At 53.4% G+C, this 69,655-nt stretch overlaps 3 protein-coding genes across 3 annotated transcripts in view; 1 reads left to right on the top strand and 2 right to left on the bottom strand.

Moving 5' to 3' along the window:
- Nucleotides 1–4,415, bottom strand: part of METTL2A (methyltransferase 2A, tRNA N3-cytidine) — a 13,323-nt gene extending 8,908 nt beyond the window's left edge. The window contains exons 1-2 of the mRNA XM_074849437.1: nt 4,295–4,415; nt 2,379–2,470 (exon numbers count right to left, since the gene is read on the bottom strand). Of these exons, the coding sequence (XP_074705538.1) occupies nt 2,379–2,470; nt 4,295–4,383 (181 nt within the window). The 5' untranslated portion in view covers nt 4,384–4,415. The remainder of the gene's footprint in view (nt 1–2,378; nt 2,471–4,294) is intronic.
- Nucleotides 4,416–19,507: 15,092 nt separating this feature from the next.
- Nucleotides 19,508–41,798, bottom strand: ITGB3 (integrin subunit beta 3). Its single transcript, XM_074849439.1, has 15 exons — nt 41,551–41,798; nt 36,248–36,333; nt 31,691–31,883; nt 29,422–29,674; nt 28,747–28,909; nt 27,993–28,154; nt 27,739–27,834; nt 27,438–27,527; nt 26,919–27,053; nt 26,054–26,483; nt 23,557–23,779; nt 23,233–23,333; nt 22,988–23,107; nt 21,736–21,902; nt 19,508–20,962 (listed from the first exon to the last, which is right to left on the bottom strand). Exons 1-15 carry the CDS (start codon nt 41,606–41,608, stop codon nt 20,894–20,896), a joined length of 2,346 nt encoding a protein of 781 aa, XP_074705540.1. The 5' UTR covers nt 41,609–41,798; the 3' UTR covers nt 19,508–20,893.
- Nucleotides 41,799–45,760: 3,962 nt separating this feature from the next.
- Nucleotides 45,761–46,242, top strand: LOC141934380 (reprimo-like protein). Its single transcript, XM_074849777.1, has one exon. The coding sequence runs from the start codon at nt 45,864–45,866 to the stop codon at nt 46,197–46,199; it is 336 nt and encodes a 111-aa protein (XP_074705878.1). The 5' UTR covers nt 45,761–45,863; the 3' UTR covers nt 46,200–46,242.
- The last annotated feature ends 23,413 nt before the right edge of the window (nt 46,243–69,655 follow it).

Genomic DNA, 69,655 nt, shown 5'->3' with positions numbered 1-69,655 from the left:
AAAGTAAGCAGGGTCAAGTCAGTTCACTATTTGCATAGAACTCAGTGACTGCTAAAGTCAGAGGAAGAAGTGTTATTGATTCATGCCCTGGCACACTCCTTCCTGAATTGTCACTTTTTCTGTGTACTAGTAGGGATACGAAAGGCTGCTAGGGCTGGAAATGCTCTTTCACCTAACAAAAATATAAAGTCCTGATTCCTGCTGGTCCCTAACAATCCCACAACAGCCTGACTGTAGTGGGATGCTTACCTGAGGTGCTGGGGCAAAATTCCAGCCCAGCCATTTTGGATGACCCACATTTTTGCCACAGTATAATGCTGAACAAGACATTGTGCTCTTCCTGTGTTAAATTATTGCGAAATTCTGTTGGATGCTATCGAACAGCTGTTTTACTTCAACCCGCATGTGTGGAAGCTTTACTTAAAGCTCATTTACCTCATAGCCAAGTGTTTTCAAAGCACTGGAAAAAAGGATCGGTAACAATATAAATGCAAGAAATCAAGGGCCAGCTGACAAAGATCATGCAAGAAACAGATTTAAAGCAAAAAAAATGACCATATTAATTTTTCAGTCTGACTTCCTGCACAACTTATGCCAGAAAAGTTCACATACTACTTGCTTCAAGATTCTTTTTGTGGTATTAGCTCATGGGGATATCGGCGTGCGAGCCATATTCCTCCAGAGACTTTCTTGATAAGGACTCCTGACTTTTCTGCTCGTCTTTGTAAGGACACCCCCAAAGCCAAGCCCATACTCACCCTTTCACATTGCAGAAGAAGGGCAAACAAAAGTAACTGTTCACAAAGACAGGAAGAGAACCAGGGACCCCCTGAATTGCATGGGGGCTAATTATGGAGCCTCAGAAGGAAACCAAGAAACTCTTCCACTTCTTTCTTTGTTCCCAGCCAGGAGACACATCTTCGACATACCCCATAGAACTTCTCTCCTTCTTCAGAACAAATTCTGACAGCCCCAAGAAGTCCACAGAATAATACAGCCATAATGACCAATAGCCTGTCTTTGTTCTCCTGCTTGGACATTACTGATTCTCAAAATACTAGACGCCTCAGGCACACTTGGCTGGGCTGGCTTCCCTTCGTTTCAGCCATCCCATTGTCTCCACACGCTTTCCACTGAATAGCAACCATCAAAATTTGACTGGCCTCCATTGTTCAGTCTGGGAAATACATCATGAAGACCTGACAAACTGCTCTAACAGCAAATTGCTCCACAATTTCATAGTTGTATATAGGTTCTCAAAGCATGACAGACAGCATCTTTTAATGTTAACCAGATTTTAAAAAGAACTCAACACAATGGGCATCACAATAGAAGCTGCTGGATACTTCTGGGAATCCAAGAAATTAGGAGGGTTGCTCTTTGGTATAATTAAATTTGCTATTGTGAATACAACTGGAAGCTATATGGGAAGTGTCTCAATAGCTCCCGTAGCGTTGAGCATCGCCTTACAGATGACACACTCAATTTAATTTGAACAAAAGGAGCAGATCCATCCTAGAGCTCGGCAGGGTATAACAAGATCATCATCAAACAAGTCTCTTATCATACCAAAGAACAGGAAGCCATTTCACCATCATTTAAGGGACTGGATGATATCTAACAGGTGTGGAGGAAAGACGCATTACTAACCAACTCAGAACAGCTTCAACCATATTATACTTGACCATAGAGCTGTGCACCTTTAGCTTGATTCAGATTCAGGTAAGCTTTACATTTTGGATGTATAAATACCTTTAAGCCAAGTTTGAGGAAATAAAAACTTTAGAATCCCTTTTCTGCCTCTCTGATGACAAACACTTCAGTCAGGACAAAATAATCTTTACTTGCTTCTGATTTAAGCATTATCATGCTGTTTGTTAACTTGGTAGAGACACATACGGACACGACTTTATTAGACCCTCTTAAGAGAAAAACGGAGCTTGAATTCGGGATGGCTCCACAGCACGCAAACAAACAAAAGATTGCCTGTTAGAAGTTAAGCTTTAGAGAGCAAAACCAAGCAGAGGCAATAATACTACAATGAAAGAAGTTTGTTGACAAGGAACACTAAGAAGTATTTAAACATACACAACATGAAAAAAGCAGCTCAACCCCAGATGACTCCTCCCAACCAAGACCATTTCTGTTCCAGTAGGATGAGTCTCTGGAGAAGGTTAAAAAGTCACAGAAAGGTAAATTAAGAGCAGAAAAATTCCTCCTCCTCCATTTTTCATTATCAGCTAGGTAATGTATTTTGAATGATTCGGGAGAGGGGGGAAGGGAGGAATAAATGATGATGCATATGAGGCTCTGGCCAGACTGTTCCGTTTTTGTATGCACAAGCCAAGACTTAGCATTAGAAGACTATCCAAAAGTACCTTGTTTATCTTGTGGCAATAGCTGTGAGCTGTTCTCTTGAACTTTACTCCTGGCACTGGCTTCCTGCTCTTCTGACCATTCCACATTATCCCTGTTGTGAAAAATAAGATGAACTACTCAGCTGCGAATGGTAGGGCAAAGACAGAGAGAAAAGAGAAAGGTCTAGACAGCCCTCCAAACTGACAGCTGTGGAGCTTTTCCACGATCTCTAATTCTAGCTCAGCAGCACTACAACAGCTATCAGCACATACGGTTCCCAGTTCTGAATGAACGGCACTTGTAGCGTTACAAAAGATGTAACTGGAAGGGATCCCGAGAGACACCAAATCTGTCCCCTAATCCTTTTCCCTATTTGATGCTCAGCCAAATTTAGATGAAATAAATCCTTACTATAAAACCACGAGGGTACTCAGCACAAACAGGCCTCCTTGGAGAGGAGCTGTCATTCTCACCCAGTGAAAAGCACTTGTTCCCACAGAGGCGAGACAGGCAGGCGCTCGCGTGCTTTCACTCAAGCAGGTCATCAGCATCGGCCATCTGATTTAGCTGTCTTAGAAAACTACATTTTCTTGCTCAAGTTAAAAATAAAAAAAGCAGTAGGGTTATTTGGAAAGTAAAGTGTTATATTAATATTAAATCCAATTATGAGAAAAATATGCAGGAAGCTTTAAAGCATTAAGAAGTATTAATAACCTTAATGACTACACAACTGTGTATGCCCATTTAAGTGATTCACTTGACCTTTTTTCATTAAAACAAGTGAATGAAAAACAGAATACAAGGACCCAGAAACACTATTCTGGCCTCAGGAGAAATTAGTCTTTTGATATTAACTCACAAAACAAGACTTAAATGTCAAGTCTGTGAAAACTAGATTACTATGAGTTTCTGCAGGAAAATACCATTGAGGATATGCTTTTGTAACAAACCTTTGGTATAGCATAGTCCCAAATGAATGACAAGCCGATACATGCACATATTACTTTATTACAAATTAAACATACCCAATTCTTAACAGGGTATAGCAGCCAGAGATGAAAAGTGGACATATTCACTTCAAAAATGCAAAACACCTTCAGTTCCCAGCAATTTCGAGAATTTGGGTGCTTAACGTATTTTAAAACAGCAGCTTTCTCCAGCCAAAGGCTCCTGTTCCCAGCTCACACCTAGCACGATCCCACACTGTTACAGCACCCCAGGGCAGCAGGTGGGTGAAACGATCACTGTTCAATTTATACACTAGTCACTCATACAGAGATGGAGAAGGGTTATAGACTTCTGAAAGCAGGTAACTTAACTTTATTAACTATAGCAATGAAACAATTGCTACAAAACAAAACACCACGTTCTCCTGAAACATCAAGGGAGCCTGAGCAATCCAACTGCTTCGAGCAGGGCCAAGGGAGGCTCAGGACCCCCCGGGGATCAGCACCCCCGAGCACCGGCCGAACAGGGCAGAGCCCTCCCGCACCTCCAAGCCCTCACGGCGCCGCCTACCACGCTGGCAGCGCCCCAGCCGGGGGGTGCCAGGCCCCCGCCTCCCGGCCGCCAGCCCCACACCCACAGCTCCCCCGGCCTGCTCCGCGCCCCGCTGGGAGCTCCAGAGGCGCGCCCGGGCGCCGGGCCAGCGCGCTGGGAGAGGAGCGCGAACAATATCTGCGGCCGGACCCCCGTGAAGCGCCGCTGAGAGCCCCGTTACACACCGCCTCGCCACGCGCTACCGGCAGGCCGGCGAGGACGAGCCCACCCCCGGGCACCCCCCCCAACCCCCGCGGCCGGGCGCGGAGAGGCACCACAGGGCAAGCTGCGCCCCGGAGCGCGCCGGCCGCCCCCCGGGCCTCTCCGCGGTGGGCAGCAAAGGGCCGGGGATCCGGAGCGGGCACCGACGGGGCGAGGAGGCAGCGGCCGCCCTCACCAGGCGTTGTGCTGGAAGAGGCGGGCGGGGTCGGTGAGGAAGCGCCTCCCGAAGGGCCGCCGCTCCGGCGCCTCCCTGGGCGCCGCCATGACGGGGCGAGCGGAACCGGAAGTCCCACCCTGCGGTCCGACCCGAAAGGGGACTGGGCGGGCGGTGGCGGTGGTCACGTGAGGGTCGCTGTTGTCACGTGAGAGCGGTGGCGGGAAACGCGCGGCGCGGGCGGGGAAGGGGCGGGCGCTACCTCAGGGGAATGGCGGTGACGGGCGGGGGCGCCTGGGTTGAGACGGCCACCACGGCGATAAAAACGCTTTTCGTGTCTTTTATTTCTCTTGAGGGTAGGGAGGCTCTGTAGAGAGATCTGGACAGGCTGGAGCAATGGGCTAAGGCCAACTGTATGAGCTTTACTAAGGCCAAATGCCAGGTGCTGCACTTGGGTCACAACAACCCCCAGCAGCGCTACAGGCTTGGGGAGGGGTGGCTGGAGAGCTGCCAGTCAGAGAGGGACCTGGGGGGTGATTGATAATGAGCCAGCAGTGTGCCCAGGTGGCCAAGAAGGCCAATGGCATCCTGACTTGTATCAGCAATAGTGTGGCCAGCAGGGACAGGGAAGGGATCTGACCCCTGTGCTCGGCACTGGTGAGGCCGCCCCTCGATGAGTGGGTTCAGTTTTGGGCCCCTCCCTCCAAAAAGGCCATTGAATGACTCGAGCGTGTCCAGAGAAGGGCAACGGAGCTGGTGCAGGGTCTGGAGCACAGGTCTGATGGGGAGCGGCTGAGGGAACTGGGGGGGTTTAGTCTGGAGAAGAGGAGGCTGAGGGGAGACCTCCTGGCCCTCTGCAACTCCCTGAAAGGAGGGTGCAGAGAGGGGGGATGAGTCTCTTCAACCAAGTAATGAGTGATAGGACAAGAGGTAATGGCCTCAATTATGCCAGGGCAAGTTTAGACTGGATATTAGGAAGCATTTCTTTACAGAACGGGTAGTCAGGTGTTGGAATGGGCTGTCCAGGGAGATGGTGGAGTCCCCATCCCTGGAGGTATTTAAGAGTCAGGTTGACATAGCGCTTAGGGATATGGTGTAGTTGTGAACTCTCAATGTTAGGCTAATGGTTGGACTGGATGATCTTCAAGGTCTTTTCCAACCTAGACGATTCTGTGATTTCATACACCAGGGTGGGAACAGGCCCAGCCCAAGCTGCCATTGCCCAGCATTCACCAGCCTCCGGTGGTGTCCAGGCACAGCCGTCGCCTGGCGCCCATCACTGCCAACAGCAGAGCTGGTGGCTGAATGGGAACGAAAGGGCTCAAACAAACGAATTTCTGACAATTATTAAGACTAAACTGTGATGTGATGTATGAAAGCTTTGCCTGTGCTTTGCTTCATTTGTTTCAAAGCTTTGCTTGTGTTTTGCTTCATTTGTTTCTCCAGGACTCCTGACTCCTCAACTGTCTCCTGCGGTCCCTTTGTCTGTTTAGGTACGATTGAAATGCTCGTTAGGCTCCCTACAGAAATCACTGATAGCAGACCTTTAGTGGACACTTGGGCAACCCCTGGAATGGGAAAACTAAGATAAGGGGGGGCTTGAACAAAGAGACACAGAGACCCCATTATAGGGAGGATGATTCTGCTGATTTAGGAAGGAGGCACCTGGACTTTTTCTTTGTTTCACGGTTGAGCCTGCGGAGGCCAACAGCTGTCAGCAGCTCCCGGTGGGAGTTTCCTGACTAGGTGTAGGTGTGGAAGGTGTGGTGGAAGCACTTGCTGCCTGTCTACAGGTTGATCTGGCCCCCACTGATCCTCCACCGGGGCTGGCAGAGGGCTGGGCTGTGCCTGTACCGCTTGGCTGCCTGCGCCTTCCAGGAGGAGGGAGGGAAGTTGGAAGAGGAGGCAGAGGACCGTGGTGGAGGAATCACACAGCTTTGCCCTGGTGGGAGCACATGCCATGTGCATACATGTAAGACAAAAAGCACCTCAGTGGCGCATTATGATGCGGCACTGGCAGGTTATAACCAATTCATGCTGATGATTAACAGTAATAAACTGTTAAGTTTATAAAAGTAAGCTATTATTATACCTCTGGTTTCATTTTTCCTTGCGCTTATGTGGAAATTGCACTTTAATACCTATGTCTAGTTAAAGCAATCACCAGACAGTTAATGTGTAGGTTACATGAGTGACCAGTCACGCTTAGTTCTGCTCTAAGCGCAGTCCCGTATGACAAAGGGCAACATCTTCCCTCTGCATTTCATGCTCATGCTTGTGTCTTGCCTGGGCTCTCTGTTGTCAGATGACGTGGTGTGTTTGGGTGCTCGGTGTTGATGTCAGGGGAGCGTCTCCACTTTTTGCGGTGAGCAGGAGGCTTGAGTGCAGCTGCTGGATGAAACAAAGCACAAGTTTTCAGGCTTGTCCCCACACCTCTGATACTGTTACATAGCTGAGGCATCACTTGTCTCTCACCTCCTGCACCCAGTTTCTCTCACGGAAAAAGTGGCTTTCAAATGAAGTGGTTGGCTCATTCCTCTGCCTTGTCACCTTCTGCAAGCCTTTTTCTGGCTTTGCCAGTGTTGTTGCATCTTGTTTAGAAATCAGCAGCAAGATGGGTACCTGGGTGTAAAGGCTGCCTAAACGGGGCAAAGGGAAATAGGAACCAGAGTCACTGACTGTGTGACCAACAGCCAGCTGCCTCCTGCCTCTCAATTTGCCTCCTCTCGCTGGGGAAGGACTCAATAAGTCCTGAATTCCTCACTCCTCTGAACCATGAGATACAGTAGCTGCCATCCGGCACGGCCAATGTTAGCAGGCATAGATCCACAAAGACACCAGTGCTTTGGCTACTTGGGGTGCTTAATCTGCAGCAGTCCATGGCACAGGTGCCTGTAGGTGTTGGGGTAACCTGGAGCTCACCCCCCCACTAGATGCTTTGTAGTGGGGTGGTTGTGGCAGCCACCTTGCATGGACACCTCTGGAGGGCGATTCCTTCGCCTATACGAGCCCCCAGAGCAGAACCCACTACAACTGTTCGTTTTTCCTTCTTGACCTGGGAGGGTTTTGAGCTGGATGGACTCCCAAGGTTTGCTCCAGCTTTGTTTTCTGTGGTCCTCTTGGGAATTACCTTGGGAAAGGTTTGCTAATGCAGGGCTGACCCTGAGCCTTGCTGAACTCAATATGAGAAGCACCGATCCTCCACCTTTGGAGAAGGCCACGTGCCAGGAGGAGCTGTGGCAAATCGGTGGCCAACATTAACGGGATGAGCTTCAACAAGGCCAAGTGCCAGGTCCTGCACTTGGGCCACAACAACCCCCTGCATGGCTACAGGCTTGGGGAGGGGTGGCTGGAGCTGTCTGGAAGAAAAGGATCTGGGGGTTCTAATTGACAAGCAGCTGAATATGAGCCAGCAGTGTGCCCAGGTGGCCAAGAAAGCCAACGGTATCCTGGCTTGTATTATAAATAGCGTGACCAGCAGAAGCAGGGAGGTGACAGTCCCCCTGTGCTCTGCACTGGTGAGGCCACACCTGGAGTGTTGTGTCCAGTTTTGGACACCTCAATACGAGAGAGATCTCGAGGTGCTGGAGTGAATGCAGAGGAGGGAAACGAGGCTGGGGAAGGGCCTGGAGAATAAATCCTGTGAGGAGAGATGGAAGGAGCTGGGACTGTTCAGTGTGAGGAGGAGAAGGCTGAGGGGAGACCTCATCACTCTACAGCTCCCTGAAAGGACGTTGTGGAGAGGTTGGTGCTGGTCTCTTCTCCCAGGTGATTAGTGACAGAACGAGAGGGAACGGCTTTAAACTGCAACAGGGGAGGTTCAGACTGGACATGAGGGAAAAATGTTTCCCAGAAAGAGTGGTCAGAGAATGGAATAGGCTGCCCAGGGAGGGGGTGGAGTCCCCATCCCTGGATGTGTTTAAGGGTCGTTTGGATGAGCTGTGGGGGGATGTGGGGTAGGGGAGAACTTTGTAGAGTCGGGCTGAGGGTTGGACTCGATGATCCCGAGGGTCTTTTCCAACCTGGATGATTCTGTGATTCTGATTCTGTGAAATGCCCCAGTCGGGTTGTCCCCCTCACAGCTCCAGTGACTCCCCTTTTGGACAGAGCGGGAGTGTCACGGTGCAAGCCTTACCTTTGAGGTGCTCCACGTAAGCTGCTGTCTCCCTTTTGTTCATGGCTGACACATGGACAGCACTTACAAAGGAAGGCATAGGGTAAACTGTCTCTTTCCAAATTTTGTGGGGCTTCTTTCTGTGACACTTGAGGAAGTCACCATCCATCCAGACTTTTTGGCCAGTACATTCCCTAAGCTTCTGCTGGTAGGAACTAGAAGACAAAAGAGGGCGTCATTGTCCTGTGAAACACAGCCCAAGGCCCCGTGCAGCACTGCCTGCTGTGCACCCACATATCTGGAAAGACCGGGTACGTGAGGATATTGAAACTGCGAAGGTGTGTGATTGATAGACACGTGGTGGCATTTACAGCAGTGTGTTTGTAGAGCAGGAGTCTGAGCTATGCAGGTGCTTTTGGGTGTCCAACTAGACATAAAACATTTTGGGAAATCTAGTCTTGGGGCCCTGTGTTCTGTATATTCTATTATAGAAGACACAAATATCCCAGGGAAGTGGGGACCTTCCTTCTCTGTCTCACAGAACTAAGGCAACTCACCTGATAATCTAAAAGAGTTCTCCAGGGCAGAGCTGCCAACTCTACCAGCTTCAAGAAGACTTTGAAGAGGAGGTTTCCTCTGACATTGACAGAATTGAAGCCACCTGAGTCATTTTTCCCAGGGGCTGGAGAGGAGAGTGGTCAGAGCCATGAATGAGCCTTGTCTTACCTTCACAGAGCTCAGAGGGAGCAGAGATCCCAGCAGCCCCCAGGAAGATCTGGACAAGTTTTGGTGGGGGGATCCATCCCCATTTTCTGCTGAGTGCTAGTTAGGTATCTACCAGGGAGAACAATTCCCTGCAGCTTATCATTAGTCAAAGAAGGTAAGATCTTCTACTCCTTCTGTGTCCCATCTTGTAAGAGAAGAGTTTGGCCTCTGCTCTTGCAACCAGGAACACCTGGACCGAATGCTGGATTCCTGCCCCTGTCCCTGAGACTGGCAAGCACAGCGATGGTTGGCCCCAGGGGCAGAGCTAACCCTGAGCTGGCCTGTCATGGCCCATTGACCTGTTGCCGTCTTGTCTGAGTAGAGCAGCCTTTGTCTCTTTGGGTCCCAGATGCTGATTTCTTGCTTGGTACCAATTAGCCTGAGAATTGGGTAAATTCAGATATCTCTGGATAAGCTTTTGCTGGAGTAGAATGTCTCTTACTTACATATTGTCTGGGTGAAACACTTCTTGTCACTAATGATGTCCAGAAAGTCAGAGAGTTCCACCATCATGTTTCCTGCAGGCAAACGGCACCTCCATTAGCAAGGCAGTTTTTTGCTGTAATGAAAAGCTGGGGCAAGCAGCTCAGAGCTGGCACTGCAGAAGGATTTGCTACTAAAATCTAAGGATAGGAAAAGAGCTGTTAAAGCTTTCACATGCAACTGGGCTGTGGATCCTGGTGCTTCATCATGCATAAAGATGTCCAAAGGGTGTGACATATGAAGGATAGTCCCTGGTAAGTGCTAAAATGCAGCAGCCCAAGTACAGCCTCTGGCTCAGGAAACATTTTGGTACAGTATTGCCGCAGGCTGGGAAGGCACATGGAGGAGGATTGCTCTGCACACCCAGAAATTGGCTCAGAACAACCCACTGGGGAGTAACGCGTGGTCTGGTGCACTCACTGTCAGCATCTGCGCGCACCAGCTCATCGTACACCTCTTGACTGGTTAAGCTAAAGCCCAGCTGCTTAGCAGTCACCTCCAGGCTGTGAAGTTTAATTTTGCCATCCGGATCTTTGGGGAATAAGTTGAAAGTGTTGGAGAACGCTGCAGGCAGGGAGAGGACAGCAGATTAAACAGGCCGGAGGGAGGCACTACCTATATTATATTCATTTGGAAACAATGAACTATAACCACTTGGGGTTTGGGACTGGGATTGGGGTTGGTTGTTCCTTACTGCCAGTGGCAAAGCATCTACCTCTAAACAGCTACTGAGGGTGCAGGGGAGTTGGGGGAGCTGGCCAGAGGAAGGGTGAGCCTGTATTTAACGCCAGGTGCTGGGTGAGGTGGTTGGTTTAGTTCTAGCTCTGTGCTCATGAGCTTCAGTTCTCTCTCTGTCAAAAAGGGTATTGATGCTTCCTTCAGTTGCTGCGTCTCCAAATCCTTGAGACAAGGGACTTGTCCCTTCCTTTGTGTACTCCTGGTTGTTGTCTCAGAAGGATCATGCAACACCACAGGACCAAGCTAAAGGTCAAACCACTCCTGGCCATGCTGACAGCGTGCCTTCCAGGAGGGAAGCCCATAACAAGGTAACATGACCTTTCAGTTGTTTCCTTGTCATGTTCTTTGCTGCTTTTCACTCAGTTCTCTGCTGAGGGCTGCATGAGAGGTCCTTGCCACACACACAGAGGCATAAAGAGATGGACTGAGAGGCACTGACAAGAGACCAACCAGTGCGCAGCTCCTGCTGATGGAGTTGGAGCAAGCAAGGCAGGCACCAGTCCTTTTCCCAGCCTTACGGGCCAGACAGTGCTGGAAGGACTGCGAGAGAAGAGCTCACCACCCAGCTCCACGCTCACAGTGGTGGGACTGAAACACTCTGTGGCAGCTCACGTTAACTGCTCCAGGCTGCACAGAAATGATATTGGCATCTCTGTTGTCTTCCCCAGTTCAGGCCAGCTTTGACAGAGGGTGACTGTGGCCACCCTGGTGTGTGTGTGGAAGCAGAACCATCAGGCAGGAGGTAACAGCCCTGGACACCTCCCTTGGCCACACTGCAGCACTGGATGACCAAGCTCTGTGACCCACAGCCCTTGTTGGGGGGGTCAGAAGCCCAGTTCACCGCCTGTGCCTCAGCGTTTCTCCTCAAGATCGATAACGCCAGCACACACAGCACTGTAGGGATGAGCATGAAGGCAAAACCCCTGCGTGTGACCACGTAACAGACTAGAGACGGCAGCATTTCCACACACGCAGTTTCCACCTTCATGCTCACCTGGTTGTCTCCTTTGGGAGGGGTTTATCACCTTCTTCTTTGGCAGAGGCTTTGGTGTCACTCTGCTTTTGGGAGCACAGCCAGGGGAAGGAGCAAGTTTTTCTGGATGTGGAAAGACAAATAAGCAGAGAGTCTCATGGGCTTCCTTCCAGGCAGGACTCACAGCTGTAGCCATCACCAGGAGGAGAGCTGGAAGGACCAGGTTGGACAGGGCTTTGAGCAACCTGGGCTAGTGGAAGGTGTCCCTGCCCGTGGCAGGGGGGTGGGACTGGATGATCTTTAAGGTCCCTTCCAACCCAAACCCTTCTATGATTCTATGACCCTGTGATGACACCTGTCCTTGTTTTGTGCTACTGCAGCATTAACTCACTGTTTCATCCTGTTCATGGGCAGCAGGTTATCCAGCAATGGAAATCCTGTGCCCTCTCAGCATTCCCTGTCCTCTGCTACAGCATCTTCCCTAGGGCTGATTTGAATCTCCTCTTCTTGCCACTTAAGCCTCTGGTTGCCTATCTCACCTGCAGTGGATGTGCAGGGTAGTTTATTCCCCTTCCTTCGCTCTTTCCTTCAGAATAGCCAGCACCTGGGACAGCAGGTAGCTCTGAGACAAACTGCCACCCAAGGAGGTGGCACTTCATGGACAAGTTGGTTTTCCTTTCCCTACCCCTTAAACATGGTGCTTCATGGTAGCCAAAGGCTGACTAGTCACAGGGAGGAATTAACATCACACCAAGCTCTCTCTTGGAGATATTGTCCTTCACCTGCTAATCCAGAACCTGGTTCAGCTGGTGGATGTGAGGCCACATAGTTGTGATTGCAGCAGGCCCAGCCCGTCACCCCTGCAGCACTGTGACCCAGCACGAAGGTCTGGTGGTGAAAGACCCAGGCTCAGTTCCTGCTGTCACCCCAGAAAATCTGAGAGACACCGGGCAAGGTGCTTTGGGCCATGCCCAGACTTTCAGGTCCCAAAGGAGATGCCTGAGGCTTGGCTAGACGAAACCTTGACTGACCTGATCTAGTGCTGGCAATAATTGGCTCCATGTGGGAGGTTGCTCTGGAGGCCTCCAGAGGCAACTTTTCACCACTATTTCTATGATTCGCCATTCACTTTTGCCTCTTTCAGCTCCTCTGGGTCTGAGTGGATCCGTGGGGTGGTCAGGATGGAGCCCTCACTGCTGACATCAACTTTGTCCTCTGTGAAAATAAAAAACCTCTGAGCATCATTTTCCTTCTAAACATGGGTGTTTTAAGTGTCATCCTAAACAAATCAGCAAGCTGCTACCAGCTTCTATGCACAGTCAGGACATGGAGGGAGGTTGGTTATATAAAAATAAGAGCAGTGTTAGTAACATCTTTTGCCTTTCTCCAGCTCTGTCCTCCAGAGGATTGAAAATCTTTTCAGCACATTAGTGAAATTAATCTCTCCTGCAAGCAGAGAGGGGAAAAGCCCTGCCATCACTGCGATGAGGGGGAGGCAGAGCGAGGTCAGGTGGCTTGCAGACAAACTGGGTCTTGAAACAAGAAGGGAAACAGAAACCAGAGGGTGTCAAGTAAATCTTGGTCAGGCTCAAGCAGCCCATCCTACACCTGTGATTTCCCACCCTCGAACTCAGGAGTTACAACACAGATCAAGGAGCATGCTGAGAGCAGTGTTGTGCTTTGATTTTTCTAGCAGTTTCAGGTTTGATGTGTTAATCTCTGATGGCCCTGAGCAGTATTAAGGGTTCTGGTGTGAAATGTGTTCAGTTGGAAAGTTGGACTGGGGACGGCGTGTTTGAATCCTTGATGAGAAGTCAGAGTTTAGCACGGTTTCTCTTGGCATGCTCTACTTGGGAGCTTGGCTGCATAACCCAAGTGCTGTGACTGCCATGTGTAATCGCACGTAAGGACAGCTAGTGAATATGGGAATTTTTGTTGCTTGTCTGGCTTCGGTGAGCCTGCACACGGCTGTAGTGAGCCCTGCAGTGGTGTTTTGGAAACCTACTGCAGTGCTGGTGTGTCTCTGGCTCTCTGCATAGCTTCATTACCAGCAGATTTGCAGTTCATTAAGATAGGTGGCCCCAGAGTTTTCTTCTGAAAGACTCTTGTCTAATCCAGTTTGCTGTCATCTAGCAGTAACTTAGGTTATGGAGATCTTGCTTGCCTCCGCCCAGGGGTGGTTGCTGGACTGTCCTCACCACCTTCATGGATTCACTCGGATTCACCTTCCCATCAGCTGCTCAGCGTCAGTGGAAATAACAGACACCAGCACACAGAGGGGATGAGGTGCTGGTGCTGGACCCAGTGGCAGCTACGGTACAAGTTAGGGGCTTCCCCAAGATGATGGTTAGAACTTTCTTCCTTCCAGATGAAGGCAGGATGGAGTCCTTGGGAAGGGTCAGGCATCGGAAAAAGGGAAAGTTGAAAGCAAAAGTGCTGGGGCTTGCTTCTCTACGCTGTTGGGAATCCAGACTGACTTCATTGGGCACAAACTCCCCTCATAGCATGATGCCTCTGTGACAGATTGGGGTACAAAAATAAGGTACTAGACCCTGCTGAGACAGGGGAGGAGGATTTTACTACTAGAAGTCCCTCACCACCAGAGACTTTCCTTCATGTTTAACCCCTGTGAGTGGGAACCCACTGCACTATTTTAAGGGAATCAGTTGCCTTGTGTAGCTTCCGTGTTACCATCACATCCTCTGACAAGCACCAGTACGGGCGTGCAGAAGGCTTTTAACTGATCTGTTGGTTTCCAGAGATTTCTAGGCTTCCTCCAAGGAAAAAGACCTCAGATACCTACTCTTACCTTCCATGTGTCCTAAGGCTTCCAGCTTCTCCTTGCTGGTCAGGTGGACCTCGCTGGCCATGGAGCCCGGGATGGTGTCGAGGTCCTGGGTGTCACCTTTGTACCCAAGGTAGGGCCCGGGCAGTATTTGAACGGAGCAGGCTGTCTTGCCAGCAACAGGGACTGGCTCTCCAGGGAGATTTCAGACCTTGGCAGTGACAGTGAAAGGGCAGCCAGAGAGACACGAACCACAGCAGCAAGACTTGGCATCTCCTGTGGCTCTGGGGTCAAATGGGTCTCCACCCCGGGCAGGTCAGAGCCCTGATTATCCACAGCGGCTGTGTCCTCTGTAACAAGAAAGTGTTGGAAACCTCCTCTGCATGCTGGCAGTCAGTGCAGAGAGACTTGGCAAAAAAAGGTTATTATTAATAATAATAGAGACTCCTTTGCCTTTCACCTACCCTTTCCATCTCAGGATCTGAAGGACTGTAGCCACAATAATGCAATGAAACTCCCTCCCCCCAGGCAGGGTGGGATGATGAGGCCAAGAAGGATTAAATTCCCCTTCCACGGCCATTCATCACCCATCACCTCCCTCCGTGCTGCACCATGTGTATCACACTCTAGGCACAGCCCCCTTCTCCTTTGATACGCTGAGGGATGGCATTTATATCTTGCTGAAACACACAGAGTTCACGCTATGCCCCCTGTGCCAAGTAATGCAAAGAAAAAATTCAACACAAGATTAAAGGGAAGGGAGAAATGGAGAGAATGTAACCTCTGCTGGGTGCACGGCATACCCTGCGCCAGCCATGGGCCAGGCGTGAGCTGCAGAGACCCAGCAGCCTCCTTGTGCTCCTGTCACTGGGCTGTTGGCTGGAGGGGCCACGTAGGAGCAGAGAGTAAGGGGGGGAATATCAGTCCCCACTCGTGGTGTGTCCTAGGGCTTTCTGCAGCGCCTCGCTGCCTGAGGGGACCTCCATGGTGCCCATGTTGGAATCTGTGTCGTGGATGTCAACCATGTCCCCTGGGGCATGGGGGAAGATGGAGCTTAGTGAACGGGGAAATATGTTCGAGAAAGGGGAGCCCAAAATACAAGAGTTTGCAGGGAGACTCTTGGTTGCAGCTTTAAATGTCTCGCCAAAAGGGCAGTTTACAACACTGAGAGCTCTCATACCCACAAAGGATTTGGTGATTTTAGAGAATCTCACCCTAAAACTGCTTCCCAAACCAGGCCCTTTTTGGCCGGGTGTAGGCTGGAGGTCCAAGCTTTCCCCAGAGCATGACACTCTTGCATCCCAGGCTATCCCCGACTCCTTTACAACCCTGGAGATCCTATCATGGATAAATCCCAGAGCAACCCAGTCTGATCTCACAGCTGACCCAGCTTTGAGCAAGAAGTTGGACTAGAGACCTACTGAGGTCCCTTCCAACCTTAATTATTCTGTGATTTTTGTGCCCTGGGAAATGTCAGCATTTTGGTTTCTTTTAATTCCAGCTTTTTCTCCTCTTCCCCAAATCTTAAGCTTTTTGCCCAGCAGATGCTCCAGATCCTGAACAATCCCAAAGTGCCATCCACAGCCATGTCCTCCAGTGCTTCCTGGTGATTCTAGTCTGGTAAGTGGATTTCTATTGGAGGTAGGTGAGATTTCACCTCTGTAACATTGACCTGATTCCCTAGAATCAATGGGCAGATGTGTTTCATTTCAGAAAATTTCCTAGAGACCTGGAAAACAGAGTTTGGGGTTGTGAATGGGGCAGAATGCACCTTAAATCATCGCCAAGCTGCATCAGGAAGCACTTTGCTCATTCTTGGATTTATTAACAGACATCAGTTTACAAAAGGAGTTGATGTATTAACGGGCTCCAAGAAGAGGGAGCGCTTCAGTGCTTTCAGGAATAAAAGTAGCATTAACAAGAACCCCGGCTTGAGGCGTTGCTGCAGGAGCTGTGTCTGTGGGATGGGTTGCAGGTTGCCCCCACTCTCTGGAAACCTCCATGGGGGAAATTTCTCTGGGGATCCCTGTCCACAGTGGGAGATGAGCAGAAAGCAGCACAGAAAGGTGGAAAGCGTCTGACCCAGCACGTACAGACATCCCCATCTAGTGGTCCCCAACACCAACAGCCTCCACGCAGCCCAAAATGTGCAGGTTCAGCTGGGTTGGAATTATTACGGCTCGCAAATGGCTTCTCCCAGGGAGCTGAGAGCAACCACCACCTCCACCACCTGCCCCAGGAGCTACCTGCGGCTGCTCACACTCCTTTATGTTGGCCAGCACAGTGACACAGCCCTGATTTTTGGGGGAAAAAGCCACTCCAGACTTCGACCAGCTGGTCCTCCTGGTCATGGGCCGGATCCTGCAAGCAGCCATGCCCACTGGCATCAAGGGGCAGTGAACTTAACTGAACCGGGGTCTTGTCTCATCCCACAGCTCAATGGGAAATGGAGATCTGCCCGAATTGCACACATGGCGTCGCACTGGTTTCTCCAGCGTGCTGGAGTCATCGAGGCAGGACAGAGGATTTCAGAGGAGCACGATGGAGCAAACACAGTTGAACTGGAAGGGGAGGAGAAGGGTTACCTTCCAGTCATCCTGCTCTTCTCCCTCCTCGTTGTATGGAGTCATGCACAGGCTGGACACGCTCTTCCTACCAAGGGAGCAGACAGACACGCGTGAGATGACCCTGCCCAGCACCTGTCCCTCTGCCTTGGCGCTCAGATCACCCCGGGGGTCACCAGGGGTGGGACTGGCTCAACCCCAGACAGTCCCTGCGTTACCTATTCTGGGGTGTGACAGCCGCCTCGGGGGTGTCTGGGGGGTGCTGCTCTCTGTGGCACTGCTGGCCCTTGAGGCTCACCACTGTGGCTGACTGGCCACTGCTCATGTACTTACTTTTCTTCTTCTTCTTGCCCTGTGGCTGCCATTTCTTCTGCAACACCTCAAAAGAAGATGGGGTCTGGGGCCGGGAGCACCCACCCACACCATCAGTCACTGTCTGAGCACAGGCTGAGCCTAGGGAGGGGAATGGGACAGACCCGGCAGCCCCCATCTGGGGGGCTCTGGGAAGGTCCAGTCCTCCATCTCTGCCCCCCAGCTCCTGTGCAGGCATCTACCCCAGACTGGGCCACACCAGGGTGCTCCGCAGCGTCCAAATGCATCTCCAGGCCAAATTCTTGCCTGGGAGAATATAGAGACATGCAACCCCTGGCATGACCCAGCTGCATCCCTGGGGATGAGGGTTGTGTGTGTGGGTGATGGGCCCCTAGTTTTGGGGTGCGGGCACACTTCCAAAAGAACTCATGTGAATGTGTGCAGGGACCAGCGCTGCCCACTCTCACCTGCGCTGCTTTATCCTTCCTGCATGCTGCCTGCCTGGATGGATACATCTCAGCCATCAGTACCCCGCACTGTGGGGCAGCTCCCCTGCAATGTTGGCACCATCCTCACCACCGTCCCTGTCCCATCCTGTGGCTTTTCTGTCTTGAGGACAATCAGGGAACGTGAGGAGACAGAAGCATGGGCACACGTGGGCTCCCTCCATCCAAGGAGGCACCCCTCGCTCACTTGGAGGTACTGCTGGACAAGGACACGCTCCTGGGGGCCGGTGGGGCTCAGGAACAGGCGGACGTGTCCTGACTTTCTGCTGAGCCACAGCGCGGCGGCTGCTGCTGAGCCTTGGTGGCGGCGGGGCCACAGGATTTCGGTGGCTCGCTGGAGTCCCCGTCCTGGCCCTGCTGCACACAGGGGAACCCCAGGGTTCCACTGACACCCGGGGTCTCACACCCAGCGGGGCTGGGGCTGAGGGCACGGCTGGGAAGGATCAGCCTGGGGCTCAGTGTCTGTGGTGGGGCAGGAGGTGACTTCAGTGCCAGGGGCTGTCTGGCAAGAGGGTGCTGCAGCGCTGGGTGCCCCCCAGCACCCCTCAGCCCCCTGACCCACTCCAGGGACCCCGCAGCTGATTCACCCTTGGGTGCACCCAGGCAGCACAGGGCAGTCCCCAAGCTCACTGCCTGGTGTCACCTCTCTGTCCCTGTTCTGCCCAATGTCCCAGAGTGCCTGGTGGCACCAGTGGCATTCCCAGGCTCAGCTCCCTGCCACCAGTGAGCTGGGACAGGGTCCGATGGGGTCCAGTGGGGTGTCTAAGGCACAGGGTGTCCCAGGGATGGGGACAACATCCAGGGCCTGAGGACAATGTGCCCCATCCCTCTGGCTGCTGCTAGCTGGGCTCCGCGCTGTGCCCGTAGCCCTGAGCAGGATCAACCCCTGTGCAGGCTGGATGTGTCCTGCGGGAAGGACCCTCGCTGGCTCAGCGGGGAGAGTGGGGCAGGTTCCCAGGCTGGATGACCCGGGGTGGGGGGCTGCCCTGCACCCTGGGGTGGCACCATGAGCTCTGCAGCGTCACGGAGTGGGTGCCCAAACCGAGCAGAGGGATCAGCTGAAACCCCTGCGCCCCAAACTCCTTCTCTGGCTCACTCTGCCCTGGGGCAGCCCCAGCCAGCTCGGGGGGGCTCATCCTGCTCCTTTGTGTTGCAGCCAGGCTCTGCCTTGGGCACCCCTTTGCCTTCCCCTCAGCCCACCCTGCAGCCAAAATGCTCCTCCTGGGGCCAAACCCAGCTGAGTCCAACCCAACGCAAGCCCAGGGCCTGCTTGGCTGCTGGAAACACCCCCTCGAGCCCCTGCCCGCTGTGGCTGGACGCACTGGGTGCTGCCCCGGGTGCCTGAACAGGCTGCACGGGCTGGGGGCACCTCACGGCTCAGGGGGTACGGGGGAGTGTTGGAGAGCTGGGCAAACAGTTTTTCAGGCACCTTCTGTGGTCCCAAAATGCTGCTTTGACGGGTGGCCGCTGGGTGTCCCCGCAGCCCTGCGCGACGCGGAGCAGAGTGGGTGCACGGGCGGGGTACTGGGTGCTGGGGACGCAGGCGGGACCCTGCTCCCAGGTTTAGCACCTCCACCCTCAGCCCGAGCCCCAGCTGAACCTGGGACGGTCCTGCAGCGGTTCCAGCCCAGCTCCCCTCCTCTGGGGGCTGCTCCAGCAGACCGGAGGGTTCACAGGGACCTGGGGGGCAGGTTGGGGGGCTGCTGGGGTTCACCCCCCTTGCAGTAAAACAAAGTGGCTGCCAGGAGTACCACAGGCTGTAGCAGGCTGTGGCCCTCCTTGTGCCCCCAAAACGTGTTACCCACCCCCAGGAGGGCACCAGTAACCCCCAGTACCCAGAGACCCTCATGGGGGGCCCACGGCCCAGTTCCGCCATCCCTCAACCCATCTTGGCTTAGCACAGCTCCCTGAGTCGTGCTGGGGAGCCAGGGGCTGCCCACGGGGCAGGAAGCCTGGGCACAGACCACTGGTGTGGTCACAGACACTGTGAGTAGTTTGAGGTTTTCAAATTTTATTTATTTTTATTTTCGTGGTGTGAATCGCTGCCGCTCTGGTGCTGCCCATCCACTCCCCCCCCCAGCTCTGGGGCTCAGCCCCAGCTCCCACCCCAGCATCAGCAACTGCTGCCTGCAGCCAGATCCTGCTCCCACGCTGCTGGGGACAGGCCAGCCCGGGACCAGGGACACTTGGCCACCACCAGCTGAGCCAACATGCTGCTGGGGCCCTCGGGGCCAGCCCCACGCTGGGCACAAGGTCTCTCTTGCTTTTTGGTGCAATCAAGGGGAACAGAGCTGCCATGCTCTGGCTGGGGCAGGGACCAGGCAGCAGCACAGTTACAGCCAAACTCTGCTTGTGGGACATTTGTTTTTCCCTGCAGGACAACCCACAGGTGATACACAGCCCCAGGCAGCAGGACATGGCCCGAACCCTGCCTGCTCTTCTGGAACCCTGAGCTACACAGAAAACCAAGCATGGTGCACTCACACAGCCCAAAAAGCACAGAAAAAGGAGAGGTGGCCAGGCTCAAGGAATAACAAGCATCATGACCCTCCCCAGGCTGCTGCCTGCACATCCATGTGCTTTGTGGCATGGGGACAGTAGAGGGGGACACGGGGAGCTCAGCACCATCCCAGGGATGAGCCAGGCTGCAGCTGGGACCAGCACAGCTGATGCTACATAGAATTGGCTGGTGGTACAAACTGAGTGCACGTGGAGGGAAGGAGGAAGGGCACTGTGATGCTGGGGCACTGCTTTTCACTGTCCGGGGCCACAGCAGTGCAGAAACATGTGGCTGCAAGAAGCAGGGGGCTGCCATGTTGCTCGAGCGATGTCCTCAACCCACAGAGCCACACTGGCTCACACACAGAGCTGGCTCCTGCCTGCTGGCAGGGAGCGAAGCTTCCCGTCCCCCAAGGAGATGGCTCCTGTGCCTGCCCCCAGGGCTCTGCATCTGTCCAGTGCGCGGGGGGGACTCTCCAGGTGGGCAGAGCTTCACCAGCACGGGCTGTGGAGGAGAGCCCAGCTCAGCCTTCGGTTCGAGGAGCCAGTCCTGAAATCCACTTGACCCGATGAGCACCTAAAAGTTCACAGACTCGCCAGGCAGAGAAAGTCCCATTTCTCTGCATTCAGTGTATGGAGGGGCCGCCGGCTCCCATGAGGCGACCCGCCGAGGTAAGAATGAGAGGTTTGCCATGGAAAGCACGTCCCTGCAATTATGGTGGGGTGACGGACAACAAGGCTTCGGAGGCAGTCGAGGGATTGTTAAATTACACACAGACGCACTCACACACGCAGACACAACAAGCTCTTCTGTAAACTGGACTCCAGAAGATCCCACAGATCCTTGGTTGATCCCACGGCCAGCGCTGGATGCGGCATCCTTACATGTTCCCACGGTACGTGATGTTGGTGAAGGTGGACGTAGCCTCTTTATATAAAGGGTTGTGGCCCTGGGGGAAGAAGGAGGAGGAGGAGGAGGAAAAAGAGCATCATCAGTTTGTGCTTGGCATCAGCATTTGTTTTACTTTACAGCTGCAGAAACTGAGGCACCACTTCAGCATTGAGTGGTGGATCCATGTCTCTGCTCAAGGCTTCGGCTGCGCAGTTTAATGGCTCCCCAAAAAGTTTCATGGGGAAGAGCAGGAAAAGCTGCTGTGGGGGAGAGGGAAGGCAGCAGGAGCTCAGGAGCAGAGAGGCCTCCTGAAAGAGCCACACCATCGCATCCCACCCCATCCCTTCCCTCTGGGGAGGTAGAGGAGAGGTGGGGACAGGCACCAGTGCCATCCCAGCCCCCTCCCTTGTGCTCCGGGTGCCTCAGCCCTTCCAGCATCCCGTGGCAGGAGGGACCTTCTGCCTCGCTCACGGGATGGAAACACTGGTGTGGGCAGTGAGTAAGAGGGTCACGCTGGTGACAAGTGGTTGGAATATGCTGGAGGTGGGAAAATCATGTGGAACATCTGCTATCCCCTGTGTGCAGCCCCTGGGGCTGCAGCGGGCTCGGGAAGGGGTGTCCAGGCTGGCAATGTCACCCCGAGTCCTGCCTGTGACACTGTGCCATGCTTCAGAGAGGGATGGGGCAAGCTGGTCCCTAAGGACCACGTCCCAGGACCACAGACAGCAGCCAGGGTCTCATGCTGGGAGCACTGGGATCTGGATCCACTCAACCCAGGGGCTGTGGGGTTCAGGGGCTCCTGCCCACCACACTCAACCTGCTGGCTCTCACCGTGTCCCACTTGGCCCTGGCCTTCTCCTCCTCGAAGCGGGCAAACTCCCGTCGGTCATGGATGGTGATGAGGAGCTTCCAGATGAGCAGGGCGGCGAGGCCGATGAGCAGGATGGCGCCCGTCACCGAGAGCAGGACCACCAGGATGTCTGCCCCCTTCGGGCAGTCTGGCAGAAGGAGGAGGGCAGGGTTGGGGGGGGCTCAGCACTCCCAGGGTAATTAAAAGCAGCTCTGGGGCTGCCTGGCCATGGGTAAGTGGAGCTCCTCTGGTCTCAGGAGGGCTTCATCCTCCCTTGTTAGGGAGCAGGAGCCTCCACCCTTGGAGCACAGCAGGCTCCATAAAGGAGGAGCCCATCCATGGGGTGCACATGCTGCAATCCTTGAGCTCCTGTCTGTAGGGTGGGTGTCTGTACCCAAGCCTGGAGCAGGCCAGGGGCAGCAAAAGTCCCACCCATGGTGGGGGATGACACCAGAGACCAAGTCCTCAGGCTGGTAGAAGTTCACCCCTAAACCACCAGCCTGGCTGACACCCCGCACCACCCCTGCTCCCCAGGTGTGCGTCAACACCACGCTGGCAAACCGGGGCAGCGAGATCTGATGCGAACCCCAGCACCCACCCTGCTCCCCCTGCATGCTGCCCGGGGCTGCCAGGCCCTTGCCTCCCTCTCCCCTCTGGGTGCAGGGTATGGGAAGGGTGGGCTGCAGCCCTGCCCGTGGCAGGCAGTTGTAGCGAGAGCTGGCAGCTGCCTTTGTGGCCCTGCTTGTGAAGGATCTGCAGCCATGCAGCCCCCAGCTCATCTGGAAATCAGACCTCAAGGTTGCTGGAGACCCTGGGGCTGCTCTGCGTGGCGGGGGGCTGCCATATCCCAGCCCTGGGGTGCAGCTGTAGCATTGCTCCTGCCTGGCTAACGGGAGCCAGCTCTTATCTGCTTCTCGAGAAAAATCACACCCATGGAGTCAGAAACAGGATCAGGGCAGTGGGTTGAGCCCCCATCCTTGGCCTCAATGTGGCGGTGAAATAACTGAGCAACATGGTGGGGAAATGTGAGACAGGCAGGAAATCACGGCCCCAGTGGCACGGAGCAGGGAACAAAGCAGCTCTTTAACCCCTCTCAGCCCCCCACCACGGTGCCCTGTGAGCCTGGCGGCGGTGGTAGTTACAAAAGGGACACGAAATCCCCCCATTTAGCATAGAAACCCAACGCTGCACACTTTGGACCAGCCCAGCCCAGCTGCGGCAGCCGGGTCTTACCTGGCTCCTCGATAACGTAGAGGATGGACTTGCCGCTGGAGTCCTCGTAGTACTGGAACCGCACCACGCAGTCGTCCTTGTCCTTGTAGGTGCAGTTCACGGCATCCTTGCCCCTGTCACCTGCCAGAGCGAGAGGCTCAGAGCCCCCCGTGCCGGGGGGATGCACATGCGGGGGGAAAGTGGGCAGCGTACGCAGCCCCCTGGGCTTCCACACTTTAGGGCAGGGGTTGGGTATCCTCCCTTACTCAGTTGCTGCACTGTCTCGATCTCATCGCGGCACATGCGGCTGCAGGACTGCTGCTCCACCAGCACTCCCCGCTCAAACTTCTTGCACTCCACGCACTCCCTGAGGAAGAGGAGGGAGGTCCCGTGAGCTCCTCTGTGCTCTCCCCAGGAGACCATCACACCTTTCAGTCTCAGGCTGTGGAAACGGCTGCAATCCCAACCCAACCAGGCTGCAGCTGGTGAGAGCTCCTGCTGCCGGCTCCCTGATGGGCTCTGACCCATCCCAGCTCTCTGCCAGCTCCCCGCTGGGGTACGACCTGTCCCAGCTTTCTGCCCTCTCTCACTTTTTGATGGTGCAGGCGTCCGGACACGTGGGACACTTCTCGCAGGTGTCGCCGTAGGAGCCTGGCTGGGTGCAGTCGCACTTGCCGCAGATGCAGGAGCCGTGGCCGCTGCACACCAGCCCGTTGCTGGACATGCACGTGTCGGTGCGAGTGGTGCAGTTGCAGTAGTCACCGGTCCAGTCCGAGTCGCACAGACAGTCCCCGCAGCTGCACTGCCCGTGGCCTGGGGACAACCCAGAGGGTATTAGGACCCTCAAATATCCCTGTGGGTCCCGTTAGCAATTGTCCATATGGGGTGCTCGTGTACCCAGTGTGGCAGCTCCACCTCCGTGGGCACGGCAAGGCAGACCAGCTGCCCAGGACAAACCCTTTCCACTGTCCTTGGGGTGGGACACACAGCAACTCACATCAAACCTCAACATTCGCTGTGTCCCCAACACTCCTTTTAGTCCACCCAAATGAGAAAGAAATGCCAAATTTCAGGCTGAGCTGCCCCAGCTCTGGCAGGTTGGCAGCAGCAGCTGGAGATGCTCAATCAGATCTGTCTCTGAACTAGTCAAGCTTTGGCTCTGGCTTTTAATTGATGATTGAGTCAGGACATCTGGTCAAACCCCCCAAATCCCACTCGTTTCTCAGCCCTAGACCAGGCAGGGGAAGCTGACTGCTGGGAAAAGCCTGACAAGCTCTGCATGCTCACCAAGACTGGTTTAATCAGACAGACAGACATGCTCAAATCCTGCCAAAGCCTGGAGCTATTTGGATTGTGGTTTGATTTTGGCTCACAGACAAGACACGGTGAGTGGTGGAAAGGCCACGGAGCAGGCACACGCCGACCCGTCCCAAGCCCCGAGCGCACTGGGGCACGTCAGGAATGCTGCTCCGGGCCTGGGATCGGCCGGGCACCGTCCCCACCATGACCTCGGGGGCTCCAGCATGAGAAATAAATGTGTAACCCTGTTAATGAGGAACTAGGGCTGAGTCACAGGAAAACAGTGCCACGCTGGGTGACAAGGCATGGAAACAGAGGGGGGGAGCTGGAGAGAAGTGGCTCAATGGGATGGGATTGATGCCAGCAGGGTTAGACAGATCGGGTTAATTAGCAGCTTGCCCAGGCTGGGGGCAGTGCTTCATCATTGCCCTTGGCCTGCTGGATCTGGCAGCAAACAGGCAGCGGGAGCAGGGGCAGGCGCCCAGCTCCCCGAGGGCACTGACTGAGGGTGGGGGAAAACCCCAGCGTTTCCGCCTCCGTTATCAGCAGGCTGTTAAGATAAAGGATCATTCTCAGCAGCACAGAGGCAGCCCTGAACCATGAAGTTGGGCTGGGGGGCAGGCGGGGTCTGAAAAACTCAATTTGGTGACAGTGGGGAGCAGGAACAGTGTCATCTGGCCAGCAGGTTTCATCTCGCCCAAGGTTGGGCTCCAGCAGTGGGATCAGCTTTGGCCGCTGACATTTCCCTGGGCATTTTTGGGCTCACATCAGGAAAGCGGTGGCTTTTTTGGCACTGTGTTAGCAGCTGCCTCGCCTGGGCTCAGGGAGGGAGGCTGGGGATAGGAGAGGGGGTCGGTACCCCTCTCTCATTCCACCCTTGAATCACTTTTGGGGTGATCTGCTCCTGGAGAGGATGTGCCACAGCTTCATTCCCCAGTCTCGGGCACTGCCACCCCTCTCGCATCCCCTGAAAAAACAAGGAGATGGGGCAGAGCGCTGGGGTTCACTCAGACCCCCAGTGCTTACTGGAGATGTGGGTGAGAGAAACCCTGGATGGGGGTTCCTGATGGGGAAGAGGCCCTGGCACATCAGGACATGTGAAACTGCTGTTGGGACGGGTGTTTTGCAGAGAGGGGCTCCTTCGCCGGTCCCTGGCGTGAGAGCAGAACCCAAGGACCTGGTCCTCTCTCCGTACTGAGAGCAGCAGCAGCCAGGGATAGAGTGGGGGAGTCTGGTAGCACATGGAAGAGATGAATATTCAGGAGGGGAGATACTGTAAGGCCAGTGAGGGGGAAGAATTTTCTTCCCCGATGATTTTGCCAACAGGGAGTCTTCAAGAACTGAGTGGAGGATAAAAATTGCCTCTCCCCACCCCTCTCCCTCCACCCTGGGGTTTCCTCCTGCAGAGCAATACCTCTGATGTGTTGGGGGCTGCGATTTGAGCAAGTTGCCTGCCCTGTGCACTCCAGAGCTGCTTCCCTGGGTGCCCACCAGCCCCCCTGATGGGACTCCTGAGTCTAAGCAGGGACCAAGGTCTGCTTTTTAACCCTCTAGCCCATCACCCTGCCACAGCTCTCAGGCATAGGAGGTGATACCAGCTGCCAAAAGGGGAGTAATTCCCCTGGCATCACTTCAGACCCAGGGCTGGTCCAGAGAGAGCCGTGGCTGAGCAGGTCAGAGGTGGGGAAAATGCATGGGACAACCCCAAAATAGCTGGTGTTTCCCTTGTCTATGAGTTTGGGCAGTGTAAACACCCTGAGCTGCCTCCCCTCCAAGCCCAGCACTCACCTGAGCACATCTGGCCCTTGAAGCGGACGCAGGAGAAGTCGTCGCACTCGCAGTACTTGCCCGTCACCTTCCCGAAGTCGCTGCTGTGGCACACGCACTGCCCGCAGATGCACTCGCCGCGCTGGCTGCAGATGGGCTGGCCAGGCCGGGGGCTGCAGTTGTCCTGCTGCGAGGGGTTGTACTCCTCCTCCGAGCACTCGCAGTGCGAGCCCAGGCGCCCGGGGTTGCAGCGGCACACGCCGCACTCCAGCGTGCCGTTGCCTTGGCTGCAGGATGGGCTGTTGGCCTCGGCTTGGCTCTCGCAGGAGCAGTCGCAGTCGAAGTTCACCACCACCGTCAGGCTGTCCTTGAAGCCCACAGGTTTGATGGTGAAGGATTTCTGCTGCTCCCGCGGGCACCCCCGTACCTTGGCCTCAATGCTGAAGCTCACCTGGGGAGCAGAGGGGTGCGTCTGGGTGTCAGTGCCACCAGTGTGGTATTAGGGTATCCACTCCAGTCCATGCCCAAACTTAAGGAGCCCAGAAATGGGACCCACCAGGTCTGCTTGGACTTTTCAAAGCTGTCCCAGCTCAGTTTGGCTCAGGGTACCTGCTTCCCACAGTAACCAGGCTAAATCCCACACACTGTGGTCAGCAGACTGGGTTGAACTGGAGGACCACAGAATTTGCATTCAGCAGACTGAAAAAAGCATTTTCCTCCTTGCCCCCACCCAGCTGGAGCCCTCTCCCCATGGCAAAGTTTACGGGGTCTGTGTCACCCAGGAGGTGGTGGGGCAAGCAGACGGTGCTGGTGGAGAGCATCAGATGAGCTGGCAGTGCTGCTACGCAGAGGGGGAGAAAGCCAAGCCTATGAGCAGGATCCTTACCGTGTCCCCGATCTTGAGCCCCATGCAAGACTTGAGCCCCGGGATGACCTCATCGTTGAGGCAGGTGGCATTGAAGGCCAGGGACAGCTCTTCGGGGAGGTCACGCACCTCCAGCTCCACCTTGGAGCGGATTTTCTGGGGGAGGAGAGAGGAATGATGAAGAAGACAGCACAGGCTAGGCAGGGCTCAGTCCCAGGGAGGGGTACGCCCGAGCAGCCGCCACGCCACAGCGATGCTCCCACAGGCACAGAAAAGGAGCCAAGTGCTCCGAGTCTTTCTCAGGACTTGGCTACGTCATTCCCCGCCTTTGAGGATGGGAAGGGGCAGGTGGTGAACACAGTGATCTCCCTTCCCTGAGGTCCCCACACGTGTGGGTGGAGACAGATGCTCACAGCTGGTCCAGGGAGGATGCTCAGGGCTGGAGGAGCTGCCAAATCTGTGTGGGCTGCTTGCAGTGTGAAGCAGTGGCTATTTTGGGGGGGAGAGAGCTGTTGTGGGGCCATCACACTGCACACTCACCCCATAGGAGTCCACTATGAGCTGCAGGACATTGCTGGAGTCTCTGGACAAGGTGCCCACGGTTGTGCCTGGGATCAGCTCACTGTAGTTCTGGAAAAATATCATAACGATGGTCTGCTCGTGATGGGTGAGCGTGCCATGGCTGGGCCAAACCCTGTCCCGGTACACGAGAGCTTCCCAAAGAACTTTGGTAGGACAGGACGCCACCAAGCTATGTCTGACCACCCATGGCCAGCTGCAAAGGGTGCTCCTTGGGACCCACCAGCCCCCCATGAAGGTGGCTTTGCACAGCAGCTGTTACCTGGTAGAGGCCAACAACCGTATCTGTCACAGCAAAGACCAAGTTGATGTTCCTCTGTGAGAGCTTCTCAGTCATCAGGCCCAGAGAGGGATAGTCCTGGGGAAGAAGAGAGGCTATACCCTAGGAACATGTATCCCCAACTACCCTGGTTCCCATCATGCTCTCCAACCAGGAGACCCTGGACCACCTTTCCCATCCCATGGGGACCCTCAACAGAAGCTCTGGGCTCCCCAACCCCATGGGTCAGGGTTTACCAGTGTGGTGGAAGCAGAGTAGAAATTATCCTTGTCAATGTGGCACTGGGCATCGTTGGGCTGCACGATGCCAGCCAGCCTGCCATCCAGCGCAATGTGGGTCTTGGCATCTGTGGTGAAGACGAGTAGGTGTGAAGCATCATTCCTCCAGCCGATCTTCTCCTGCAGCAAAAGGCAGCTCCCAGTCACATGGCAGCATGTGCCAAGGGCAGCCCTACGTGCCAGCACCCTGCTACTGCCTTTGCTGCCACCCTGGGTCATGGCTTGGCCATGGGGACCCACCTGCCACTGCAGAGGGAACCGAGGGCAATTGCTCACCCAGGGAAGTGCTGAGGGGGTGGTGTGGGGGCTGTGGAGCCTGGCAGGCGAGAGACAGGTTTTAATTTGCTAGAATGTTAATCAAGGTGGCTAATGACTGAGGGGTGCAACTGCTCCCATTTCCAGAGAAATCAAGGTGCAGGCACAGGAGATGATGTCCCTTCTGGGCTGGTTACTGCAGGGATGACATGGGATCATCATCAGTTCCCAAGCACCTGCTCTGCTCCTCTCTCCTCCCAGAGCCATGTAGGGGTCCTGCTCTTCCCTGGCCTTGGCTATTGGTCTAGAAATGTCCTAGTTGAATGTTCACCCTCTCCAGATCTGAGCCCCCAGGGCTTATGGTCCTGTCCTGGTGGGGTTGGGTGGTCTCTGCCAACCCACCAGGCCCAGCCTGATGACCCTTTCCCAGCCCCAGCCAGGCCTTCTTGCCCCTTACATCACACACGGTGGCCTGGATGATGGCGTCGAAGCCGCCCTCGGGCGCATCACGGTTCCGTGAGACGCTCTGCTTCCGCACCTCCTCGTTGAAGCGGGTCACCTCGTCCGTGAGAGACAGGACGTGTTTGTAGCCAAACATGGGCAGGCAGGTTTCCCCAATCCTATGGGAGGAGAACAGTCAGGGCATGAGGCTCACTGAGCTCTTCCAGCTCCCACCCCTACTCTGCAGCCATCCCACATCCCATGGTCCTGTCCAGGATGGGTTGGAGGGACCCAACCACCCCAAGAGACTGAGGACACAGCCGGAGGCTGGTGAAGGACCTTTTAGAAATCCACCACATGTTCTAGAGATGCTGGGCTCAGGTCAGCTGCCAGCCTCTGTCCTGCTGGGATTTTTAGGAGTCACTTTCTTTAAGCCTCAACATCTCTCCTGAAACAATGGTGTAAAATTGCTTGTTCCCTTAAGAGCTTTTCAGTCACAATGATACTTTTAGTTTAGACTTGCTCCTCCTCCCTGTGTCAGCAGAACATGCAGTGCAGCAATGTTTAAACCCTGTCCAAAATCAGGCACCCAACTCCCTGCTGAAATCCGTTGATACAGATTTCCTGCCATGTTCCAGTGATGTCCCATTAACTTCTGGCCCTTATAGGACTCCCTCAGCCTGGGACTTACTCATAGCAAGGGTTCGTGATGGCTTCTGGAGGAGAGATATACATGTAGGGGGAAATGGGCTTGTCCACAAAGGCCCCAAAGCCGATGCGTAGGTTGCTGGTGAGCTTGCGCATCTCGCTGGCCAGCTTTGTGCCCAGGTTCTGGATGTTCCTGAGATCGTCCTTCATGGAGTTGGACAGGTCCATCAGGTAGTAGATATCCACAGGGTAGTCTTCCACTTGACGCACTTGGACGCGAAAGATCTGGGAGTCATCTGTAACAGACAGGGCAGCGGAGTGAGAGATCCTCTCCTGGGAGGAGCAGAGGAGGGTCACCACAGGGCTAGGGAGAAGGTCAGCCTACGGGGTCAGCAGGAACCCAAGGAGATGGTTTAAAGCTGCTGGGAGGAGAACATCATAGTTAAACAGACAGAAAGGGGCAAAGCCCTAAAGGCAGGTTGCTTGCATGGGAGATATGATGTGCACCCCTTGGAGATGGCAAATGTAGCTTGTGGATCCTGTTCTCCAACCTTCTCATTACCAGGACATGAGCAGATCCTCCTGATCAGAGCTGATCCCCCAAGCTGTCCTGCATGAACAGCGTGACCCACACACACTGGATGGAGTGAGTGGAACACCCAGCGTGTGGGCAGCGGGTCTTACAGGGATTACCAGGGGACTGCGTGGTTGCTTCGGAGTTCTCTGAGCTCCCAAGGACTTCAAGCATCTCCCGGGGCCTCCCCCATCCCTGTTCCTTCCCTCTCCTCTTGGCTCCTCCCAGCCCCTTCTGGGAAATTTTTGGTGAAATGTTTTCTATTGAAACAAAAACCTCCTTAGAATATTCTGGGGAACAGGCCAGTTTTGATGACTTTTGCACTTCAAAAAAAAAATGCTGAAAACACTCAGGGTTGACGTTTTCTTTCTGCCTTTTAAGAGAGACAAAGGTTCTTTCTTGCTGTTCTTTGAAACGGCTTCTTTGAAATGTAAGCTGGGGCACAGCTGCAGCCTTCTCAGAACACCTCAAATGTTGAGGAAAAAAGCTTTAATTAAGCTGAAATTGTTATTGTTTTCATATTTCCTTCTAAGTCTTCATGTCACATTCTGACTTCCAGGATGAAGAAAGTTTCAAACTCTACAAGAGCACAAATTGCTCCATCCCCCCTCCAGCTGCTTCGCTGGAGCACCACCATGTAGTCAGGGGTCCCAGCTTTGTGCTCAGAGAGCATCTGTTTCTCCTCGTTGAGATAAAACCACGAGGACTCTGAGCCTGTGGGACATGGGCTGTGACCTGTCCTACTTATATCCCTCAGCATACGGTCTTGGTTCATGAGTCAAGGCAGATGACTTGTGCCAAGCCTTCTTGGTTGGGCAGAGATGGTATCAAGCTGCGATTTTCTTCTACTGCCTCCAAGGAACGGGGACTTACAGCACTGCGCACTGTCTCTGTTCCTCTGCAGAGCAGCACACATACCTGGCTCTGCCAAGTATCTTTAGACCTAAATAGAGCAAGGGCCGCTTCGCAGTTACATGTCTCCATTGCGTGGGGACACGTCAGACTGCTGTCATTCAGACGGGTCAGGCTCCTCTTGGCCAGGCGCGGGGATGTGTATCTGGCCCCAGGGCTTTAATGAGCACAAGGAACCAAAACTGTTCCTGCTGAGTCTGGAAGAGTCATCAGTGAGTGGATGGCCAGGGGTGGGCTACGTGGGGGGCAGAGCACAGTGATGGCACCGCTCCACGTTCCCCAAACCGGTTTTGTGACCTTGGGCAAGTGACGCCCATTAGTTTGCTGCCTGCCTGGCATCACTCGAAACTCCTCGATGCTGGCAAACGATGATAACAGTTAATTGGCTCCAGCCTGCCTGGCTGAAACAAGCCTGGGAAATTACAAGGACCTGTTGGCAGTCCAACCCTGCCAGCTGCTCCATGGCTCGTTAGACACGAGCTGACTTCCACCAAAGCACCCGGAGTGCAACAGCAGTGCCTAAGGTCTACGTGCCTTTATAAAATAAGCCCGTGTGTTGTTGAAGTCACATCCCCCATCCTGCCCCTCGGGATACCACAGGATTGAGCCAAGAGACTGACCAGCAGAAATCAGCTTGCAGACAGCCTGCTGCCCATCGGGGATGTTCCTGGAGGGTCTGGTGCAGCCCCCAGCCTGGCCTTGCCACCCTCAACGGACACGAGACAGCCTTGGCCGGTGGGACAGGGCGACGGCTCACTCATCACTTCAGCCCATTGGGTTATTCCCACCGCATCTCCCCTTCCCACAGCAGCCTGGGGGCTCTTACCCGGTCGCAGGTTCAGCTGGATTTTCTGGGGGCTCATCTGGGTGGTGGCAGAGCTCCCTGAGCCCTTGTCGCTGAGGGGCTGGTTCTCCAGGATGGTTACGCTGCTGGTGGGGAACTCGATGTAGTCCTGCCCACAGCCATTTTTCAGGAGGTTGGCACGTAGGTCACAGCGAGGGGATGATTGTGCCAAGACCTGCGGGAGAGGGACATGGTCAGGAGCCAGCTCCCCACTGGGAAGCCCCAGGGTTATACTGAGAGGAAGAGAGAGGGACCCCTTTTCCCTGGAGAGCCCCTGCTTTATCACACCTAAGCCAAGACTGGGCTAAGAGGCTTTTTGGGGCACATGGTGTCTGCTCGTGGGAGGTGACAAACAGAGGGGATCCAGGATCAGCAAGTCCTGCCGGGGCTCCAAGCAGGTTTTGGTCTGCCGTGCTCCATGGGGGAGCTCCCTGCCAAGAGGGGCAGTGGATACCATACCCCTGCCAACCCCCTCCTGACTCCTAGCAGCCGGAGCCTCAGGTTTGATTTTTGGCAAAGCTAAAAGGAAAGACTGTCTACGTGGGATGGCTAGAAGAGGTGAGGCAGGATGTGAACATGTCAGGCTGGGGGTGAGAGGCAGAGTCTGGAACTTTTTTTATTATTTTCTAAACTCTGGCAAAAGACAAGCCACATTTTCCCCCCATTTTCTTGACATGTGCCCTTAGAAATCTTGCCACAAGCAAGGAACAGGCCTGCTGTGGGTGAGCCCATCGCATGAAGCGGTGCTTGATTCCTGTCCGGGAAGGGTTCAGGCTTATCTCTAGCTTTCCAGCTTCCTGCCGGATGGAGCCAGCTGGGGGAGAGAACCAAAAAAGGAGTGAAAGAGCAAAAAGGCAACAGGGCTGTGGGGGAAGCTGTCAAGTGCCCGTCAGGGGCAGGAAGCACAAAGTGTGGAGTCACGATGGGGTTCCAGCCCCGTCCTTCCTTTCCTAGAAAGCTCCCAGCTCCTTGCCCTTATCACGGCAGATTCAGAAGGGCTCCCATCGCTCCCGTTTCTCATGAAGACAAATATGGGAAGAATTTCACAGACCAACGCTGCCAGGATCTGCTGCCACAAGTTCCCGGCCAGGCAGAAGCCACCCTCCCCTCCAGGGGATTTCTCCATCTCCCTCCCACAGCCCAAATCTTTCCACATTCAAAGTCCTGCAGCAGATGACCTGCACAGCCTTTCCCTGCAGCAAACTGGGGTGGCACAAATCCTGGTGAGGCTGGTTCAGCTCCCTCCCTGCTCCTGGGAAGCTGGATCCCAACGCTGCAGCCTTCCAGCACTGGAGCGGTTCCCCATCCAGGATATTGGCTCCCCCAGATTCAGGCTGGCTGAACCCAGGAATGAATTTTTGTGTGTTTTAAGCAAACAAGTGGAAAAACGCAAACAGTGTCAGGAGGCCCTGGCTGGCCTACCGCCCTCTGGAAACAGTGGCCAAGTGATAGCCAGAAAATACATCAGCAGGCGTGTTCCTCCCCCGCGGCCTCCCACTCCCACCCTTACTGCCTGGACAGCATGCTGTCAGCGAAGAGGACAAGTCACTGCTCTAAATTAGCTCCCTTGCACCCACCCACCCCACAGGCTTGTCCCACGGGGCTCCCTGCTGCGGGAAGAGGTGCCTGGTGTACTCTAGATCCCATCAATCATCACGTACATTCCTGTCCCAGGCGGGGAAATCACTGGAAAAAATATGCAGGTGAAAAGCAGGCTGGGCAGGCAGGTTTTTAACTGTGGTGCTGGGCTCTTGGGTGATACCTGGAGATCCTGGGGAGCTCCCAGGACCTCAGAGGCACATTATGAGATTAGCTGTATCATTCCTACTGCAAGATTCCCATGGAGAAGCCCAGGGCTGCATCCTTCCCCTTCCCCTGGAGCCCCAAACATCATGATTGACTCAGGATGCACAAGAACCTCCCAAGCAATAAAACTACTGCAAAAGGCAGAGGAAGAAGTTTCTGTGCCATTGACGGGACATTTGGCTATGAGGCTTTTGCAGCTCCCAGCCCCTGGTCTTCCCCCCCCGAGTCTCTGTAGACTTGCAGACTCAGTGACTTGGACACAGCCCCAGGTAGGAGCGACCCAGAGCAGCCCAGGCTTGCTGGTGACCAACTCACAGCGCAGGGACTTCATCCACTGACACAGACCCTGCAAACCCCGCTTCCCCACCAGCACAGCCCTGACAGCATCGGCTCCCCATCACGGAGATGCTGCAGGGGGGACGTGTTCCCAGCCCTTCATCACAAGCCATCCCACAGCCGAGATGCTCCCCAGCTCCACCTCCCCTTTGCGCACCTCCATCCCGCTGTAGGGAAGGAGGTTTAAGCTCAAGCTCCCTCCAGGATGGGGAAACCTGATGATTTTATCCCCAATCGCTGCCTCCAAACACTTTAAGCGAGGGCAGGGTCAGGCAGGGTGCTGGCAGAGCCAGCTCCATCCCCCAGCTCCCTCCCTGCTGGGCGGGGGGGGGCTGTGGGGAGTCACACATCCCCAGGGCATCTCTGTTTTCATCTCGCAGGCCACCACATACAGCATCAGCTTCTCTGCAGGAGAGCTCCTGGGAGGACCCAAAGCACAGACGCCTCTGCAGATTAAGTTAAAACCTTCCAGCAGCTTCTCTAAAAAAAAAAAAAAATCAAACCCTGGTCCAGCCTTGCCTCCATGAGAACCAGAGCGGGTGACATTTTGGGTGGGTGAGACCCTGAAAGATCTGTCACCATAATCTCCAAAATGATTTTAGAGCCACATCTCAGCATTAAGGCTTGGCTTACTTTTACCAAAAGGAAAAGCAAGTGGATGGGCACATCTATTTGTTGGTAAGAGTGGTCAAGGTCTCTGAAAAATAAATAAAACTCAATTCTCTGCATCAGCACTCAGCAGGGTCAGTGATCACAAAAAACTGCAATGAAATCCCTCTCCTGTCCAAAGCCAGGATGGAGCAGGGGTATCTGATAACCCCCGGCTCCTCGGGAAGGCAGTCTGGGTGGGAAAGGGCTGCAGTGGGAGCAGAAGCACCAATAAGGGCACTGTCCTTTTAAAAAAGAAGGGGGGCACAGTATCAGAGACCTCCCCCACCCCGGGGAAATTAAACAAACCCACAGAAAAAAACCCCTCATTTGCTAAATTAAGACAATGTGGTCCAGATGTTGGAGGCAGAGTTGCTGAGCAGAGTTTGCACAGCCTGGCTCTCCGGGGGCTGGTTGCTGGCAGCGGGACGGCTCCCTCACTGCTTGTCACGTCTGTCCGTGAGCACAGCTCTGAGCAGCACTGGAAATATTTCCTTTTTTGGAAACCTTTGCTGATCTGGAGGAAAAAAACCACCCCATCACAGCCCCCGATGCAGCGTCAAGACACCCAGCCCAGGATCAGCAGCCGGGAAGAAGCCAGCCCAGCCCAGCCAGTCATTGCCCCTCCAGAGAGGGGAGCGAGGCTCCTTATCACGCTGCAAATTTCAGCCACTCCTTGCGGGAGATAAGCCGAGGCACCAGCATCTTTATTCACACCACACACCGAGATCCCGTATCTGATGGGCGCAGCAAGCAGAGGCATCCCCTCCAGATACACACTGACCCCAAAGCACTGGGCCACACAGGCACGATCCAACAGCGATAGCCAGCTCAGATCACTTCTTCCCAGATTGTTTCCCAGTGCTGGTGGGCACCATGGGCACAGCAAGAGGAAGCAGGGTTTCATGGATGGGGAAACAGAAAGCAAGAAAAAACTTGCTGGAGGGGGAACTGCGCCTGGAGAACTGCAAAGTCCTGAAGGTTTCATCACCTCTCCCCATTCCAGCCTCACCTCCCCTTGTCTCTGCCCCGCGGCTGCTCTCCCATCGTGTTGGGAAACTCCCTCCTCTGACCTTCCCGATGGACCAACCCTCAGGACAGCATTTTTAGAGGGGATCGTGGCAGATCTTCCAGGCTCTCACCCACCAAGAGTGATTTTAGAGCCACAGCTCAGCTCTCACATCCTCTTTAGCTCAGCAACCGAAGTCAGGCACCTTGTGTTCCTTCCCCCTCTTTCCAATGAAAAAGAGGCTTTTGAACCCAAATCCTAACTTCTAATCAGTACTTTTTCTTCCTCCCACCAGGCTCCCTTCCCTTTCCAGCCCTTCCAGCAATTAAACTCCTTTAGCCAGAGCTTCACAATGGGTTTTCAAGAATCAAACAAAAAGTAAACTAAGTTTTCAAACATACATTTTTTGAGAGACAAAGTGAATTCCCAGTGGAAACATCAGCATTTCCCAGCCAGCTCCACACAGCGCCCTCTGACACACCCAGATAAGGGGCAGGTTCTCAATGCAAGGCAGGAACGGGCAGCCTGAGCCCCGTGATGTGCATCTCGAGCTGCGGTCAGAGCCAGATGCCGCCAAGGAATGTGTTTAGACACGGTGGGAACAGATGGAGACCGAGCGTGTGGCTGTAACACAGGGACCAGCACCCATCCCTCAGCCCCGAGGCTCGTCCCTTCCTACACACCCTCTGCCCAGCTCAGGGACGTGCTCCAGCCCAGCTCAGCCTCCTCCCAGCTCTTACCTCCGCAGAGCACCAGGCGCAGAGGGGGCTCACGGCCAGGCACTGCTTGCAGGAGTTCACCCCACGGGTGGTGCAGATGTTACCCCCTGAAACAGCAAACAGAGTGGTTACAACCTGCAGAGCCCAAAATCTACACATGTGCTGAAGTGCTCAGCCAGCAGCTTCAGGAGCAGCCACAACCCCTATCCCACCAGGGCTCTGCTCTAACCCCTTTCCCAGCCCCAAACCCCGGGTGCTTCCTCCCTGCCCCTTTTATAACCACCTCCCCAGCCCAGTATCAGCTGGGCTTCATCCTGCCTGGGACTGAGCTCATTTCCCACCTGCCGGCTCCTTGGGGTCTCCCCATCTCTGCGATGTCACACATATGTTGGAGTGGAGCCCTCACCACTGGCTGGGGGGACAATATCTCCCCTCGTGCCTCCCTGCAGGGATTTTGGGGCAGCAGGGAGGGGGAAGGGGTGAGCTCCCAGGGGCGCAGCACAGCACCCGCAGCCCTGCCGGCAGCTGGGGAACGGCTGCCTCTTCCCATCACCCCTGACCCAGGGTGGTCGGTGCCTTCTTGTGCAGACATTAAACCCAGCAGCTGGTCTTGGCTCAGGTTCAAACCCACGGAAAGGAGGGGAGGGAAAGGGCATGAGTCCAGAAACGTGCTGGCAGCAGTTTGCGCTGATGCCCCGGGGAAAGGTTGGGCTCTGTTGTGGCTGTGGGGACTTTGGGAGATACACACTGGCACCCGTCACAAATGTCAGAGGCCAGTGGGTCCCTGTGGGGGATTAAAAGGCCCCAAAATGCCCGCAGGGGCCCCAGGGCAGTGCCAGTGCCTGCCAGGGCAGGAGGAGCTCCTCCGGCAGAGGCAGGACTGTGCGACTCTGTGGTTCCCGTGGCCAACGGTCGACGCGATGCGTGGCTGGTGACACAGCTGTGGTGGCTTCACCCTCGGCTCTTCCTCCCTCCCGGGACACAAGTGTCTCCACAGAGTTGTAGGATTCCCCAGGCAGAGCAGACTGCAGCCCTGTGCCTGCTTGGTTGGGGGAACACTGCAGCCTGGGGAGCCTGGGGGATGCCGGCGTGGAGCAGCGGGCGCTGGGGTCTCCCCTTTGCCCCGTGTCCCCCCGTCCCCGCGCAGGGCTCTCCCCAGCAGCCGCAGGCAGAAAAAAGCTGCGTTTTCTGCAGCCGCAGGAATTGCAACACAAAGCAGAAAGAGGAAATGGTGAAATGATGTCGTCAGGTCTTTGGGCAGAACCACGGTGACGGTGCCGTGTGCCCATGCATGCAACCTGAGTATGCACACGTGTGTGCACATATGTGTGTGTGTGTGTGCAGCGTGTCACAGCCCTGCGTGTCTGTACGAGGCTGGTGTCACAGGCTGAGCTGGACACGTTGTAGCTGTCCCAAAGGCCAGCGGCTGCTTGGGGACGTGCCCCAGGGCACTGAGGCCAGTGTGCCCCGTCGGACCTCTGCTGCCCGCACTCCCTGCCCGTCCGGCGCAGGGGGACTAAACCACAGGCTGCACCCCAACTGCCTGGCTCAGCACCAGCTCTGGGGGGGATCCACTTCCAGAGCTCTCTCCATACATCAAAATACCCAGCTGCAGCATGCGAGGATGGGAAAGATTTTAAATTTAGAGTTGCCTAAAAGAACAACAGGTCAATCTCCAGTGCTTTCTGCACTGAGGACACTTAGCAATGTGTTAGCGGCGATGTTGCACCCTTGGGTGGACAGGTCTGGGCAGCCGGGGCTTGGCAGGGGGAAGGCAAAGGGCTCTCAGAAGGCAGCAGTGGCACTAACAGCGCCGGCTCCCGTTTCTCACGCCTGCTCCTGCTGCGCCTGTGTAAAATCGCTCCTGCCTTGCCAAGCGCCAGCGCCTGCAGCCCAGTGCCGGGGCACGTGCCGTGGATTTGCGCTGTGCCGCGCAGCTGGGAGCCGGTTCCAGCAGGGCTGGCAGCAGCTCAGCCCTAGGGGACGGTGGCAGAGGCATCACCCCGGCAGCTCGAGGTGCTCGGGATTAAACTCTTAGAGCTGCCAACCCCGGGGTGGGAGCAGCTTCCAAGACAGCAGGTCCCTGGGCAGCCCTGATGCTTTCATACTTGGCCCAGCACCGTGGCCCCCCCGGACAGGATGGGGGCGAGGTGCCAGGTAGCGTCCCCTGTGCCAGGAGTTTCGTTGCTTTCTTCTGCTTTCACGTCCCTCCCTGTAGCACCCGTGTCCAGCTGCTGACTCCTGGCTGCGCTGGGGGCAGGGTTATAGCGCCCAGTACCACCAGTAACGCTCCTGGCCCAGATTCCTCTTTAATGTCAGCGTGGGGTTTGTTCCCTCGGGGGTGGGTTTTAGCTTGCTGTGGGATGGTTCAGTCGCCCAGCTCTGCCTCAGCACCCAGCTTGCTGGGGCAGTGCAGAGCTGACCAGGGCCCCTGCCACCCCCGGGTGCTCCAGCCACACTCCCAGCCAGGGGATGGGACCCAGGGCTCGCACCAGCATCCAGGATGTGAGACACACTGGTCCAAATCCTACCTCAAACAGGTTTCTCCTGTGACTTGAGCCAAGTCCCTCAGTGCTCCCTGCCTCAGTTTCCCCTGTGCAGTGTTAACACCGGTCTCAGCAAGACCCGGCTGCACTGAAACACAATGTGGAGGATTTCCAGGCTCGTGTGTGCTGGCTGAGCCCCTGGCTGCCTCCGCTTCGCGTCCTCATGCTGTGAAACCTGAGCTAATGTGCCCCAGGACTGTCCCTCTGGGCTGGGGAGCTCATCTGCTCCCCAGCATTTGGGACAAATGACCTCCTGCCTATGCACAGCCTCTGGGCCCTGCTGGTTTTCTCTCCTCCCCTCCTGCCGCCACCCCACAGCCCAGGGGTCCTTGATCTGGTGTCCCCCCTCCACACTGGAGATGTAAACCCAATTTTCTGGCTGATTTTGGAACAAGGGCCACAAGCCAGGCTGTCACACCCGGGCAGAGCAGCGGCCCCACAGCTGGGGAGGGGTTAGATGGGGCTGCAGCACAGAGGGTCCCTAAAGGGGAGATGCTGCCATGCCCAAGGCTGCCCTGGTGTCTGCTGTCACATTGTGCCACCATGCCACTGCCAGCAGCGGTGCCTTTGCCTAGGGGGTCCCCGCAGGTGGGTACCTGCCCCCTTGGGCTGCCCGAAGCCTCAGCCTGGGGGTGTCTGCCCCAGACTCATGCAGCCCTGTGGTCCCCATGTTCTCCATCGCTCCATGACCGAGCCACGTGCCTGGGGATGGAGGACCCTTCCCCAACCTCCAGCACCCTACGGAAGCCATTCTTGGCTGCACTTCACCCGGGCCTGGCCGGAGCAAGGTCATCCCTTCCCCCTGGGAAGGGGCCGAAATCCCCCGGGCGCCAGCGGTGATTAACACAGGGCACTTATCACTGTCCAAACATGGGGCTCGACCTGCTGCGGAGCAGGCAGCCTCACCCCCCTCGCTGCCGGGAAATGTCTCTATTTTGGCATTTCCAGCACTGCTTGCGTGGCTGGACGCAGGGTGCGCTGTCAGGAGGGCTTCGCAGGAGGGAGGTGGGGACAGGGGAAGGGGGGACCTTGGGGTGATGTGGGAGCAAAAGCAGAGGTGGAGGAGAGCGGAGGATGCTGCAGCTTGAGCCCCTTCAGGTTGTGGCCCTGTGAGTGCCCAGCAGCGCTTCCCAGGCTCAGGACACTGCCTGGCTGTGAGCAGGTTAACAAGATCCCAGCACAGCCTAAACTAATAAATTCTGGGGTTTAGTTCTTCCCCCCGCCCCCCCCCCCATGTTTGGGGCTTGTTTTTCCAGCCATAAAAACTAATAAACCAAAGTACAAAAGCTTCATTTTTTTACTATGAAAGCAGCTGTTCTCATGTAACGGTTTAATCCTAACGACTCAGGCTTTAAAAAAAGAAATCCTAGCACATGAAATACAGGGAAAGGGGAGATAAACTGGGCAGCATGGGAACCACCCGCCTGGGGCTGGGCAGCGCCGCGGCCCGCGCCCCGACTGAGGTGAAATGATGCACTTGAAACACCCCAGACGTCTGTGGCTGAGCATCACCCTTCCCTGGCTGGAGAAAATTACTCAGTCCCCCGTCTGCACTCCAAGTAACCTCTTCCGTGTACTGCATGAGCCAGCCACGCACTTTGTTTTTTCCCCCTCTGCCAATTTGAGCAAGAATGTGCACACAGAAAACTTGATAAAGATATTTGAGAAAACTTGATAAAGATACAAACCATACTTACACCCTCTCTGGCCTTTCTGCTTGATTCAGTGGTAAGGATTTGGGCTTTTCTGGCTGATCTCCTGCTCACGCCATCCCAGGGCTGTGTCTGTTCTCTACACCTCTCCCTGTTTGCCACCATCTTCCCGGAGAGGGGATGCCCCAAACTGAGCTCAGCTGATCACAGACACAGACACACAGGACCAGAGAAATCACCTGCACAGCCCCAAAGTGCAGCTTTAAAAACCCAAACTCTTCCAGGGGTTATCCTATGTCCTGTACTGATGACAGCTCCCTCCGGCAGCAGATCAGAGCCTCAGGCTGTTCCTGGGAATTCAACAAGGTCTGGAATTCTTTAGACACAATAATGTTGCCCCAAACCTCCTCGAATGGGGCCTCAAAAACAATGGGACTGATTTATAAATCAGGAGCTGAGAACACCACACCGTTTCACAGTTGTGAGATTTGCTTAGAGCCCCAGAAACGCACCTGGGGAGGAGATAACGCTTTTCTAGGCTTCTCCATGCTTCAAACATTGGAAATTTTTTTAAAAATACAAACTACATTTGTCCTGAAATCAGAGTTTTTAAAGAAAAGCACCAAAACAGCGTGAGAAAAAACAACACAAGACAGCAGTGCTGACATTAGTACACCCCATGCCCTTAAAATGACATGGATACAGTGACTACCTGCTCTCAAGCTCCCCCAGAGTATTTTCTGTTTGTGAAGGACGGAGCCCAAGTCACACCCCAGTGCTTCCATTACAAACCAGTATCCGGAGCCAAGCACAGCGTAGGTAGAGAATATAAACTTGCCGCACCCAGTGCAAGAATAACGCACCAAACCATCTCTTGACCCTATAACATCTTTGAGAAACCCTCCTGGCCCTGACCCAGGCGAAGCCCAACCGGCTTGAGCCGTGCTTTGTATTTGGGAACTGCGCCGAGGTTTCAGGCTGCCAGCTCCCCCTCCGAGTGATTTTCCCGGGAAATCACAGACCCTGGGAATGCAGAAAGTCCTGGGATTTTGGGAAATAACAGGCAACATAATCACTAAATGACCTGGCTTTAAGCAAGCGACAGCGCTACAGGCTGTAAACCTACCCCAGCCGCCAGCAGCGCAGAGCGTGAGGATCCCGAGAGCCACGTAGAGTTTTCCCATTTTCTTCTCCGAGCCCTGAACGTGGGGGGCTGCTTGGACCAGCCCCGCCGTGAGCGATGGAGAGCAGCTCTGGGGTGGCCAGAGGTTTTGAGCAGTCCAGGAGATGAATCATGAGTCTGGGTGTATGACATACATGGCGAGCAGGGCTGGCTGGAGGAAACCGCTGGCTTGTCACTCAGTTTTGAGTCAGGGAGTGCCCCCGCCCGCTCCGCCTGCAGCTTCTCATGCTTTTTTCACTCTCTCAGCTCAGACAAGGACCTAATAAACCCTGGCAGCCAGTACACGGCACTGGTGACCTACAGCCCTGGGGCTGGTAACAGGCTCTTTCCCATAGGCTCTTTTGCCTGGGTTTAATTCCTTGCAAAATCTTGCTCACTCCCTCCTTTTATTAACTCTTGCATGAAAGGCAGCCTGGGTTTTAAATCCAGTCCGAGCTGCCTCTGAGTTCAAGGATTTAAGGGGCAATATACCAAATACATACTGATATGAAACTGTCAGTTCTTGGCTCCCCTCCCCAGAGTACTGGTGCAAATGGAATATTTCTGCTGAAACGGAGCTGGGAGCTGAGTGAGACCCAGAGACTTGGTGAAACCAGCAGTTTGAGTATGAACCTGGACATCGCAAAGGGAGGGAAGTTCAGCTTTGGCTTAGATTATTTGGACCTGATTTTCTTCTCACTTGTGTTGTTTTTTCTCCTCTGTGTCCTCAGAAATTGCTCCTGTACTGAGCAAGTATAGGGAGCCAGACCTGCACCAGAACTGTCCCCACTGAAATGCTGGAGCTGCTTGTGGGTGCCTCCCTAAGGGGTTTTATAAACCTGTTGTTCCCCTGCAATACCAAGGTCCTACTCAGAGACGGGAAAACTGAGGCACTTAAAATACAGCTGGGGGGCAAAAGGGAGGGAAGAGCTGTTTGCCAGGAGCCCTGGGATGCTCTCTCCCACCAGGTGACAGGGGTTGGGGACAATAATAACACAACTCTGCGTCAAGATGATCCGACACACAGAAAACACCAGGCAGCAGAAAACAAGCTCGTGTGGGTGCTGAGAGCTGCAGCCGCAGCCTGGCAGTGCCGGATGTTGAGGGGCAATGTGCAAGGCGCTGTACGAGAACCACAGCCCTGCTGGGAGAGATGGGGATAGTGGCACCTGCCCCAGAGCCGTGCAGCTCTCAACGAGACGTGATGGCGTTTGTGAGGGTGAGGGGGAGCTCGGAACTCTGCCTCAGGAGCTGGGGACTTTTCTTGGCTTTAAAAGAAGGTTTGATGCCTCTTCGCTGCCCCACTCAGCCCCACTGTCCCTGCGGGTGCTGCTGCCCTCCCGTGGCTGCGTGGGCTCTGCTCAGCCGCAGATCATTTTCCGTCTGGGATCCAACTCCCTCCCCAAGACTTGTTAATGACGATTTGGTAAAGGGGACTAGGAAAAGCCCATCGACCCCCCTGCAGTGTCAAAAAGGGCGGCACCTTGGCTGGGACATCAATACAAACCCAAACCTGCTTTCCGGGGGGCTCTACGTCTCGTCCTGCTCCAGATCCCAGAGCACTGCAGACCTCATTAGCCAGTTTTAGGGCATTCAAATTCCTGCTTTTCCTGCACATGTCCTGCCTCAAAAGGCTTTCTACGTGGCCCTTCTGGCCACACGGCAGCCTGTGCCCACGGGCTGCACTGTATCACCCTGCAAGCACGTCCCAATGCTTCATGGAAGGAACAATGAATTTGTGTGAGTTTCTAGAGAGGAAATGTGGGAGCCCTGCTTGGCTCTGCACGCTCCACAGATCCGACCTGCCATCGATCTCGCAGCCCCTCTTCACTGGTGGACCCATCCTGCCCAGCAGCTGGTTGCCCAAACCAGCGAGTGCTGCCGGCTCCAAAGGGACACACAGCCCTGTGTGGCCTGAAGCTCCCTGCCCAGCATGAGCTGTGGTACTGCAGCCTTGCTTCCAGCATGGAGCAAAAACTCTGAAGAAGAAGGAAAAAGTCACAAAATGAGGTATTTGACCTTCCTGCATCTGTCTGGGCTCTCATCCTGCCTGAGGCCAAGGATGGCATGAACCTAATTCAGCATGTTTGGACTGAATTTCCCTGCCAGCTGCAAGAAGGTGCTGCTTGTCCTGGAAACACCGCCGTGATGTTTTCCAGGCACCGCATAATAGACAGTGGGGTGCTCTGGGGATTGAAGTCCCTGGATGGATGAAGGCAAGGAGCAGGCAGGTCTGAGACCTGGGCGGCCCCACAGCCCCGGCTGCCCCATCACCACAGGCTGTGACCCAGGAGCGATGGGTGCAGCAGCCCCAATCCCTGCTCGGGTGTGCGTGGAGAGGAGAGGCTGGAGCTGGAGCCAGCAGAGGGAGCAGAAACTCCTTCAGTCTGGAAGTGAGCTGGGGAGAGGAGCTCCCACCCGGGCTGGGGCAGCGGGGATGCTCTGGTTTCCCGTGGGGATTTTTCCTGGCCCTCGGGTTAAACACGAGCAGATACTCTTGTGGGATCGGGGCTTTCCACCTTCCTCCTGCAAGTGCTTCACCTGCAAACTGCCCTGGCAGACCAGGCAGCTCTTCAAGGAAAGAAATGCCATGTGCAAAACAAGGAGGAAAAGCAACAAGTAAAACCCAAACTAAACAGTTTTTGAGCCCTTAAAGTCACAGCAGCAGAACAGGAGCACAGGTCCCAACCGCCTAAAAGGAAAATCAGCCGACACTCTCTACGGAGCCACCCCCCATCCTCAGCCAGCCAGCCTCACGCTCCTGTCTTTAGCTGCGATTTATCAATTCTCATTTTAGGTTTATTAAAATCCCCTTTGGGGGCTGGGCAAAGAAAGTGAGTGAGGATGTACACAGCTAAAGCAGGACGAGGTCCTCACATCGTGGCTTGGGGGTGATCGTGCCCTCCAGACACGTTTCTGGGCAAATACCAACAGGCAAAGCCGGGACACAGCAGTTCCACGGGCAGAGCCCTGGGATGGGCAGGGTCGGGACTGAGCCAGACACAGCTGGACACCCCGACTTGGGGTGTCACTTTGGGAGGTTACGCAGACACAGGGGATGAAACTTCTCCTGGGATTGCCTTGGTGGGGCTGAGGGGCCTGAGTGAGAGGGTCAGCGATGCTCCGGCCCTGGGTGCAGCAGTGATGCTGCTGTAGGACCCAGAGCTGGGGACAGGGCAGGGAAGGGGTATTGGACAGAGATCAGGGTGCAGCATTGCAGCGCTCCCCTTCAGAGGGACTAAAGGAGCAGGAGGGGAAGAAGAGGGAGACAGAGGTGCCTGGGGAGCAAACCCCCAGCCAGAGGAAGACAAGGACGCACGGAGGGGGATGGATCCAGCTCTCATCTGGAGGCACAGGACAGGCATCACTGAGCAGAGCTGGGGGTGGACTGGGCTGGATTGGGCCAGCGCTGCTCGAAGAAGGAGTGGGTGGCACAGAGCAGCAACCGGGGATCGGCGAGAGCAGCACTGACCTGAGCTCACGGGAGCCCGTGTCAGGGGGGACAGGGACCTGCCAGCAGTCCAGGACCAACGCTGACCATGTGGGCTGCTTTCGGGAGCAGGTGGGGGGGCCGGGAGGAAGGATGAGTTAGGTGCCACTCCACAGGGCCTTAGGGGTCAGCCCCCACCTGGGGGTGGCACGGGGGTGGGTGCGTGCACCCGTGGCAGGGCAGAGAGGGGGTGCACACGCGTGGGGAAGGGGTGGGCAGCCTGGGTGAGCGTGGAGGGGGAGGAAGGCGGTCCTGGGGGGAGGCTGGAAGGGGGTGGAGTTGCTGTTTTTTCTTTGAACACGGTGAAGACTTTAGCTTGGAACTTGCATTTGTGGAGCTCCCAGGCGGCAGGAATCAGCTCTCCCTCCCGCGGGGAGCCCCGGGGGCACGGGCTGCACCGCTCCGCTGCCCTGCGCTTCGGGGTGGCAGCTTCGGGGCAGTGGCGAGGGCAGGAGGCATGGGGCCACCTCCGGCTGCCTTCCTCTCCCCTGCGCCTCCTTCGCCTTTTCTGTCTCTCTCTTTTTGCTTGTTTGGGGGCTTGTGCTAATGCTGCCAGTGCCAGGAGGGATCCAGGAGTGAGCCATCCCTCAGCTGCACAAATTGGCTTCCCAACTGCTCGCAGCCTCAAGGAAGTTTCCCCTCCATCCGAGGCGTTGCGAGAAGAAAGGCAGGAGGTGGCTCGGAGCCCGCCAGCCCACGGTGCCGAGCCCTGGCATGTGAGGGGTGGGCAGGGGGACAGCAAGCTTTCCTCTTGCCTTCCCTGGAGATTTGGGATCGCGCATTGACCATGAATGGATCCTTTTTCAACCAGACTCTCCTAGAGCAGGGAGCTTACCCCAACCGGACCCAGGGCTTGGGAATGCTCATGGCCTGCTGCAATGGGACCAGCTCGGTGTTGGCGACCGACGGCGGCTCCTCGGTCCTGGCACCCGATGAGAGGAGCCTTTACATCACGCGGGTGGTGCAGATCGCCGTCCTCTGTGTCCTCTCCTTGACTGTGATGTTCGGCATCTTCTTTTTGGGCTGCAACTTGCTCATCAAGTCGGAGAGCATGATTAACTTTCTGGTGAAGGACCGAAGACCTTCCAAGGATGTGGGAGCTGCAATCATGGGACTTTACTGAAGCCACCGGGCTTTTGTAGGCAAGTGAACTGTCTGGACCTGGTGCTGAGATGCTCATTCCCATGTGTTTGGGGCAGCTGGGGGGGAGTGGAAAGGGGGGGAGGGGTCTTTTAATATGTCTGTGTCCGTGGGAAAAGCAAACCAGCGCTTCCCAGTCAACAAACTCTGTTGTGGTGAATGGGAAAATCTCCTCAGAGTTGTATCAGACACAATAAATGACCAGCATCGTGTTGCATGCAGAAATGGCTTAAGTTTTGCATGAAACTTGCAGAAACAGTGATAATGTGCAGATCTGGACTCTTTTCTGCTGTTACCTTGGATACTGCTACCTGGGATTTAGGGCTAAAAAAAAAAAAAAAAAAGAAAAAGGCAAAAAAAAAGGCAAATAGCTCACTACAAAAAGAAAACAAACAAAAAAACAAACTAAAGGGAAAGCAAAATACATGGCACGGACACATCTTGACCATGGGGCAGGGGAAAGGAAGTGCCATGTGGGTCGTACAACGAAGTCTCCATGCTACAAAATGTGTCACTGTTTGTATTTCGGACCTCAAGCATGCATCTTCTGGTACAGTTTTGTAGTGAGGAAAGCATGTTCTTCCTTATTTTTCTGAGCTATCCTGTTAAATAAACTGGTACTTTCTTCTTTCACACTATGCTGAAGGAAGAAAAGAACCCAGATAAATACAAAAAACCGCTCCAACCCCAAAACAAAAGCATGATTGTTTTTGTACACAATAGCCTTTTTTTTTTTCAAGTTCTATATTGTTACAGTCCTTGCAGTTTTTGTAGTTTTTTGAAAACTGGTGAACATTCAGGAAAAAAGAACCTGTTTCAAAAGTATTTTGTGTTGTGTTCATTTTCGTGTTCATTTTCTCTCTCTGTGAGTTCAGGTATTTCAATCCTAGCTCCTGATATAATCATCTCACCTTCCAGTTGAACTCTAATTAGAGTTTCTTTAAAGCAGAAACTACCATACATTTTTCACAGGCAAGTATCACCTACCACTAGCAAATAAATCTGTCAGGAGCTACGTATTTCAGGCTTGTGTTAAATACCTGCACAGTACTGAGGCAGAGATTCATAAAGATGCACTGATGCACCTCTTGCAAAGTAAGATTTCAGCCTCCAAGTTAAAATCTCCAGCTCCTCTAATCCTGATGAGCTGTCAAAACTAAATTATGTGAGAGGAGGAGGGCTCCTGACCTTTGTTCTGTGATGGAATTACAGCTCTGTCCGTGGGTGTGAGATGGAAATAATTTGAGTTTTGTTGCGCCAACAATATTCCTGCTGGGTCCACTTCTGTAGTGGGAAAGCAATCCTGGATACTGGAGGAGCTGATAATCTGGTCTACTTGGATGTAAATCCACAACAGCTCTCTGCCTTTCCCAGAAGAAAACAAGATTAGAGTACGTTTTGTAATTAATCAGTATTTGCTGAGCACCTTCTTCAAGGTTCCTACAGGGTATTGGTGGACTAAACCTGATGCAGAGCAGGATTAGTGCAGCGCTGTCACTGGTTGCTCCCAATAACCTGTTGTCTGAAACGCTTTAAGAGCACAAAGACATCACGGCAGCAGGACCAGAATTTGGGATTCAAAGCTCTGAAATGTCCTGTTGGTGCCAGCGAAACGGCTGAACAGGCAGGACTCTGATTTTTATGAGCAGCTTGTAGGTCTGTGTACCTGAGCAGCCTTCTCAGCACGGAGGGTTTGCTGCCCTGCCGGCAGACGTAAGAGTGGCTTCACACAGCAGCGTGGAAGGGGATTTTGGTCCCTGTTGCTGAAGGGGGTGTTATGGCCGCTGAGCTCTTTGCGTATGAGTGCAAACTGCTCCTGCTGTGGGAGCACAGCCTGGTCACGACATCAAGGTGAGATGCAGATAACCTCAATGCATACAACGACCCAGCTCTGCAAAAACTTAGGAGTGTAGTTGCTTGTATAACCTAAATGTGCAACTGCATCTTCAGACCGCTGTGCTATCAGAGGACAGCCCAGATGTACTCACTAAACTCCCATCCACCTTCTGCTTTAAGCCGGCCTTTGGTCCCTCTTGTCAATCCATCCACCAGCCGTGGCCCCAGCACAAGGGAGAATTCAGAGGTGGAGGAAGAAACCTTCCAGTGTCAGCAATGCAAGCAAGGCACAGGAAAAGTTGCCAATCCAAAGAAAGCATCAAAATCACCTTAACTCTGGCCTGCAGCAGTGGCCTGAGTGAAGAAGCTGGTCACATTATCTGACGTGTCCCTACCTGCCTTGCTCTGCCAGGGGCTGAGAGAGCTGGGGTGTGTGTTGAGGGGTCCTGCTGCCCAGTGGGGAAACATGGCTCTGCAATCCCACACAGCCACCACTTGCCAAGTGTCCTTAGAGGCCACAGCCAGGAGTGGGGCGTGGGGGTCTTCACCCCTTTTGTGGTGTGGAGTCTTCCAGAGGAAAGGAGAAAAGTCAACCACAGCAGGGTCATGCATACATCAGGTGGAGAAGCAATGCAGTGCCACAGAAAGCAGAGCTGGGCACCTGCTGAGGAAGCTGGAACTTGCTCAGGAGTCAGTTAGAAGAGGGAAGATTTTCCACATGGCCCCTTGGAGCAAGAGCACAACTTCACATTGGCTTGTTCATCCTCTCGTCGTGCCATTAGATTCCCGACAGCCCCCATCCCATTAGATTCCCAATAAAAGGCTGATTACCCCACTGAGAGGAGGAATTATTTGGGGAAAGGTCTCTGGAGGATCGATGCCAGCACTGAGATGGCAAGGGGAGACCGGAAGGAAGGCAATGGAGGGCTGGCATGGTGAGGGAACCCCACAGGTTAGAGATCTGGGGTCTAAAGACCCTCTTGAGGTGAAGTCATGGTTGCTGTTTTAACTGCCCTGATTCCTTCCCTGTCCTGTTCACGCAGAGCAGATGCCAGCTCAGGTCGTGCCTGGTGGAAGGAAGGGTGCTGAGGACATCATGATGCTCCCCAGTTCTCAGGGGAAGAGCTGCCATCTCAGACCCTGAAAACCCAGCTGCCCTGCCCCGGAGGCACGTGTCCGGCAGCCAGAGGATGAGGTGGCTACTCCAGGGCTTGCGTAAGGAAAGCAGACCATAATGGCTCTTTCTACTGCCTTTCCCCACAAATAGCTGTGTTTTTTCATCTCACGCCTACTCATTTAGCTTAAGCTCACGAGTGGGTATGGGCTCCCAAGAAAATTTAAGCCAATTTTTTTGAACGAGGCTCATTTAATGTTATTTTGATTTTTTTTTAATTGTTGCTTGTAGCATGTTAGCTTCCAGAACGTCAGTGGGGTGCCAGGAGCTGTACAAGTATGGCTGAGAAACTGCTGGCTATAGAGTACAGCAGAGAGACAGGGAGAGAAGGGACATGCTTAGGTGCATCATCACATCAGTGGCACAGTGAGGACCAGACATTGAGCCTCATTTAAAATCATCTAGCAGTGGAATGCAATCCTGTGGGACTGGCCACATTGCTCTGAGCCACTGGTCCAGCTAGTCTGCATCCCTTCTCTGAAAACAATCATGATCAGTACATGGTCAGTCAAGTCATCCTGATAATGGGGAACTGCTTCTTAACCCCCATCAAGAGCAACCTGCACTGGACCTTCACAATCCTCCTTCAGGAGCAGCTCCCTGTCTCTGGGCTGGTCCCCACTTGCCACAATTCTGTTCCAGCTGGAATTTCTTATTTCTGGACAGGCAGCAGGGAAACAGCAGAGAAAGGCAAGTGTGAGAGCATTTCCTCCTGCTGAACAGCCTGCCTGCAAGAGAAATCCTCTACCTCTGTAATCACTGATTTTACAATTGGAGAAATAAAGAGGTGGCTTGACCCACCTGAGAAAACCCAGCAACGCTGGTTATACAGTCCTGCCTGCCGCGGGGAACAACCCAAACCAAGTCCCTAATGATACCCACCTCCTTCTCCCTGCCCTGGCAGTCTTGGCTGGGGGCAACGAAAGAGTTAAACAAGATGAGACAGACAAACAGATTAGGGGGGAGGGAGGATCCCAACCTGAGCCTGGCACCAGATGTACTGGAGCGCGTGCACCAAACATACACAGTATTTAATAATTCCTGAGAATTGCCATGGTAATGAAGTGCAGAGTCAGGTTGTTATGGTAACAGCCTTTTTTTTTAGGCAGGGAGGCATTACCCAGGTTGTAACCTCAATCCAAACTGAACACATTTCTGAGAGCCCAAAAAATAAAAAAGAAGTAAAATAAAATCAAATTAGGTAAGTAACAGTTTCCTTCCTCTTGTCTAGCAGTTCTGGGCTCGTTCTGTAGGTAGGTGGAGGGAAGCAGGTTCTTCCAGACACACATTGCCCTGGAAAGCCTGGAGAATGGCTGGAGTGGATCTCCGTGGGTCCGAAACGGAATGCTGATGGGGGGCAAGGGGCTGGACCCCTCTCATGGGCATCTGGGATGCTTCACCACCACCCGGTTTTCCTGCCAGACCTCTGGGCTGGCTCTAGGCGTGTCCCCAGCTGGCCGAGGGGAAGGACACACGTGTCTCTCCAAGTGTATACGCACCAGAGAGCGGTCACCAACAAGCCCTCAGCCAGCGGAGCCCACAGCAGGATGCTGTGATCCCCGTCCGCAGCCTGCCTACGGTTACCTGCATCCCAAGCGATGAGGTCCCAAAGCTGGTCTCCAAGATGAGGCAGGCAGTTTTGGGGCTGGAAAGGAGGTAACAGACCACTTCTCCTAAAGCCACGACAGACCTAAGAAGAAAACACAGGTTTCCTGCGCTCTGGCAAGGTCTCCAGGCTGCTGTGCTCCCCGCAGGGGCACCCATCAAGCAGGAATGGAAATCTCCTGTGTCTCCCTCCTGCCCTCCCATCAGTAGGCAGAAAGCCACTTCCATCTCCCCTCCCAAGTCATCCCCTCCAGCAAATCTGTCAGGTTTGTCCAGCTGATCCTCATATTGAATTTTAATTTAGTGCTGGTTAAATCAGCAGCTTTGTGAGCCCATTTTCTACTAAGGAAGCTGAGACAGTGCTTGTAGGGGTTCACTTAGCAGAGAGATGGCTTGAAATACGCAGTGCTATTACTCAGGAACATTGCTCCATAAATCCTCACTGCAGCTCAGCGTGGTTCTCGTGTAGTGGCTGTGTGAGAGCCATTAGCCTCCAGATAAAGCCTCTGTAGTCCATTAGCTCTGCCAGAGAGGGACAAGTTAATGCCATAAGAGTCAGGTACTCAAGGGAGAACTGAGGCCAAATGATGACAGAATTCAAGAGCCAGCATTGCCTCACAGCTTCGGAGACTTTGCCTACCAGTTTCTCTGTTTGAAAGGGAAACATTTCCCAGTTTCTGTGTCTTCCCAGCTGTTTTGCTGCTGTGGCTGGTGATGGCATTTTGGCCTAGAATTCCTCAGATCCCCTGCCCTGCCCTGGCCCCCTGCTTGAGCCTGCCTGAAGTTGCTAGCCTGGCACAGGGCTTGCTCCCTACCGAGGTGCGGAGCACCTGGCACCACAAAACCTGAGGCACAGAAAGCTCCTCACTTCCAAATAAATGCAGGTTGTCCCTCTTGCTCTTTGCCAAATCAGAGCTGTTATGGGATTGTGTGAGTATTTAGAGTCCTCGGTATAAAACATGGATCTTGCAGCTCCATCTGTACTAGGAAAACGAGCAGCGCCAGGAATGTTCCTGGGCACTAGAACTTGACTGATGCTGCTGTTAACTTGTGAGAATGGCTCTCAGTATGGTTCAGACCTGTGCCTACAACCTGACCCAAACAGTCCCTGGGCTGTGGCAAAATGACAGAGGTACAAGACCACAGTGCATTCAAGGACATTGCTGTCTGCACAGGGTGAGCATCTCATTAGATCTGGTGGATTTACAAGCAAGTGTAGATGTCTTTAAAGCAGTTGTTTGGCATGTTTGGCTTTTGGAATCCACCTTGGTTTTCTCATGTATGAATGAGGGATTGGAAACCCCTAGTTTTAGTCCTGGAGAATATATCTTTGGAAAAACAGTGAACGCAGGGAAGCACAAAACATCCTCAAGAGCCTTGACAACTGCCTGTTCCCTGGTGTTGGATACATCTTTGGGTTCACACTAGTTCCCCCATTAAGATGACTTAGCCAAGCAATTCCCCAGCAGTCTGGTCAAGTTTGCGCTCCTCTGATTTTAGAGACAGGCAATTTCTTGGACTTGTTTGTTTCATGAGCACATGGTTATGGAAAATTCAGTTAAGAGAAGATCAGAATGTTGCCAACAATCAGTATGGTTTGGCACATACCCGAAGATATCGCTGTCAACGTGCTGGAAACTGGTGTGGGCATTAGCAACGCTCGAAAACATGAGCACGCATCTAAAGTGACTGCTCATCTACATGTATTTCAGGTTGTAAGTATGACAGAAGCCTAGCTGCAGAGATGGCTTTGCAGCTCTCATCCTTCCCGGAAGCTAGTGAGTGTGGATGACGTTTTCACATCATTAGTTTAAGGCACGTTAATCAACAAGAAAACAAAAATGACTTTTTAATGACAAAGATTTTAGCACGGTAGTGCAAGAAACTGAGAGATGGGTCTGCATGGCAATCTTGGCTGCAGGTCACAGGTGACTTCAAGGTGAAAGCAGCAGTTTTGGCACTCTGTCAGCCTATGGCACTCAGCTGGTCAGGATCCTGAGTCCTGGCCATGGCAAAGCGCTCTCTGGTGGGGTGCAGTCAGGGAGCAGCTATTAAACCAAACAAGTTTCCTCTTTTTGAGTTAATGAGACCTGTCTGCACGTTGCTTCTCAGATGAATGGGGTTCTCTTGCCCCAGCGACAACCTTTGAAGATACCACCTCTGCAGGTGGATTTACTCTCCTAGCAAGGAACTGTGAGATTAGAGGACACAGCATCAGAATCCCTTGTCAGATCTGCCTTTTCTTTCCATGTGGGCTCACTGGCTGTTTATGATTTATGCAGCACCAGCTGTGCCTTGCTGATATGTGCCTTCAGTGAACACCAACACTTGTGGTTTTGCTCTGAGTGACTCTAGGAGGAAAGGAGACAAGATCCATCCTTTCTGTGACACTCCAGTTCTTCTGAAAGTCTCTGATACTGTGAGGACAGGAATTACCACCTCGTTTTAGCTGTGGATGTGACACTGAAAGTGGAGATGGTCAAGGCAATAATCAGCAAAAGGCAGGAGAAATATCTACCCTCTGGCAGCAGGAAACTAGAATGACCTTTCTGGAAAGGCAGCTGGAACTGCAGAACTACACAACTCTGCTCCTTCATTAAAGAGGCGCTTTTGTTACCTCAGCATGGCTGTTGGTATTGTTCAAGGCCGGTACACAAGCGTGGGTGTGAGGACGGATGCAGGTGCTTGTTCAGAACATTGCACCTTCCAGGAAAACAAGGTGTCCATGAATACAAGCTCAGGGCACTGTTCCCTTTCCATGACAGCTGCCTGGCTGGTGCTGGATGCTGGATCTCTGCCCTGGCATGGCTCAAGCTTTCATGCGTGTGGGGTTAAATCCAGAGTCATCCTTTCTGGCAGGCCGCACACATGTTCACATCTTACAGGTTTCTGTGCAGCTGTGAGTACTCCCCTCTTGTCTCGCTGAATCCCAAAATGCAGGTTTAATAGGACAAGACAGCTGAAGAAGCAGGCAAAATGTAATTAGGCTTTAATTAGCTAAGTTCGTTCTCTCAGATAATTGAAAATCAGACTAATGGGTTGCAATGAATTCCCAGTACAGACAGCCATCCAGCTCGGTGTGTGCTATGCCAGCTGCCACACCACTGCACAAGCCCAGCCTGGAGACTGCACACTACTACCCACTGACCTGCAATACTCTGCAGGGCCCAGTTCCGCATCTCCAGAGACATTAAAACCCCTAAACCCCCCAGGCTGCAGTGAGGCTGGTTTAGTGACCCATGTACACAGCAAGGCTCATTGTTCTTCATCTCACACTTCACAAACCAGGAAGCCAGCGGGCCACTAAACTTCACACACCCAGGCAGGAGCCTGCCAACAATCCTAGTGTGACAGGCCCTACTCTGGGCCATTTGCAACATGCCAGAGGGCTACAGCTGGAAAGGACAACAGGTTTAACTCCCACTTGCCTCCATCACGATTACAGCATGCAAGCAGTTGGCTGGCCTCCAAGACTGGCTGCGTATGGCCGGTGCTGAAACAACCGTGCTGGTTGCCCCTTCTTCTGTCTCTGCTGCTCAGTCTGTCTCAGCTGGTGGGTTTCCAGAAGCTCTGTTTCATGATCAAGCCTGCCCTGGGCTGATTGAAACCTCTGGGGTACAAGTTGGAGTTGGCTGTGACACTTCTAGATCTGCCTCGGCAGCGCTTTCTGGTAGAAAACCACAGATTTAGTAGCCTCTGGCTGTACTGGAGCTCCCTTCTACCTGAACAAAACTGAATGTCTCCACCATGAATGTGACAAAGCGAAGTGAAGCAATCATTTTGGCTGTGAGCTTAGCAAATAGGTTGCTTTGCCCAGGTGCACACAATTTTTCTAGCAAGTCGCTTGTGAGACTCCACATCCCTGTTTCATGGAGCAGAGACCTGGTACAGATGGCAGTTTCCCAGTGGCCAGGGATGGTTCAGAAAGGTTGCACAGGTAAGAACAAATGTGATGTTGTTCTTTTCATCACAGTGCTTGAAGGATCATGCTAGAAAAATGCTGGACTTATTCTGCATCCTTGGCTCAAGCTTCCCTTCTCTCTCCCTGCTAGGCAGCGTGCTGTGTGCCAGGTGGCTGCATTTCATTATGGAGTTTATAAAGTGCCTGGGGAAACAAGGCATGGGGGATGAAAAATTACATACACATTTCACTCAGCGCTGACTGTTCATCATCTCCTTGTACAGAAACGCAGTAATCACCGGGGCAGGCAGGGGGTGCAGAAGGGAGGTACTAATCACATTTGCACCATTCCTGTAGTTTGGGGTTTTTTTTCACACTTCCATCTGTCTGGGCTGTATCACTAGGGATATTTCTTTTGCCTTGGGGTGAAAACCACTTCCAGCTTTATGTGTTTCCCAAATGAATGGGAAGAAAAAAAGAAAGAAGTCAGCTCTGCGGTGACAGGGAGCTCTGCATGTTGCTACAGTTTCAAGTCAAGACCTGACATCTCATTTTTCCCTTGGGCTGCAAAGCAATTCCAGAGTCCTCCTCTGCACTGGCCACATTGCACAGTGGTACGAATGGCTTTGCCCGCTCCCATCCTCTTGTGTTTGAGGTGCTGATTTCAAAGCACTTTGCACCAGAGGTGAAGTCTCCAGCACTGCTGGAGGAGCCACAACAAACCCAGCTCCTTCCCCTTGGCTCTAGGTGGAGCAGCAAAGGCCGACGGGAGAGAGAAGTTAGTAAGAACCTCAGCTGCCTAGGAATTTGCCACATACACAGTTACTTTAAATGGCTCAGGCCTGCTGCCTGCAGGTGTCTTATTTCGGAGCTTTAGGATGACTAATAGCTCCATTATTCTCTGCAAGGTATATACCAGGTTACCCTTTAACAGACAGGAGGGAACAACACCTGGCAACAAAACACAAAGAAACACAGCTGGCCACTTGGATGCACTGGGCCAAAGTCCCTTTTTATAGCTCCCTCCTCATGTGCAGGGGGCTGTGGGATGAAGAAATTGAAGAACAGCGACGCCAAAGCTCAGCATCACCACTTCCCTCTTTGTTATGGTGGAAATGCTCAGCTGAGCCTCGCAGTTATGGCCATTTCTGGAGGAGGGGATCGTTTAGGACTGTGCTTTCTTGTGCTAAAGCTTGTGGCAGCTACACTTTAGAGCACCCCCAGCTCCCTGCATCCTCGCTGTCTTTTCATGCATAGGGGAGTCATCAGTGAACCTGATCAGAGAACCTGAAAAAAACCCATAGCAAACTAGCACTAAACACAGGTTTCCATGTTGGTCAGTTCATTCTCTGCTTCTCCATGCAGCCCCCAGCACAACTAACAGGAACCCTGTCCTGCTACAGGAAAGAGGAGGGAAAGGGTGTCACATTGTGAAAGGTACTTCTCAAGCTCCCCAAAAAAACAGCTTTAGAAGAGTTCTCCTTCAGCTTTGGATCCACTAAAACCCCAGGATCGTTCCTGTATAGCTGCTGCCCAGCTCACTGTCCCCTTCCACAATTTGTGGAGCTGATGATCGATACAGGTTTGCATTCGTTCCTAGTGAACCCCATCACAGGGGCTATTTCAGCACCGTTTCTCTGTTTCACCGGGCTCCTTTCAAACTCTCATCTTGCATTACTCACACCTCTCCTCCCAGTGTGGGGTGTCTGCAAACATATTACACATCCTGCTCCTTTGTTCAAGCCACCAAACAGTCCTTGTGCAAAAGCCCCCTGTTTTCTGGTAGCTTCTCCCTTGCTTTTCTTTCCTGGGTGCGATGAGGCTTTTTTGGGAAACACAGGTAACATGCCACCGAGTCTGTCATCTGCAACAGTAATAAATGCCTTGCCCAAAGCAACGTACATGGGACCCGCTGTTCCCTTACTCAGCGTCAAGTCTTCAGTGTAGATCGGTTCACTGCAGTGGATCTGGGAAGTTTTACTCCTGCTTTGAATTTGGATCACAATGCAGAGATGGTGGGAGTATGTGGCATTGATTTCCTGCTGATGGGTAATTTTGGAGCTTGGGAAATAAACAGAAAGAGACAAAACATTAAAATCTCGTGATAAAACTTGGCTTGCTTTGCCTTAGTCCAGCTGCCACATGTCGTTTCCATTTCTCAGGCTTTCCCTCCCTTCTTTTAGTCTCCATTTATTGCAGTGTGACAAGAAAATAACTTTTTATTACAGAATTGGCCCTTGGCACTTTGCCTATGTCTAACCTCCACTTGATCCTCCCCAAATTTTTTTTTTCTCCCCATTTTCCTGCAAATTTGCTCCCTTTGCCTGGCTGGGACAATCTCCCAGTGAACCCAGCCTGCTCCAAGGAAATGATTCCATGTAAAAAAATCCTAGGGCAACCAGTTCTAAGCCATTCTTATCATGGTTTGCTTTGTGTGGGTCTCCTGCAAGTTATTTCCTCCTGAAATCCCAAACTCAATGTAAAAGAATTACCTGTCTTTTTAATCAAGGAATAATTTCAGCTGGGTAATGAATTGCTTGAGAAATGAATACAGAAGGAGCCGAAGCCCTCCAACGGAACAGCCTCCAGTTTTGCGCTATTAATGCTCCTTATGAAATGTGTCAAAACTCTGCCAGCCTTCGCTGTGTCTGCTCTGGGGTCTCTGCCTCGTGACTAGGAAAATGAGAAGACAGTGGGGGAAGTGTGTCCAGAGCAGGGCTTGAGGAAAACAGCTCCTGAAGGCCAGAGAGCTCTGGCAGGGCTGTTATATTCAAGCTGAACACAGGGAGCCCATTGTGCTGTGCTGGGGGTTGAAACTGGCCCCGAGCACCTCACTGCTTTGTCTGCCGGCTGCCAGAGCTGCTGAGAACAGGCTCTGAGCCTGTAGAGCCCCTTGTGCAAAGCCCTGCTTAGCTAAATCAGGTCCTGCACCGACTGCACGCTTACACCAGCTGAAATCACAACTTCATGATCTCACATCAGAGCAGGCAGCCACCAGAGAAGGGGGTTCTCTCCTCCCATCGCCTCTGTGCCCATCAGTGAGGCAGATCAGGCAGCTGATCTGGCTGAATATTGGGTTTTTTTGTCCTCAGTTCTCTGGATCAGCTCCCTGACCTGACTCACAGAGAGGATCCATTTGCTGCCAGTGCTATCACAGGGGTGACAAGTGGGGGCGTGGGATCCTCCGCCTGGCAGTGGCCTGCATCTCCCTGACCACAGCCTCAAGATCACGGCTGAATCTTCAGACAAATCAACTCTCCATTGTGAAGGTCAGTGAGGCAGAGGGAGGAGCCCTGCAGCTGGAGACACTTAACGTGGAGCAGCAAAGATGCTGGTGGACACCCCCACGGTGACTGCACCCAGTGGTGGCTCGGGGTGCACAGGGTGCTGTGTCCCACCCCAGCCACGAAGCCAGCAGCCCCGAGGCTGAACACTGCCTGCCTGCTTGCGACGTGGGATCGGTCGTCCCGCTCCTGCTGGATGCTGATGAACCAAAATAACTCCCTGTTTTTCCCAGCCAGCGCTGAGCTGGGATGTGTTTGGGAAGGCGACTGCGACACTGTGACAGATGGCCAAGAAAGCAAATGCTGTTTTTTATGTCACCTCCGTGTTTCCTCCTCTGCTGTCTCCTGCGCTGGAGGCGGTGTTTGGAGATGGTGTGTGCTGCCAGCACGCGGCTGGCGCCGGAGCTGAGGAGACAGCAGAAGGTTGGAGCAAGGTGCTGGCCACCTCGTGCACATCTCTCCCCCGGCTCTCTCATGCTTTTGACCTACATCAAGGCCTTCTCCTACAGGAATCTGTGCCAAAGATGGGGCTTGGAAGTGGACTGGTGCTTGAGGTGGAGTGTTTGCTTTTGCAGAGCTACTGAACGGCCCCCCACAACCTGCCTGCAGGCCCACACTGTTTTCTTTTGCTCTGAAGAGCCAGATAGTCCAGGAAAACTAGGCCAGGGTGTCCTGCTGCCAGCTAGTGTCCAATACTGGCTCTTCTTCTTACAGACCCAACGCTATCTGCGTGTAGAGGACCCTGGGCAAGCCAAAGCTTTGATAAAAGCTAGTTTCTGAAACTCCTTGCTGTCTCACTGCCTCTTCTCTGTTTTTACGTGTGTTACGATCGCTTGCCGCCCCTCCTGGGGCACAAACATCATGGCAGTGTTCAAGGAGGGCTGGGCTAGTGAGCGATGGAGTCCTAGATCCCTGACAGAGTGGAAATTCAGCAGGGAGAGGAGCACACTTCAGCAGGAGAAGGGGTGCGTAAACTGCTGTCACTTGGGTTATACCTTGGAGGAGGCTGGTGCAGGGTCTGGAGTACAGGTCTGATGGGGAGCGGCTGAGGGAACTGGGGGGGTTTAGTCTGGAGAAGAGGAGGCTGAGGGGAGACCTCCTGGCCCTCTACAGCTCCCTGAAAGGAGGGTGCAGAGAGGGGGCATGAGTCTCTTGAGCCAAGGAACCAGCGCCAGGACAAGAGGGAATGGCCTCAAGCTGCGCCAGGGCAGGGTCAGACTGGCTCTTAGGAAGGATTTCTTTGCAGAAGGGGTTGTTGGGCGTTGGAATGGGCTGCCCAGGGCAGGGGGGGAGTCCCCATCCCTGGAGGGGTCAAAGAGTTGGGTTGACCCAGCGCTGAGGGATCTGGTGGAGTTGGGAACGGTCAGGGTGAGGTTCATGGTTGGACTGGAGGATCTTCAAGGGCTTTTCCAACCTGGATGATTCTGTGATCCTGTGAATGGCCCTGCGCAGGGACGCAGGCATGAATCCACACCAGCCCGTGCAGGTGGCTGCTGCTCCACGCTGCGGGCTCTGCTTCCATGGCAGGAGAGAGTCGCTTCTGCCGCACTGCTCGGCTGCCAGGACACCAGCTCCTTTCACAGCCTGCCTGGTGCGGAAGGAGTGACTGACATCTCTGTTTGGCACAGCGTCTATCTGCCTCCTGCTTCTGCCTTGTTGCACTTGGCAATTCTCCCCCTTCTCCCTCTGTTTTTCCACTAGGAGATCTCACACTCCTCTGCCTTGGCATCGGTAGACAGACGAGAAGGGGTGGACAGATATATGTACTCAGAACAGCTCAGGAATAGCTCTTCTGTCTCTCCCTAACTGCGATGGAGGAAGAGTCTCCCTGAATTCAAGAATGCCTGAATTCAGATCCCTGAATTTGAGGATGTGGCATTCAGCAGTGGGGATCACTGGTGTGTAAGGCAGCCAGAGCTTCTTTTCCTAAAATAGTGAAACTGAATTCAGAGAGGCTGGTGAAAAATCATTGTCACAGTACGTGACAGAGCTATGAACTGGAGTAATTTCTGTTGTGTGCTTGGAGCCCTCGTGAGCCTGGGGAGCCCCAAAGGGCTGCATGGCAGCTTCCAGCCTCGCATCCCTGAGGACTGCCAGTGAAGGATAAGCCACTGGCTGCAGCTGTGCTTTGGGCTAGTGCTGTGCTGGGTTCTCTGCGTTGGTGCCACCCCAAAGCCCTGGGAGGGGTAACTGAAGCCCCATCTGAAGGTGGTTCAGGAGAATAAAGCAAAAGAGAAAGTGGTGGGCAGATATGAAGACGGGGGAGCAGGGCAGACAGGATGACAGGAAAATTCTGCAGAGAAGCAGCACAAGGTAGGGAGAGGCAGAGAGGAGCTGGTCTGCACCCACACACCCAGGCCCAGCCCTTTCCCGCAGCAGGAGCATTGAAATGGAAATCGCTTGCTATTTACAGTGCCAGCATCCTCCCTGCTCCCCCCACCGAGCCAGACTGGGGCCCTCCCTGCCCACCCAAGGCTGGCACTCTGTGCCACAGGCACAGTGTCTGTGTGTGTGTGTGTGTGTGGGAACAGGGATGCTGTGAGGCTTAAGGTGGTCATGGGGAGCAGACTCAGCTCCCTCATCCTCTCTGGACAGCACAAAACCTGTAACGGTGAAGAGGAGCACCGTGCTCATGATTAAACACATTCCGCCCTCACCATCTCCCCGTGCCACTCCACAGGCAGCCAGGGATTTAGGAACAAGGCAAGGAGGAAGACATAGGGGCTGGGCAGAGCCACAGTTTCCTCCAAGTGGCAGGACAAGCCAGGAGGTATTTCAGACCTCCCTAGAAGGCCCTGGTCATTATTCTGCAGCATTATTCTGCTATGCAGGGAGACACGTGCATGTGAGTGTGTAAAAACAATGCCAGCCATGACCTGGCTTCATTTACCCATACAGGTAGCATTTGGCAGCAGAAAAGAAACTTGATCCCATGCTGCTCCCTGCTGTGGCTGCACCCGCCTGGGCCCAGGGGAATGACTGTGTTGTAAGAGCCGGGCACCAGTCCAGTTCCTCGAGGCCAGCATCTGCTGACAAGTGCCAGAGAGCAAGAGCTGAGCTGAGCTGTGCCTGGAGCCAGCACCCTCCCTCCAAGCTGCCGAGCAGCAGCTCGTGGTTGTAGAGACCTCCCACCACTCAGTGGGCCCCTGCAGCATAGCCTCCTGGGCCCACACCTTCCTGGAGTGTGAAGCAATGTCAAGGTCAGGCTTGTCACAGGGATGTGCCCCCAGTGCGCAGCAGAGAGCAGATGATGGGTCCTTTGAGAGCAGGGCTGTGAGGACACAGAGCTTCAGGACAGCACCCAGGTCTTCATATCTCTCCGCACAGCCAAGGACAATTGCCCAGACCTGGAAAAGGGTCTGTAAAGACACAGAGAAAGCCTGTGAGGGCTGGCCTGTGACTCTGGTGGCCTGTGGGATGGTGGGATTAAGCCCACCTTGCAGAGCTCTGAGCTGCAGAGGTCCTTGCTGTTTCCCATTCTTTGCCTTCATCGGGTCTACTCTGAGTAGCACTTCCACAGCACGGGTCTTTGATGTGGCACGCTGCAGACTGGATGATGAAAGAGTTAACTGTCCCCTGGGATGGGGCTGAGCTGGCAGCAAAGCAATTGTGAAGTTAATTAAGCAGAAAGCTCCTCCAACTACTCCAGGTCCCTCCCGCTCTGTTCTTTCCCACTATAAACGGGGCTGGAGGATGGAGGCAGAAGGATGGAAGTTAACAACTGTGACACTGGCACTGCCTCTCTGGGAAGAGCACGAGAGCAGCCTCATACACATCCTTTTGGAAAAGCAATAGAAGCAGTGAAGCTGGGAAGTAGGAGGTTTTTCAGCCAGGTATTTAGTTCCCTCCATGGCACAGCCAAACCGCCTCCCCGCCCTTATTCTTCCCCTCCAACATGCCCCCAGCCATTCACACCAAACCAAACGGGGCTGGTACCAGTGCTAGCCCAGTTCCCAGCCTGGAGACCTGCGGGTTGTTCTCTAATTGGGCTGCCTCAGGCCAGACAGCCAGAGGTCAGAGGCTGGCTGGTAGGCAGTGGGGTTGCTGGCGGGGCTGGCCAGATGGAGCAGGGCTGGGCCCAGATGGTGGCAGGGCAACAGTTTTTCACACAACCCCCTCCTGTTTCAGCAGAGCTGGTGGGAGCGTTCCCAGTGGGTGGCCTCCTGGCTGCCCCAGGAAAACTAGACCTGCTCGATCCTCCCCTTTCCTCCTGCATGGTACCCACATTTCAGATGCAACAGGCTGGCAGGAGCAAGGCTCAAATAAGACCAGTCAGGCCCTCGTCTGTTTTCCAGCTCTCCCTGGCCTTTCTGAAAGAGCCACCGCCTCCACGGCTCCCACGCGGCAGCACAGCTCACTCCACAGAGCTGACCCCAGTGCAAGCCTCCGTGGGAAGGGAACTGCCAATCCCTGGGCCAAGGTCAGCAACTCAGAGCCCATCCTGCAGCACCCTGAATGAAGCAGAGCCAGTCTGTTACACCAGAGCAAAGTCAAAAGGAAATCATGTTTTGAAGCAATGCAGTTGTTCATCATTGCAAGGTACGTTCATGTTTTCCTGGGGCAACTGGAGCCCAGTCTTGGTTAAACAATAGGACAGTCCAGAGCGGAAAGAATCACAGAATCACAGAATCATCTAGGTTGGAAAGGACCTTGAAGATCATCTAGTCCAACCGTTAACCCAGCACTGACAGATCCCAACTACACCAGATCCCTCAGTGCTATGTCAACCCGCCTCTTGAACACCTCCAGGGATGGGGACTCCACCACCTCCCTGGGCAGCCCATTCCAACGCCCAACAACCCGTTCTGTAAAGAAATACTTCCTAATATCCAGTCTAAACCTTCCCTGGAGCAACTTGAGGCCATTACCTCTTGTCCTATCGCTTATTACTTGGTTAAAGTGGCTCATCCCCAGCTCTCTGCAACCTCCTTTCAGGTAGTTGTAGAGGGCGATGAGCTCAGGATCATTTCCACCTGGCTCTGCTTGCTAACTAAGTTGTTTCAGTCAGGCAGCGTGCCCTAGTTTCCCCATCTATAACGTCAGTGATGCTCAGCTCTGTAGAAGTACTGTACTATGCAGTTTGCTGTGCCATAGACCTGGGTCTGAGCCTGGCTGTTACTCCATTTCCCTGGTCAGTCTCTGGGCCTTGTCAGATTTCTTTCCTGTTTCTATCATTACAAGGAAACAAAAAACCAGGATCTTTGGTGTCAGCAGTACACACCATCCTCTCCCATTCAAAGAAGGGGCTGCCTGTTTCCCTGTGAAAGTCTCCTGAGAATTTAGACTCGTACCAGAGGACTGTCAAACTGCATTTGGGGTGAAGATACTGTGAATGAGCCGCCACCTGCCAGCCAGCAGCTCCATTAATGTAGGGATCCTTGCAACAGAGCACAGGCAGAAAGGGCGTAAGATGGTCCCTACGTATCGGGACTTCCCACAGGAAAACGTGAGCATACAATGGATATTGATCTGTACACACAGAAGATCTGATGCTTCTGGGCTATCACAGGTCTTGTCAGGTACAAGCAGCCACTGTCCTGTGTGTGAATCATCCTAGAAGCCTCTGTGCAGCACAGCTTAAACAGTATCCCTGTTTAAGGTACTGCTGCCTCCTCCTTCCTGTAGTATGGATTGGACCCACGGTCTGTAGAAGATGCTCTGGCTTTACGGCAGAGGAATGTTAAGGTTTCAGCCTTTCTCTCCCATGGCAGTGCAAGAAGGGACAGGGACTGATGTGATGTCTATGTTGCAGCTTCTAATAGAATTAAAAGGAATCAAAAATCAGAAGTGTGGAACAACTCTTCAGGGATGGACTAACCGAGAAATCTTCAGCCTGGAGGAGAGTTCAGTGACAGGAAAGAAACGACTGAGGTTTGTAAGATCTTCAGACAGTGACCAGGGAGGAAATACTGCTCGTTTTTCACTCTTCTAGAAAGGTGGAACTCAAAAGAAATGAAAAATCAGCAGGTGGAAAAGAAGTATATGACAGTGCTTTTGCACACCGCAGGATTCACGTATGTTTGCAGGAGTCAAAGCCACCGACAGGCTCAGTGCAGGGTGAGATGCACTCACTGAAATCTCTTCACAAGGACTTTAAACTGTAAAACAATCCTTAATCTGCTCTTGGGGAGGGAACATGTACAAGCAGAGCTGGACCATCTCTCTCTGCACTCACGTGCTTCAAGAAACAGCACTGCCTGCAGGCAGCTACCAAGCCCTTTGGTCTGACCCAGCGTGCCCGTCCTCACCCCCTGCGTGCTGCTCGGCCCCGTGGCCGGGAAGAAGAGACAAATTCCGCACGTGCCTGCCTGTCTTGGCTGACGCAGGGCAGGCTCAGTGTTATTTCAGGACAAGATTTCCATGAATAACTCCCCTCATCTGCCAAACCCAAATTAAAATTTGCTGCCAATAGTCATGAGCCCTCCCCCCCATTCCTCCCTCTCTTCTTTTTTTTTTTTTTTTTTTTTTTTGGACAATTTCCTGCATTAAGATAAACCAGTGATAAATCCGGATTGTGCATTAAACACTGGCCCACGCGGTCTGGGAAACAAAGAGCATGAAGGAACACTGCGATTCAAACTGTTGCTAGCCGATACACATTTGGGCTTGTCAGCTTTTAAAGGATTTTCTCAGAACCAATTCTTTGAGATTTCCTAATGGGTCTGTAACGCAAGATTTTGTGAAAAAGCACTATGGCCTGCAAGCATGTGAGCCCCAGATGCAGGGATGTCCTGGAGGGGCCGGTATTGATTCCTTTCCTCGTGCAGGTGAGAAGTCTGGTTAAGGACTGGGAAAGGCTATGGTGTGAGGCCCACAGCTCTACATGATGCTGTAGGATTCCTGCAGTCTGTTCACCAATTTTTGGCCAGCTTTAGGAGGTTTCCAGCCTACTTCCCAGGGTAAAAGGTGCTTGCTTTCTCTAGCCATACCTGGCACTTCCTTCGGAGTGTCCAGGCAAAAAATTCCTTGCAAAAAAGGTCTAGTGTTTTATCTGACTGAGACTTCTCTCTTTTCCTGTTCCCTGGAAATCTACAGGAGTCCTGCGTGCAGTGACACAAAACCTCTTTCTTCTGCTGATGAAGGTGTTCTGCAACTTGGAAAAGTGAAAAGAATGGCTCAATGGGTGGCTTCCACTGAAGAATTAGGGTGGGCTCTCATCCAGCAGCCATCCCCATGTGCTCATAAAGGCAAACAGTTCCTCCTCTTCCTCCCTGAGGCAGTCACAGAGCAGATCAGCGTAGCATGAAACTTCTCAGCAGCCAGGTTTCACTCACTGAAGCACTGGTAGTAGCTTTGTGTGTGAATGCGAGTGTCGGCAAACTAAAGGAGAGATTGAGAGGGCACTAGTGAGGCACGCAAGTGGGGGAAGAAACCTGCTGGAAGAGACCAGACCACGGCACTTGTGTGTGTCACGCACACCCCAACCCCTGGCAGCTCAGCCCGGAGGGTTGCATGTCCACAGCATTCATTTTCCTTCACCTCCACCTGGTCTATTCTAGGAAAGCCTGCCTAGAATCCATCTACCCAAAGCGTCACACTTCACAGCTCCCTTCCCACGCAGAGCTCACCCAGCAGCTTGCTTCTTTGCTCTGAATAAGCACTGCTTCCCTGCCTGCCTCCCCACAGCCAGGCTGCACTGCAGATGGGCCCTGCCCTGAGAGCAGGCAGGCAGTGGTACCCGCCTCCCTCCCGCACCCAGGGGAGGATGTGGCAGGACTAATCCACACCACACTGGTCCTGGGCAGCTGTGTCCTGCTTCCCACCATGGGCAGGAAGAAGGGGTATGGATAAAAGCTATGCCAGAGCCGTCCCTCCTTGGTTTCTGTTTCCAGCCAGGACAAGCAGAGGCAGATGCTCCCAGGTGGTAACACCAAAAGGTTCAGTGCTCAGGGCCACCCTGGTGATCTGGTCCCAGGCAGATCCCAACCCACCCCTCAGAATCGCTCTGGTGTTAAGCCATGGGCAAATGCCTGTTTTGAGGACAGCAGAAGGTTTGTGGTTCCCTGAAGAAGAATTGCAGATCCTCTCTGGCTCCCTGACACAAAGAGGACTGGCAGTGCCCAAACGCCCTTGGTTGATGTGGATTTTGACCCAGTCCTTCCTACAGTAAAAACAACTAATTTTCATGAAAGCTCCCTGTCAGCAGTACAACACAGCATAAGGGTGGGAGACTCCGTGAACCACCGCTCTCCTGAGACATCTCAGAGGCAACCACGGCCATAAGCTACGAGCAAGTTCAGAATCTCACCTGCTTTCAGGACTCAGGCCAGTGCTCATTAATGAAAGAAACATACTAATCCAGAACACAGAACACACTATCCTACTCTGAAAGGACACATTCAAGTAAGCGAAGACTTGGTAATAGTGCTTCGCCTGTGAAATATGCAGGAGAAGTTTTTCAGGAAATGGTTCAAGGACTGCTTCTGTGGGGACTGATAACACGAGATGTGAAAATCCAGAGAAAAGCAAAGAGAACTGGCCACATGGAGCCCAGCAAGCCCAGATACAGAAGAAGACACACTGTGATATTACCACCACTAGAACAGACTTAGATGATGAGACTGAGAGTACTTCCATCCCGTTTCAATCTCTCACAGAGGTAGATGGCAATACGTGGAAACTCCAACAAGACCCATTTTCAAACCTCACAAATAGAATCATCTAACACGCTGCCTCCTCCCAGGACTTCATTTATGAAAAATACAAAGAGAACCAAATTCACCTTCTTGTAGTGATCAGCTCAGTGTCAGACTGATGGCAGGACAGGCAATGGCTTGTATCCCTATAAATCTGTTATTCTTATGTTATTTAATCCCTGTAATTTTAACCCTCTCTGGCCTGAGTAATCTTTCTGTGGGCCCAGAAAGTCTCCCTTCTTCCAATTATTCTCAGACTTCCAGACCTGGCTGTGGTTTCATCATTCTCTGTGGATTTTCCTTCCATGAATCTGTCTAGTTTCTTTTTGAATTTGTGTAAACTTCTATCACCCTGAACAGTCAAAGGCTTTCACAGGTCAACTCCCCTCATATGTCAAATTTCCCCAAATGTAAGTCCTCTTATTGCCCCTCAGCTTTGGCTCCAAATGATGCTCTGCCACTGTTGCAGTTTTTTTAAAAAAAACCCCACACCATACTCTGGTAGATAGTCTGGCCCAGAGTTTTTGGCAGGTGCTCCTTGAGACAGCCGTAATCACTCATTTAAATCTCATTTATTTTTATTTTAGAAAGCTCCCTAACAACACAAAAGATTTCTTCCCTGCATCTCACTGGAATTGTGTGCATATTGCCATGGCAACCATGCCAGAGATTTTTGTGGTCCCAGACCCATTTTATTGGTTATTAGATATTTGTGCAATAAATATATATATATAGCTTTGTTCTCCCATCTGTCTGTTCCATCTGCTTATTTCCAAGTGAAATACAACCATTTGGCTCAGTCACAGCTTTCTCTCCTTCCTCATGGGATTGGCTGAAGGAAACAGAGATGCATCTGCTGGTGGTCATAGAAGTGGTGAAGAGGAGGAAGAGGAAGGAAAGACGTTGCTGTGGACATGAACCTGACCATCATACACATGGAAAAGCCTATCAACTGTGATGACAACACCTGGAGGGTTAAACCAATTCTTCCTTGCTGTCCAAGGCCCTGGCCATGATAGCTGGCCTGCCCATTACCAATTATCTCCCAGGTGTGAAGGGGAAGAGACACTCAAGAGGGCTCTGGCCAACACAAACTCATTTGCTTCTGGTGGAACTGCTGTGACCTGCCTGCAGCTCAACCACAGCTGGGGGGTTTCCTGTCACAGGGTCACTGGGGAAGTCCAGTCAAATGTTATGTCACCGGTCAGAGAACAGGAAACTCATCACAGCTCAGCTGCATCCATTAACAGTCCTTTCTACCTTTCCAAAAGAAGAGGAGAAAAGTATCACCTCATCCTGGTACACACTGTTCCTCGGAACGGGAAAAAACCAGTAATGAGACCTCTGTGCCAAACTGACCATGCTCCTCCCTATGGTTATCTGCCTCGGATTGGAACCCGCGCTGAAAGCTATTTGACATGCCCCATCGGAGGGACTAATTCCTTCTGGCAATGTTTGCCTTGCCTGCCCACCCCCGCAGCCTCCGCTGGGAGAGAGGATGCATTTCCAGCCTCCCAGCTCCCTTACATTATTTAAGCTGTCGGTTGTTAATTATAGCGCTGCATTTCAACTTGAAGCTTCCCAGGGGGCCCAAGCACACTAACAGACTAAAAGCAGTTCCCAGCAGAATACTTTGGGAGCCTCCGCTAGAACTGAGCCTGTGTCTCCATCAGCCAGGGTGAGACATTTCCTACTGCTCTGACTGCTCCCCGGAGACTGGAACTGCAGCTTCCGCTGTAAGACCCATATCTGCACTTTCTTACCCAACAGAATGAACATTCCCGCTCACCAGATGGGAGCCACGGCTTTCTTGTAAGGGATGTCAAATTGGCCTTCAGCTTTCTCAATGTAAGTGTCTCCTCGCCTGCCTCCCCGTCAGCTCTGAATCTCTCAGTGCAGATGGAAGGGAGGATGCACACCCTTGTCTAGCTGGGGATGCCTCAGAGCTCAAAGCAAAGAGCCACCCTCACCGCAGCCTCTCCCACTGCTCCACCCTGCTTCCACCCGACCTGCAGAGCAAGGCCAGGGTGACTTGGTCCCATCAGTCAGGGACCGTTTCTCACAAGCTGGAAAAATTCTGCTGCCCTTCTTTTGAAGCAAATCAAGTCTCTCAATCACACAACCATGACCACCAAGCCTGGGGGACCTGCACACCCCTCTCAGTGAAGAAGGCGTTACTAAGCAGTTGCTAAGCAAGAGATCAGGTCAAGTGAGAAAAAGCAATTGAGAAACTGATGTGATGTTGATGTTTTCTAGCTTGTAGCAATATCCTCCAGAAGTGGCTGCCCCTTTGCCTCTTGTGACCATGGAAACATCTGCTTCAAATGCAGAAAGAAGTGCAGTGATCACATCATCAACTTGGTCAGGGCAAGAGCATGGGGAAAAAAAAAAAAGTGGGGGTAGACAGTAGTGTGGGGAAAGGCTTGAGGATCCTAGCCTGCCAGCTCCCAACACAAGAGCATCCATTTCATTAGACTGCGTTAAGGGAGATGTTGCTTTGTGGGGCTTTGTTTCCAGGAGAATCAGATCTAATGGCTCAAATGTGCCAGAGGAAACTCAAAAGCTGAAGAGTGCTTCAGAAAGTGCCTTCTGCTGGCACCACCTTCCAGCTGCAGTCACGTGAGTCTGTGTCCTGCTCGCTGAGTACCACGAAAAGCAGCATAGCCCAGTGACTAAAGCCAAGGGAGGTCCAGCTATGTGCCCTCTGCCACTCTTGACTAGTTGGAAGTGTTTCTCTCAACACCTACTGAGCAATCACCATAAGAGAGTTCACAGCATGCTTAGCAGGATACAACTCTTCCCAAAACCAAGAAAAAAGCAGAAAAGAGCCAATAAATGAAATAGAAGAAAAACAGAAAGGTGAAAATTGTATTGCATTGAGCTATAACTGTAGGTGACAACAGCCTTTAGACCGGGAGATTTGTGGCTGCTGTTCAGCTCCTATGTGCTTTGCCAGATTTGCATAAACAACCCACAGTAATTACAATTTCATCTTGAATAGGT

Source organism: Strix aluco, chromosome 24 (genome assembly GCF_031877795.1).
Source record: "Strix aluco isolate bStrAlu1 chromosome 24, bStrAlu1.hap1, whole genome shotgun sequence".
In the NCBI taxonomy this organism is placed as follows: domain Eukaryota; kingdom Metazoa; phylum Chordata; class Aves; order Strigiformes; family Strigidae; genus Strix; species Strix aluco.
Note: the sequence above shows the minus strand (reverse complement) of the source record. Positions and strands in the feature narration are given on the sequence as shown.

What these genes read in the sequence shown, in the direction of transcription:
- ITGB3 (XM_074849439.1), bottom strand. Translation starts at nt 41,608, where the DNA reads ATGGGAAAACTCTACGTGGCTCTCGGGATCCTCACGCTCTGCGCTGCT. An exon ending in CGGTTGTTGGCCTCTACCAG is followed by an intron (nt 27,528 to 27,738) that starts GTAACAGCTGCT and finishes ATATTTTTCCAG; the next exon opens with AACTACAGTGAGCTGATCCC. An exon ending in GGCTCAAGATCGGGGACACG is followed by an intron (nt 26,484 to 26,918) that starts GTAAGGATCCTG and finishes TCTGCTCCCCAG; the next exon opens with GTGAGCTTCAGCATTGAGGC.
- LOC141934380 (XM_074849777.1), top strand. Translation starts at nt 45,864, where the DNA reads ATGAATGGATCCTTTTTCAACCAGACTCTCCTAGAGCAGGGAGCTTAC.